Source organism: Xyrauchen texanus, chromosome 41 (assembly GCF_025860055.1).
Source record: "Xyrauchen texanus isolate HMW12.3.18 chromosome 41, RBS_HiC_50CHRs, whole genome shotgun sequence".
Lineage (NCBI taxonomy): Eukaryota > Metazoa > Chordata > Actinopteri > Cypriniformes > Catostomidae > Xyrauchen > Xyrauchen texanus.
This window is the reverse complement of record NC_068316.1, coordinates 22,540,660-22,592,028: the sequence shown is the minus strand read 5'-3', so window position 1 is coordinate 22,592,028 and position 51,369 is coordinate 22,540,660. Positions and strand designations below refer to the sequence as shown.

The 51,369-nt window shown below is 39.9% G+C and overlaps 1 protein-coding gene across 4 annotated transcripts; it reads left to right on the top strand.

Annotated features, from left to right (window-relative positions):
* The first annotated feature begins 18,071 nt into the window (after positions 1–18,071).
* Positions 18,072–50,956, top strand: LOC127634394 (leucine zipper transcription factor-like protein 1). Of its 4 annotated transcripts, none has more exons than XM_052113931.1 (10): positions 18,072–18,268; positions 24,806–24,930; positions 25,222–25,416; positions 45,509–45,566; positions 46,033–46,095; positions 46,784–46,849; positions 47,017–47,094; positions 47,357–47,605; positions 48,345–48,448; positions 48,561–50,956. In XM_052113931.1, the coding sequence occupies exons 1-10, from the start codon at positions 18,266–18,268 to the stop codon at positions 48,577–48,579; spliced, it is 960 nt and encodes a 319-aa protein (XP_051969891.1). In that variant the 5' UTR covers positions 18,072–18,265; the 3' UTR covers positions 48,580–50,956. The 4 variants fall into 4 exon arrangements, with proteins under 4 accessions (XP_051969891.1, XP_051969892.1, XP_051969890.1 ...); XM_052113932.1 differs by having other exon boundaries at positions 46,024–46,095; positions 47,447–47,605; XM_052113930.1 differs by having other exon boundaries at positions 46,024–46,095; positions 48,672–50,956.
* Positions 50,957–51,369: the final 413 nt, after the last annotated feature.

Genomic DNA, 51,369 nt, shown 5'->3' with positions numbered 1-51,369 from the left:
CCTTAACGATATAAAATTTAAATTCACAGCTGTTTAACAGTTTTGCACACAACTGAAGGCTGTTTAAGAGGATCAATACAGGTAAACGTCATATTATGCGACTACGCATTACTTTATGGAGAGCTTACAACCTACTAGTTAAGTCTTGCCTTAAGAACATGTGGTGCAACCAAATTAAGCACTGACTTAGTTACAAACTAACTAGTATTCACTAAGCCCTAAGTGTGAACTTTGCGTCCCAACTTAAATGAGACCTCACGCACAGTTGGTGCAACCCTACTCTGGTGTTTCACAGCTGTGGGTGCCTTCGTCTCATAGAGGTAATTATAAACTCCAGTGCCTTAAGTAGAGGAGGATCAGGAGGATAATGTTTTTCACATTACAATCTCTTTTTCTTCTTTATATCTAGGTAGACATATGTGAATAAAGATTAAGGACTCTGTGACCCAAGAGGTGCTGCCCTGGATGTCTAGAAGGAGGACCAATTATCTTATATTGCACATGCATGATATATCTGTATGATTATGAAGAACAGAGAAAGTTTCTGGAAGATTTTTACATTTAGCCTATCACTTATTGAGCTGAGCTGAGATGACACATGATTTTTGCATATGTCTAAGAGTTTGTTCTAAGTTGGTTAGCTCCTCTAACTCACTGGAATAACAGCATGTTTTGTTGTATTTTTATACTGGACTTGTGAAAAATGCAAGGTTCTTAGTTAACTCTTTAGATTGGGTGCAACTCTCACTCTGAGTAGTTTTCATATTATATTGGTTTCTGACTTGGATATACCACAAGTATCCAACAGATTTATGTTTGAGAATGCAGGCATTGATAATTCTGACCAACTAAATGAGACAGGTTGATTGAAAAATTTAAAGCAATAAAATGTATTTAGCATGGAGCTAATTTGATTTTAAAATTGATTCACTATTTTGACTAGTAAAATAATAATTATGCATTGTAAAAAAAGAAAAAGCTCTGCTACATGTCAAGATAGTGGAAAATCTAAAGATATTTGTGTTGAAGCAATGAGTTCTAAGGAAATAAAAGAGATAACTAGGAAAATGTTCAGTAATTGGGGTCAAGCCCTGAAAGGGCAAAGACCCATATTGTAATCATTAGTGTTGTTATTATTATTATTATTATTATGCTAAGGGAGTCTATGGTAGCCCATAGAACCGTTTGCAGGAAAGTTATGAAATGTTGCACAGTGACACAGCTAGAGGACAGTCTGAACTGATACCAAATACCATTTGGAGTCTGTATCTCAAACCATTTAGCGCCACCAATAGGTCAAATTTGTTTACGCTAATAACTTTTGAACTGTAAGTCCTAGAGACAAAACAATTTCCTCTTATTCCTGAGCTCACGCCGAGTCGACAGCAGCACCTTTCCTTTAATTTTCGTCTGATTTCCACCGAAGTTTTTTAAAGCGATCTTGAGATAGACCTACACAAAAGTTATCACTTTGTTTGCGATGATTGAAATCGATCCTGAGAAATGGCTTCATGAATTTGATGGCGAGCACGCCAAAATGGTCTTCATGCTGTGTCTCAGGAACACTTTGACAGATTGTGACATAACTTGGTACGTATCATCGCCACACTGCCCCCTACTGGTCATGAGATAGCAAAAACGGCTATTTTGGCTTATACCTCTTGAGCGATTTGGCAAAAAATTATAAGACTAGCCTCTTTAGATTCAGTGAAACAGTCAGAGTCAAACGGTACCCGATTTTCCCATGTCGGCCAATTAGGGCGCCCGCCATTTTGAATTTCGTCACAAAATGCTGTATTTTATTAACGCATTCGTGTATCATTACGAAACTTTGTATGTGTCATCAGGACCATGCCCTGAAGGTGCTTGAGAAGTTTGGGTCCTGCGCCACCTAGTGGTAGAATTATTTATACATTTTTTTACTTTGTGAGCTTATAACCTTTAGTGGTATTGGTCTATTTTCATAGGACTGGTCTCGTTAAGTTTGGGAGGACATGCCTAGCGCAGCAACACCATATTTGCTATGTTTCTGCTTATGGCATGTTGCCACTTCGAAAATAGTTAAGAAACTACTTTAGAGAATTGCTTCAAAGCCGTTCGTCTAATCGGAACGAAAGCACCAAAATAAGAAGCGTCTCATTAGTAAATTTCTTAAGATAAAAAAGAACAATGCAAAATTTTGCTCGTAAATATCAAAAACAGAATTCATCATAATTCTAACAAAAAATGTGTCCATGATGCTTCTTTCGCTGCTCATGCTGCCGATAATTGGCTTGACTAGATTGGTATTGCAGCTTGCAGCTATATTGGATTTAATTGTGATTGTCCACTCTCAGAACAGATAGAGTGGCTGTAAGTACAGAATGAACCAGAAAAGTACAAGTATTTGTCAGTAAGCAACTACTCTTTGATCTGTAAGTTGGAAGGGGTGCCTGTAACTCTAGATGGAAAACTTTTAGAAGTACTGTAGTTAAAGTTTGCAAACAAGTTATGGCATTGCATTGTAGTTCAGTCCACTACTCTGACCAATTCAATGGAATTCCATGCACCCTTTTCAGATTACAGAGACATAGTGCATGAGGTTTCTTGGAAAGGATTGCAGTCTTTGGAGCATTGTATGTTTAATCAGATACCTTAGCAGTTCTGAATCAGAATCAGCTTCATTGCCAAGTATGCTTACACATACAAGGAATTTTTCTCGGTGACAGGAGCTTCCAGTGCACAGCAATACAAAAAACAATACAAAAACAGCAGTAAGACATAGATAATAATTACAAATAATTATACACATAGGTACATACACACACACAGAAACACACATACATAGATACACACATACACATACATAGTGCAATTCTAATACAAATATGTTATCTGTTATGTACAGTATAAAATACAATACAACCAATAATCCTCTTAGCAGTCCGAACTGTACTTTGTAGTCTTCTGATGTCTGATTTGATAGCTTAACCAAACCAGACAGTAATTGAAGTGTAGAGGACAGACTCAATGACAGCTGAGTAGAACTGTATCTGTAGCGCCTGTGGCAGGTTGACCTTCCTCAGCTGCCGAAGGAAGTACAACCTCTGCTGGGCCTTTTTCACAGTCAATGTGTGTCTCCCACTTCAGGTCATGTGAGATGGTAATGCCCAGGAACCTGAATGACTCCACTGCTACCACAGTGCTGTTTAGAATGGTCAGGGGGGTCAGTGTTAGGTGTTCCTCCTAAAGTCCACAACCATCTCCACCGTTTTTAGCGAGTTCAGCTCAAGGTTGTTATGACTGCACCAGACAGCTAGCCGTTCGACCTCCTTTCTGTATGCAGACACATCGTCATCCCGGATGAGGCCGATGACTGTGGTGTCATCTGCAAACTTCAGGAGTTTGACAGAGGGGTCCTTGGCGATGCAGTCATTGGTGTAGAGGGAGAAGAGTAGTGGGGAGCAACAGTGCTGATTGAACATGTGCCGGAAGTGAATTTCCCCTGTCTCACAAGCTGCTGCCTGTCTGTCAGAAAGCTGGTGAAAGTTGGTGTAATTTGTTCTGGAGTATAGCTGGGATGATGGTGTTGAGAGCCAAACTGAAATCCACAAAATGGATCCTTGCATATGTCCCTGGTCTGTCCAGATGTTGCAAGATATGATGCAATCCCATGTTGACTGCATCATCCACAGACCTGTTTGCTTGATAAGCAAATTGAAGGGTATCTAGAAAAGGTCCAGTGATGTTCTTCAGGTGGACCAACACCAGTCAATGACTTCATGACCACAGATGTCAGAGTGACAGATCTGTAGTCATTAAGTGCTGTGATTTTTGGTTTCTTTGGGACAATGATTGAGCGTTTGTAGCAGCATGGGAATTCACACTCCTCCAGTGATCTATTGAAGATCTGTGTGAAGATGGGGGCCAGCTGGTTAGCACAGGATCGAAGACACACTGGTGAGACTGGGCCTGAAGCCTTCCTTCTCTTTTGTTTACAAAAAACCTGGCACACATCATCTTCACAGATCTTAAGTGCAGGTTGAGTAGCAGGAGGGGGAGGAGGGGGGTTGCAGGAGGTGTTGGTGTTTGTGTGAAGTGAAGGTCAGAGTTGGTGTTGGTGTGGGATTGGTCATTTCAAATCAGCAGTAGAACACATCCAGTTCGTCAGCAAGTTGTTGGTCCACCACAGGGTTGGGGGTAGGAGTCCTGTCATTTGTGAGTTGTTTCATGCCACTCCACACTGATGCAGGGTCGTTAGCTGAAAACTTGTTTTCCAGCTTCTCAGAGTAACTCCTTTTAGCCACTCATTTATCCACTTTTGATCTGGACTTTATCCCCACCCCTGTAAGCATCCTCTTTGGCATGACAAAACTAAAAAATTAGTTTTCCTGCAAAAAATGGTTTAACGTTATTGAATGATAAATAAGTCCTAGAAGGAATGCACATATCCTCACAGAAACTGATATATGATATAACAGTATCTGTGAGCTCGTCCAGGTCTGTGGCTGCAGCCTCAAAAACACTCCAATCCGTGAAATCGAAGCAGGCTTGTAGTTCCAGCTCTGCTTAATTTGCCCATCTCTGTACAGTCCTTACTACTGACTTGGTTGATTTTAATGTCTGCCTGTAGTTTGGAAGAAGATGAACCAGACAGTAATTAGAGAGTCCCAAAGCTGCTCTAGGGACAAAGCAATATGCATCCTTTATTGTTGTGTAGCAATGATCCTGTATATTCCTGTCTCTGGTTGGGCATGCAATGTGCTGTTTGTATTTGGGCAGTTCACATGTGAGATTTGCTTTTTTTAAGAATAATAAGAATAATAGAATAATACTAACTGAGTCCGGGTATTGTTGTTCTGTCTGTGATTTGATCAGCCAGCTGTTGCAGCACTGTGTTCACGCATGCGTTTGGTGCGATATACACACACCAGAATAAAATATGAAAACTCCTGCGTCGAGTAGAAAGGCTTACAGTTAATAAAGAGTGCTTCCAAACATCTGTACACAAACTTTCACTGATGTAAAAGCATGTTCCACCGCCTCTCATTTTCCCCGTTAACTCCACGATGCGATCCGCTCTGAACAGATGAAAGCCCGGCAGATATAATGCACTGTCCAGAATGGCTTCACTCAGCCAGGTTTCTGTGAAGCACAAGGCTGCAGAGTTTGAAAAGTCCTTGTTTGTACATGTGAGGAGATGTAGTTTGTCCGTTTTGTTAGGAAGAGCATGTCATCGGGTGCCACAAACGGATCCAAATGCAAAAGGTAACTCAATTCAAAGTCTTTAATGAAAAAACCAAGGAAGTCTGTAGTGGATAACACAGGACAGGAACTTAACAGATGCTCTCCATGTAGACAGCCCCACAGAGGATACTTTGTCTGGAGAGGTAACGTGGAACAGAAAGCTCACTTGAACGGAAAGTCCTGATCCAAAACAGTAAGTGGTTCAGAGCGGAGATGCCCGGTAGAAACTCCCCGCAGCAGGTAACAGGTAACACAGAGAAGAGCACAGCTATACAAGACAAGGCGCGGTGAGTAACTGCTGGCAGATGAGAGAGCATTACACAGAGCATAACACACACAATAATCCAACACAGAACAGAGAGAGCAAACGCCAGAAGTAGACAGAGTAATCAGACAAGACTAGAAACAGGTGTCACTGCAAATCAGCGCGAGCGCTGATTGAAATGATGAACAGGTGAAGACAGTGTGTAAACATGTAAGTGTGTGTGTGCTGGTGTGACAGAGAGGAGTGTGTGAACGAGTGTGTGTAGTGAGAGAGAAACAACCCAGATCCTGACAGTACCCCTCCCTCAACGAGCGCCACCCGGCGCTCCCGAGGAGAGGCCTGGCGAGCCCGGTAGAAATCCTCGATGAGCGAGCGGTCCAGGACGTCCCGGGCCGGGATCCACCGCCTCTCCTCGGGACCGTAGCCCTCCCAGTCCACCAAGAACTGGTGGCCACGCCCTCGAGGGCGAACATCGAGCAGCCTGCGAACTCTGAAAATGGAAGCGTCTTCGTCAAGGGGTGGCAGAGGAAGGGTAGGGCGGGTGGGAGCGCTGAATAACCGGCTTAATACTGAGACACATGAAATACGGGGTGTACCCGGCGAATCGATGAGATAATCTTAGCTTGACCGCCGCTGGACTAAGGACCTTCACAATAGCAAAGGGACCGACAAAACGGGGCATGAGCTTACGTGAGCCCTCGTGTATAGGTAGATCCTGAGTGGAAAGCCACACCTTCTGCCCACATACGTATCTAGGGGCCTTAACCCGACGACGATTCGCAGCTTTACAAGTACGTGCTCTAGTGCGGCATAAGGCCGATCTCACCCTCCTCCAAGTACGCTTGCACCTTTGAATATGGGCCTGTACGGAAGGCACGGAAGACTCAGAGTCTTGTGAAGTAAAAAGCGGCGGTTGGTAACCGAGACAGCTCTCAAATGGGGACAACCCAGTAGCGGACGACGGCAGAGAATTATGGGCGTATTCAGCCCAGGACAACTGATCGCACCAAGAGGCAGGGCTCTGTGAAGTCAAGCTGCGCAACATGCGTCCGAGAATCTGATTAGTTCGTTCGGCCTGCCCATTAGTCTGAGGATGGAATCCTGACGACAAACTGGGGATGCCCCAATCAGTCGGCAGAATTCCCTCCAGAACTGAGAGGTGAATTGGGGCCCTCTGTCAGAAACAATGTCCGAAGGAAGACCATGAATCTTAAATACGTGATCAACCATTACTTGGGCGGTCTCACGAGCGGACGGTAGTTTAGGAAGAGGAATGAAATGAGCTGCTTTAGAAAAACGGTCGACCACAGTGAGAATAACCGTGTTGCCGGCGGATGGCGGGAGACCGATAACGAAATCTAAAGCAATGTGCGACCAAGGGCGTGACGGAATGGGAAGTGGTCTGAGAAGGCCAGCCGGCGGAGAATTGCCTGATTTAGTCTGGGCGCAGACAGGACACGACGCTACTGAACCGACGAATGTCACGTTCTCTAGTGGGCCACCAAAATCTCCGGCGAATAGCGGCCAAGGTACCCCTAACACCGGGATGCGCGACTAATCTAGAGGCATGACCCCACTGGAGAACGGCTGAACGAGCGGTCTCGGGAACAAATAACGTACCCTCTGGGGCACGGGGCGGTCTGACAACGCGTGAAAGGGCCCTCCTTACGGCCTGTTCGACTCCCCAGACGACAGCTCCGACCACGCAGTGTTGGGGAACAATAACCTCCTTGGTCGAAGCGTCCACTGAAGAACCGAACTGCCGCGAGAGTGCATCGGGTTTAAGGTTCTTGGAACCTGGTCTAAACGAGATCGAGAAATCAAAACGACCAAAAAATAACGCCCAACGGGCCTGACGAGCGTTAAGTCTCCTGGCGGAACGGATGTACTCGAGGTTACGGTGGTCAGTCCAAACAATAAATGGAACACTGGCTCCCTCCAACCAGTGCCGCCATTCCCCTAGAGCTAACCGAATCGCCAAAAGCTCCCGATTACCTACGTCATAATTGCGCTCAGCCGGCGAAAGACGGTGGGAAAAGAAGGCGCACGGATGGACCTTGTTATCACGAGAAGATCGTTGTGACAAAATAGCCCCCACCCCAACATCGGAGGCATCGACCTCGACTATAAATTGTCTCTCAGGATCCGGAGTGACTAAAATGGGCGCGGAGGTGAACAACCTCTTGAGTCGATCGAATGCATCTTGCGTCACCTCAGACCAAACGAATCGAGACCTGGTCGAGGTGAGAGCAGACAGAGGGGCCGCGACTTGACTAAAATTACGAATAAATCGTCGGTAAAAGTTAGCGAATCCCAAAAACCGCTGGAGAGCAACACGAGAATCTGGATTAGGCCAGTCGAGAACTGCTCGCACCTTCTCGGGATCCATGCTGATACCCTCAGCAGAGACCACCGAACCCAGGAACGTGACCGATCGAGAATGAAATTCACATTTCTCCGACTTGACAAAAGGCGGTTCTCGAGTAGTCGTTGTAAGACACGGCGAACGTGTTGGACGTGTACTTCGAGAGAGGGTGAGAAAATTAGGATGTCGTCTAGATACACGAACACAAAGATATTTAACATGTCTCGCAAGACGTCGTTGACTAACGCCTGGAATACAGCGGGGCGTTGACCAATCCGAACGGAAGAACGCGGTACTCAAAGTGGCCAATAGGGGTGTTAAAAGCGGTCTTCCACTCGTCTCCCTGCTTAATACTGAACGAGATGGTATGCGTTACGTAGATCCAGCTTCGTGAAGACTTTTACGCCCTGCAAGATTTCGAAAGCTGACGACATAAGGGGCAAGGGGTAACGATTCTTGACCGTTATGTCGTTCAGTCCCCGATAATCAATGCAGGGACGCAACGAGCCATCCTTCTTCTTCACGAAGAAGAACCCAGCACCGGCAGGAGAGGAGGACGGGACAATAATCCCAGCGTCAAGCGACTCGGAGAGGTATCTCTCTAGAGCCTCCCGTTCGGGCGCGAGAGAGAATATAGTTTACCGCGGGGTGGCGTGGTACCAGGATGAAGATCGATGCTGCAATCGTAAGGACGGTGAGGTGGTAAGGAAGCGGCCCGGAGCGGCTAAAAACCGCTCGCAAATCGTGGTACTCCTCCGGGACTCCAGACAGATCTCCAGGCTCCTCCTGAAACACAGCGACAGAAGAAACCACAGGAATAGCAGAAACTAAACAATTAACATGACATGAAAGGCTCCAAGACAACATGGTATTCTTGACCCAGTCAATATGAGGGTTATGTTGGACTAACCAGGGATGTCCTAAAACAATGGGGGTATAGGGAGACTGAAAAATGAGAAAAGAAATAGTCTCTTGGTGGTTTCCAGAGATAACTAGACTCACCGGACGGGAGACACGGTGAATCTCAGACAAAATACTACCATCTAGGGCTAAGACGGTGGTAATGCTGTTCAAGTCCACCAGAGGGATGTTATGTTCCCGAGCCCATCTCTCATCCATAAAATTACCCTCAGCCCCTGAATCGATCAGGGCAGAACATGAAACAGTAGAACCAGCCCAACGAAGAACCGCGGGCAGGATGGTGCGGGACTTGGATGGGGAGGACGTCACAGTAGCGCTCGCCAGTACTCCTCGGTCTACCGGCGGCGCTGGCTTTTAACGGACATGAAGCGGCAAAGTGGCCAGCCGCGCCGCAGTAGAGACACAGTCTGTTGGAGATGCGACGCTGTTTCTCTTCAGCCCGGAGACGCATGCTACCCAACTGCATGGGCTCAGGATCAGGACGGGAAGCAGCAGAAGTAGATGGCTCACCAGGTGTAGCGGAGATTGCTCGAACACGTCGCCGTTGCTCGAAGCACTTGTCGAGACGAATCGCCAGCTCTATCAGTTGGTCGAGCTGGTCCGGTGAACCGCGAGCATAAATCTCCTCCCTCAAATTAACATTAAGGCCCTCCAGGAAACGAGCGACCAAGGCAGGCTCATTCCACTCGCATGTGGTGGACAGGGTGCGAAACTCAATGGCGAAATCGGCTGCAGTTCGGTTCCCCTGATGAATGGTGGTCAGAAGACGTGAAGCCTCTCGACCAAAAACAGACTGGTCGAAGACCTTAATCATCTCCTCCTTAAAGAGATCAAAACGACTGCAGTAGGATGTCCCTGCCTCCCAAGCGGAGGTTCCCCACTCACGTGCACGCCCAGTCAGTAACGAAATCACAAAGGCGATACGGGCGCAATCACTAGCGTAAGTCTGTGGTTGCAGGGAAAACACCACCTCACACTGAATCAAAAAGGCTCGACACTCAGTCGACTCACCGGCATAACATGGGGGATTGTTCACACGAGGCTCTGGGGAAGAAGGACGACCCTGAACAGCTGGTGACTCCTGGTGCACCTGAAGAAGGCGAGCAGATAAATCATTCACCTGTGCAACCAAATTCTCCACCGCAAGTCTGGCAGCAGATAATTCCTCCTCGTGCCGGCCCAGCATAGCTCCTTGAATCCTTACCGCTGAAAAAAACGATTCCTCCTCTGCTGGATCCATAGTGGTTGGATTATTCTGTCATCGGGTGCCACAAACGGATCCAAATGCAAAAGGTAACTCAATTCAAAGTCTTTAATGAAAAAACCAAGGAAGTCTGTAGTGGATAACACAGGACAGGAACTTAACAGATGCTCTCCATGTAGACAGCCCCACAGAGGATACTTTGTCTGGAGAGGTAACGTGGAACAGAAAGCTCACTTGAACGGAAAGTCCTGATCCAAAACAGTAAGTGGTTCAGAGCGGAGATGCCCGGTAGAAACTCCCGCAGCAGGTAACAGGTAACACAGAGAAGAGCACAGCTATACAAGACAAGGCGCTGTGAGTAACTGCTGGCAGATGAGAGAGCATTACACAGAGCATAACACACACAATAATCCAACACAGAACAGAGAGAGCAAACGCCAGAAGTAGACAGAGTAATCAGACAAGACTAGAAACAGGTGTCACTGCAAATCAGCGCGAGCGCTGATTGAAATGATGAACAGGTGAAGACAGTGTGTAAACATGTAAGTGTGTGTGTGCTGGTGTGACAGAGAGGAGTGTGTGAACGAGTGTGTGTAGTGAGAGAGAAACAACCCAGATCCTGACAGAGCATGGAGATTTTCTAGATGAATGCTTGGTAGCGCTGTACGAAATCCGCGCCGACGGGATTTCACCAGTGCACCAGCTCGTTACCCTCATCTGCGTAACATGTTTAAACAACACAGCTGCGCCCCGACTAGAATGTCCAGCAAAATGTCAGAATATTCGAAAACCGGGAAAAGGTGAACTGGTATATGCTGCCGAATGTTCAGCAGTTCGTCCCTGGTAAAACTGACTGGAAAAGGATTACTAAACACCAAACAAACAAACAAAAACAACACAAAAACTGAAGAGCTAACCAAGGCAGCCATTTGCAGCGCTGTCTTTATTAAGCTGCAAAGCTTATGAGACTTATGTAGTGCCAACATTATTGCAGAAAGCAATGATTCATGTCCACTGGTAGATCATGTCCTCACTGGACTGAATGAGTATTACCAAGAACTCTTGGGTGAAGTGCTGTCTATATTGATTACAGGGGTAAACCACTCTGGTGGTACGTTCATGTTTGGAGCCTCAAACAGCTTGAGGCTCTGTAGACACATAAAGCAGAAAAGCCATGTTCATCTGATAACACCTTCTGTGCTATGAACTGCTTTTAGTACCTGCCAAATGCACTTGGATGATCAATGAGACACTTAAGATTCAACTTTATTGTCATTGTGCAGAGTACAGAGCCAATGAAATGCAGTTGTTTTCACATATCCCAACTAAGCTAGGGTCAGACATGAAACATTGCCCCTGGAGCAGATAGGGTCAAGGGCCTTGCTCAAGGGCCCAACAGTGGTATCTTGGCAGTGCTGGGACTTGAACCCCAACCTTTTGGTCAGTAACCCAGAGCCTTAACCGCTTAACCCAGAGCATGCATAAATGTCACATCCTTTGGATTTCCCCAACAAAAGCGACCCACTCCCTTTGCATGAAAATCAGTCTACAGGCTTTAATAGGCAACCTAGGAAGTCCGGGAAGGGCTTAATTTTTTAAGTTGCGTTACAAGCCATTCACGCATTTGCAAAACAATAAGCAAATATTAAATTGTCTATTGATACATATTCCACCTTTAAGTAATGATAACAAATAACCTATTTATAGTAGGTTTGCTGGACTAGGGAACACATTGAATGAAAAGTGCAATTAAATTGCTTCCGTGTCAGGCAGCGTTGCCATGTTCCAAGACTACAGTTCAGCTTCTGAATGTACTTACTACTCATTAAGGGCTCCTTTGTGAGAGAGAGTTCTTGGTTGGTGAAGGGAAGCCACGCTGCATTGATAATGATTATTTTACTTAAGTATGTAAGCAAGCCCAAAATAAAACTTTTTTAGAACAAAAGAGGGAGAAACGTCTGCCATTAGAGGCTCACCTATAGTATTTAGGCCACACTAACCTTTTAAATAATATGGTCCAAATTTCTCTCTGGACTGGAAAATTTTAATTCCCAAAATGATGTCAATCATGGGTAAAATAACCATTCCTAATTTGGGTGGTTTTTTTTTTATGTCCTCAAGTTATATTAAATCCTGCAACAGATGAAGTGTGGCTGGTAACATGAATAGCACATGAAGCTAAACTTGAAAGAAGAGCGCATTGGAGTCCAGAGTGAGTAAGAGATGAGGCTGCCTTCGTCATGGGAACCAGAATTTCTAGGTTCTGTCTTGTCCATGTGGGAGGTGAAGAAACAAATGTCGCCTGTTAGGGTGGCGTGTGTCCCCACTCTCAGCCTTTTATTGATTTCACCCAGACCACGTTTGGACTCAACACTGGCCTTAAACACGAAGGGGTTGATTGAAGACCTGCACATCCTTTTATATATTTAACTATTTTGTATGTTTCCAAGCTATCCAAGCTAAGTAATCAGAAACAGATTTAGCCTGAATTGTATTTAATTCTATATGTGATTTCATTAGATGTTAGATTTCACTAACCCATATAACAGACTGTAAATACAACTGGATTGTATGTGATATTGTAGGAAAGACTGGGGGTCAGGCAGAGCCTCAATTACTTTAACTGATCATTCTGTCCAGACTACAGATATCACCCATATCTGTGTTCTTATTTAGTAGTATACATCATATTAGAAGTGAATCTTATATCCTTTGTTAACTATGACTCTAAGGCTGGAATATAATCTGCTTTGTTCTCTTTCTCTTTCTGTATCTATGCTCAAGGCCCAGCTCTGAACTGTGTCGAGGTGTTTTACATTCCAAATAAGTTTTTTTTATTGACATCAGATTTATATGGGTTGTTTTCTCTTTCCATTCTTCATTCATTCTTCAGTTGCATGTTGCTAACTAGGTGGACAGTGTGACCCAAGAGGTGCCAATCTGGACGCCATGATGGATGACTGGGCCTATGAGCTACTGCTGCACCTGCATTATATCTGTCTAAAAATAAAGAAGTGAAGTAGAGAAACTAAATAATTATATGTGCTGTAATAATTAGTGTTGATTTTTGGAAGGTAAACCTTTTGTTTAGCTTTGTTAAATGAAATCCATTATGACATGTAGCCTATGCTTTTTCATATGCCTTTCATTATTAGAGTTTCTATGTAAGTTGTCAGTAAACTAAATGAATTGATTTCAAGTTTGTCTCTGGGTGTTCATTTTGGACTTTACTATTTAGTTTTTATTGTAAAGTGAAAACACTTTGCAATAAGGTTCTGTTATTCTATTAAATAATTGATTTACTATATTCTATTATTATTATTATTTTATTACATTAGTAATTGCATTGGGAATCAACAATCAATAAGTTAATCTTATATAGGTAACTAATGTTACTGAATTCATCTTTATTGTAAAGTGTTGCCATGTTTTCATTAAAACTGTACATTATGTAATCACAAACATCATGACAGTAAATGAAACATCACTGTATAGCTCGTAATAACTCTTAAAGTGGCAGTGCCTAATTAAGTCAATTATTACAAACAGCAGAAACACATCTGAGCAGGGTTACTTTACATAAACACACATTATTCTGCATGAGAACTACACACTGTAATTATACAGTAAGAATAGATTCAAGAGATCTGAATTTAGACTTAAACAAAATATTGAATCCATTATCAGTGCCATTCTACTGAATTTTACTTTTTCATTTGAAATATATTTCTATTGATTCTTCTTTTCATGAAAAAAGTTCAAAGGTTAATTTTTATATCAGTTTTCTTGCCATGTACCTGTAATTTCCCTAACCTGATTTAACATACTAACTATTACAACTATTTCTTTCATTGTCTAACATGTCTGACAATTCTCAAGCCAAGAGAGCCTTCAATTTCCTGCTGCTTTGAAACCCTTGAAAACAAATGCCTCAGGAACTCACCGCGATTGAAGGTAAAGGGGAAACATCTTGCTGTCTGCCTTTGGTCAACATAAAGAGTGATGGGAAAATGAGAAATGGGACAGTAAGGAAAGTGGTCACGTTATGAAGCATCTGATCCAAGGGACCTAGCATGTGCTGCCTGTTATCCTAATTAGGTTATACAGCAAGGATAAAGGCTGGGGTTTCACGCTTTTCTGGTAGAATCTAAAAACAAAATGGACATTGACAACAGTCTTGGCCTCCTAATACACAGACGGACTTAAAGGTCTTTGAATTTTTTTTTCAGTTCACAGAGCCAACCCAAATGTCAGTTACATGATGGCTACAGATAAGGAGCTGATAGAAAGTATGATCTTATTTTAGAGATCTTATTGCAGAAATCTATTTGATGAAATGAAAACAATGTAAAGGCTTTCTTTGGTAGCTTTGAAAATGCTCTATAACTTTATTAATTTAAAATATTAGGCATTCACCAAGCAGGCCATTGTTATAACAGTCTTGTGGAGTTATATTAGGTGAAACAGAAAAATATATACACCTTTCACAGAAATGTATATATAAATATATTAAATATATTTTTATATAATTAAATGTATACAAATTATATATATATACACTCACCTAAAGGATTATTAGGAACACCATACTAATACTGTGTTTGACCCCCTTTCGCCTTCAGAACTGCCTTAATTCTACGTGGCATTGATTCAACAAGGTGCTGAAAGCATTCTTTAGAAATGTTGGCCCATATTGATAGGATAGCATCTTGCAGTTGATGGAGATTTGTGGGATGCACATCCAGGGCACGAAGCTCCCGTTCCACCACATCCCAAAGATGCTCTATTGGGTTGAGATCTGGTGACTGTGGGGGCCATTTTAGTACAGTGAACTCATTGTCATGTTCAAGAAACCAATTTGAAATGATTCGAGCTTTGTGACATGGTGCATTATCCTGCTGGAAGTAGCCATCAGAGGATGGATCCATGTTCTCATTCTGTTTACGCCAAATTCTGACTCTACCATCTGAATGGCTCAACAGAAATCGAGACTCATCAGACCAGGCAACATTTTTCCAGTCTTCAACTGTCCAATTTTGGTGAGCTCTTGCAAATTGTAGCCTCTTTTTCTTATTTGTAGTGGAGATGAGTGGTACCCGGTGGGGTCTTCTGCTGTTGTAGCCCATCCGCCTCAAGGTTGTGCGTGTTGTGGCTTCACAAATGCTTTGCTGCATACCTCGGTTGTAACGAGTGGTTATTTCAGGCAAAGTTACTCTTCTATCAGCTTGAATCAGTCGGCCCATTCTCTTCTGACCTCTAGCATCAACAAGGCATTTTCGCCCACAGGACTGCCGCATACTGGATGTTTTCCCTTTTCACACCATTCTTTGTAAACCCTAGAAATGTTTGTGCGTGAAAATCCCAGTAACTGAGCAGATCGTGAAATACTCAGACCGGCCCGTCTGGCACTAACAACCATGCCACGCTCAAAATTGCTTAAATCACCTTTCTTTCCCATTCTGACATTCAGTTTGGAGTTCAGGAGATTGTCTTGACCAGGACCACACCCCTAAATGCATTGAAGCAACTGCCATGTGATTGGTTGATTAGATAATTGCATTAATGAGAAATTGAACAGGTGTTCCTAATAATCCTTTAGGTGAGTGTATATATATATATATATATATATATATATATATATATATATATATATATATATATATATATATATATGCCAGGTTGCCACATATGGTTTCACTGTATGCCAAATATAAGAATATAAAATATCAAGGTAACTATCACTTCCCATGAGAGCGTTTTTTTTTTTTTTTTGGTAAGTAACTTTCAGACTTTTCTGAGAATGCAGTGGAAAATTAATACATTATTACGTAGAGATGGAATGTGAAGAAATTCCGACAAAGCAGTAAACCGCTGATTTAAATGCATGTGATAGTTTTGTCTTGTCTCTTGTTAATCGCACTGAAAATGTACCTTAGTGGCTGTTTGTTTTTCTGCAAATTATCCAAAAGTCCCATGACGCTTTGCGGGCGGTGTGTGCAGAACTTCTGGTTAAGCGTAAACAAATATGTTATGTACTAACGCAGCATTAAAAATGACAGAAACCTGAGCACAAATGATGACAGAATTATGGCGATATTGTTCTTCCCCACCTGTTAATGATTATGTGTTTCAGGATGATGGCCAAATATATTTTATTTATTTTGTTGAATCTATCCATCGATGGAAGAACGTGAGCAGACTAACCTGAAACTGTAGCATATTAGCGCCTTCAAAGCTGTAAAGTTGGACATGTTTTGAGACCTGTAGATAATTATGGGTATTTTAAAGCATATATTGAGTCTAGTCTGAACCTGAAGAGTTTGTTGTACTGAGATTATGTACTTACTGCAGATACAGTGGAGGTCCAGACAGCAGGATGCTCGTGTATTAAAGGACGCAGGCGATGAGTTCATTTCCAACCAATGTGCATAAAATATCCATACATCCATCCATATTCAACCGCTTATCCGAATTCGGGTTGCGGGGGCAGCTGCTCCAGCAGGGGGCCCCAAACTTCCCTATCCCGAGCCACAATAACCAGCTCTGACTGGGGGACCTCGAGGTGTTCCCAGGCCAGTGTGGAGATGTAATCTCTCCACCTAATCCTGGGTCTTCCCCGAGGCCTCCTCCCAGCTGGACATGCCTGAAACACCTCCCTAGGGAGGCGGCCAGGGGGCATCCTTACCAGATGCCCAAACCACCTCAACTGACTCCTTTCGACGCAAAGGAGCAGCGGCTCTACTCCGAGTTCCTCACGGATGACTGAGCTCCTCACCCTATCTCTAAGGGAGAAACCCGCCACCCTTCTGAGGAAGCCCATTTCGGCCGCTTGTACTCGCGACCTAGTGCTTTCGGTCATGACATTTTATCGGTGCATAAAATAAATAAATATAAAGTTTTAATCACCCCATATTCTCAAATGTTAAGTAAAAAGTCAAATGAGGGGTGGGGAGACAATAATGAAACACCTGCTTTCTGTTAAACTGTATTTGTTGCGCTGTGTCCAGGCTTTTTTAGCACAAGAATGGGATCGATCTGAAGTCATCGTATTAGAGTGATGATCAAATTATTTAATTGAAATCAGATGTGTTTCTGATTTGTTTGTAAGTTTCTCTCTGCTGCATGAAGATATTAATTTGCTTTCTCACGTCACTACCTTTTAATATGCAACTTAGCTGGCTAACAAATGCATAAATGTGACCAGCTGGATATAAACTAATGCAAATAGATGGTAATAGATGGTAACAATGGTGACATTTAAACATTTGGGTAGGACTTGAGTTTATTTTTTGTCACATTGTTTTAGCCGCTTGAGGTTAGCTTTAATGTTAGCATCCTCTCAGCCTTGTCTGCAAACATACTGCTGTTCTCTACTAATGCAGCATCTTGTCCACAAATTAATTACTTTATAATGATATGAAAACATGTATTGTAGTGTACTGTATACATACCTTTTCGTTGTTGACATTTAAAAAGCAAGCAGAGATTACACACAAAACGCACTCACTGAGAATATTGTGGATAGGCTAGTTACTAAGGCTATAGACCGTATTCATGCTAGCACCATATATTTTTCATGGGAATGGAAACGAGGATGTGAGGGATACTCGTAGTCTCTTCAATGGCACAGACGGAATCTATATAAAGCTCTTAGATCATATCTGATTTTACAAAACTCATGTTGTTTAGATTTTTTTGTATACTGAATGTTCTTGGACAGATATTTTATCAATGTTTTGTCAGTGGAATGATCCAAAAAGACTTTAAAATGCAGTACAGCCCATTGAAGAGACTATAAGTCTATCCCTCACAGCCTCGTTGTCATTCCCTGTGAATAAGGTCTATTTAAACGACTTCTCAACTGCCCAATCGCAGAACGCTTCTAAGTATCTCTTAGTAGCCAATCCGAATGCAGAAGGCGGGACCTGCCAGACAACAGGTGGGAAAAAAATAACGCGCCGCAACCGGTATTTTAGCTCCTTGGTTTCGGTTTCAACCATTCTAGCAGTTTATTTCTGTTGACGCATGCGTGTGTTGAGCGGCCTCTAGTGTTCGCTCTCAAAAACTCTCTCTACGCGCTTTGACGCTGTTCCGTTTCCAAGCGCAACCACAAGTTCAACTGGGCTCTCTTCTCGCTAGCTCCTGAACATAATTTACCACAGTATTTATATTATAGTGCCTTCTTATAACAAAGCCTTATGTTAACTCATAATATTTTATTCTAGAGTCGTGTATTTTCTCTTCGTTTCACGTTAAAACTCCTCCGCGTCCTCCTCCTGCTGTAATGGTAAGTAGCATAGCCAGTTAACATTAGCTGATCTGGTGGGAAACTAGTGCATACATCTAGTGTGTACTTGTGATTAGAGCAAGTTTTACACTTATGCTTAATTTCTGAGCTATAAAAAGTATCATAACACAAGTAAGCAGTTTAAATACTGCTGAATAGTATTTACTAATGTAATTCAGTCCTGCCTGCAACTTTTTTTATTGCTATAGGTTGCAAGCAATATTCAATAGCAATATATTCAGAAACCGTGTTTCAATGTTACAGGTAGTTATAGCTCTCATATCTTGATGGTTTTTCACAACACATATCCACTTTTATAGCACTATTAATGTATTAACGTGAAAACAATGTGTATTAATGAGAGGTACATTAATCTACGTTATTAAAGTATGCATTGAAAAAATCAGCAATTGATATATACATAAACACACTGGCGGACAAAAGTTTGGAATAAATTATTTTGCAGTTTCAGAAGGAATTGGTAATTTAATTCACCAAAGTCGAATACCACTTTGGTAAATATAGTACAAATTTCTTTCCATAAGTGCAAAATCTGTACTTCATTCCAAACTTTTCAAATCAAATCACTTTATTGTCACACTACCATGTATACACAAGTGCAACAGTAGGTGAAATTCTTGTGTGCAGTTCCGAGCAACATAGCAGTCATGACAGTGACGAGACATATACCAATTACAATAAACAACATACTTACACAAAACAATTTACAAATCAAATGTACACATACTTACACAACACAATAATTATATACAATGTACAGTAAACAATACACACAATATACAATACAATAAGTAAGGAGTATATGAAATATATGAAGTAGTATATTGAGGAGAATATGTTGACAGTCCAGTGTGAGATTGTAGATGAATAAAGTGCAGTGCTAATTATTGAACGTGATAGACCAAGTGTTCAAAAGTCTGACTGCTTGGGGGAAGAAGCTGTCATGTAGTCGGCTGGTGCGGGTCTTGATGCTGCGATACCGCCTGCCTGATGGTAGCAGTGAGAACAGCCCATGACTCGGGTGGCTGGAGTCTCTGATGATCCTCAGAGCTTTTTTCACACACCGCCTATATGTCCTGGAGGGAGGGAAGCTCACCTCCGATGATGTTTCTGGCAGTTCGCACCACCCTTTGCAGGGCTTTGCAGTTGTGGGCGGTGCTATTGCCGTACCAGGCAGTGATGCAGCCAGTCAGGATGCTCTCTACAGTACTGCTGTAGAACCGTGTGAGGATGTGGTGGTTCATTCCAAACTTCCTCAGCCGTCTCAGGAAGAAGAGGCGCTGGTGAGCCTTCTTCCCAACGGCCTCAGTGTGGACGGACCATGTGAGTTCTTCAGTGATGTGGACACCGAGGAACTTGAAACTGCTGACTCTCTCCACCGGTACTCCATTAATGGTGATGGGGCTGTGTTCTCCGTCTTTCCTCCTGAAATCCACCACAAGCTCCTTGGTTTTACTGACGTTGAGGGAGAGGTTGTGCTCCTGAAACCAGTGTGTCAGAGTGTGCACCTCCTCTCTGTAGGCACTTTCATCATCGTCAGTGATCAGAACTACCACCGTCGTATCGTCAGCAAACTTAATGATGGCATTGGAGCTATGTGTTGCCACACAGTCATGTGTGTACAGTGAATACAGTAGGGGGCTGAGAACACAGCCCTGCGGGGCTCCAGTGTTGAGGGTCAGTGATGAGGAGATGTTGCTGCCCATTCTAACCACCTGACATCTGCCTGACAGGAAGTCCAGGATCCAGCTGCACAGCGAGCTGTTTAAGCCCAGAGCCCGGAGTTTCATATCAAGCTTGGAGGGCACTAATGGTGTTGAATGCTGAGCTGTAGTCAACAAACAGCATTCTCACATATGTGTTCCTTTTTTCCAGATGGGAGAGAGCAGTGTGTAGTGTAGATGCAATGGCATCATCAGTGGAGCGGTTGTTGCGGTAGGCAAACTGCAATGGGTCCAAAGAGGGGGGCAGAACAGAGCAGATGTAATCTCTGATTAACCTCTCGAAGCATTTGCTGATGATGGGGGTCAGAGCAACAGGACAATGGTACAATGGTTGATGTTTTGAAGCATGTGGGGACTACAGACAGGGAGAGGGACAGATTGAAAATGTCCCTAATAAATAAATTTTATATATATATATATATATATATATATATATATATATATATATATATATATATATATATACACTCACCTAAAGGATTATTAGGAACACCATACTAATACTGTGTTTGACCCCTTTCAGCCTTCAGAACTGCCTTAATTCTACGTGTATTGATTCAACAAGGTGCTGAAAGCATTCTTTAGAAATGTTGGCCCATATTGATAGGATAGCATCTTGCAGTTGATGGAGATTTGTGGGATGCACATCCAGGGCACGAAGCTCCCATTCCACCACATCCCAAAGATGCTCTATTGGGTTGAGATCTGGTGACTGTGGGGGCCATTTTAGTACAGTGAACTCATTTTCATGTTCAAGAAACCAATTTGAAATGATTCGAGCTTTGTGACATGGTGCATTATCCTGCTGGAAGTAGCCATCAGAGGATGGGTACATGGTGGCCATAAAGGGATGGACATGGTCAGAAAAATGCTCAGGTAGGCTGTGGCATTTAAACGATGCCCAATTGGCACTCAGGGGCCTAAAGTGTGCCAAGAAAACATCCCCCACACCATTACACCACCACCACCAGCCTGCACAGTGGTAACAAGGCATGATGGATCCATGTTCTCATTCTGTTTACGCCAAATTCTGACTCTACCATCTGAATGTCTCAACAGAAATCGAGACTCATCAGACCAGGCAACATTTTTCCAGTCTTCAACTGTCCAATTTTGGTGAGCTCTTGCTAATTGTAGCCTCTTTTTCTTATTTGTACTGGAGATGAGTGGTACCCGGTGGGGTCTTCTGCTGTTGTAGCCCATCAGCCTCAAGGTTGTGCGTGTTGTGGTTCACAAATGCTTTGCTGCATGCCTCGGTTGTAACAAGTGGTTATTTCAGGCAAAGTTGCTCTTCTATCAGCTTGAATCAGTCTGCCCATTCTCCTCTGATCTCTAGCATCAACAAGGCATTTTCGCCCACAGGACTGCCACATACTGGATGTTTTTCCCTTTTCACACCATTCTTTGTAAACCCTAGAAATGGTTGTGCGTGAAAATCCCAGTAACTGAGCAGATTGTGAAATACTCAGACCGGCCCGTCTGGCACCAACAACCATGCCACGCTCAAAATTGCTTAAATCACCTTTCTTTCCCATTCTGACATTCAGTTTGGAGTTCAGGAGATTGTCTTGACCAGGATCACACCCCTAAATGCATTGAAGCAACTGCCATGTGATTGGTTGATTAGATAATTGCATTAATGAGAAATTGAACAGGTGTTCCTAATAATCCTTTAGGTGAGTGTGTGTATATATATATATATATTATACACACTACTGGTCAAAAGTTTTAAAACACGTTCATGTTTCTCATGAACTTAAAAATCTTTTGATCTGAAGGCATATGCTTAAATGTTTAAAATTAGTTTTATTGACAATAATATAATTGTGCCACCATATTAATTTATTTCATTATAAAACTAAAATTTAATTAAAATAAAAATAGATTTTGGAATGGATGACTTGGACTAAATAATTAAAGCAGCCAATAAGTGCCCAACATAGGTAAAACCAACTCCCTGTTCCATGTCTATCTGTCAGTGGATTACCAGCTTTCTGACGGACAGGCAGCAGCTTGTAAGACAGGAAAAATTCACTTCCACCACCTGTACCATCAGCACTGGTGCCCCCCAGGGATGTGTGCTCTCCCCACTACTCTTCTCCCTCTACACCAATGACTGCACCACCAAGGACCACTCTGTCAAGCTCCTGAAGTTTGCAGACGACACCACAGTTATCGGCCTCATCCGAGATGACGATGAGTCTGCATACAGAAAGGAGGTTGTACGGCTGGCTGACTGGTGCAGTCAAAACAACCTGGAGCTGAACACGCTCAAAACGGTGGAGATGATTGTGGACTTAGGAGGAACACTCCAACATTGTCCCCCCTCACCATTCTAAACAGCACTGTGGCAGCAGTGGAGTCATTCAGGTTCCTGGGCACTACCATCTACCATTGACTCCATTGTAAAAAAGGCCCAGCAGAGGTTGTACTTCCTTCGCCAGCTGAGGAAGTTCAACCTGCCAGAGGTTGGTGCAGCTACCAAATCGGACTTCAGAAGACTACAGAGGACAGTTCGGACTGCTGAGAGTATTATTGGTTGCCCCCTGCCCACCCTTCAAGAACTATACACTCCCAGAGTGAGGAAAAAGGCTGGTAAAATCACTCTGGACCCCTCTCACCCAGCCCACTACCTTTTTGATCTGTTGCCTTCTGGTTGACACTTCAGAGCTCTGAGCACCAGAATCGTCAGGCACAGGAACAGTTTTTTTCCTCAGGCTATCCATCTCATGAACAGTTAAAATTGCCCCATTGAGCAATAATTATGTGCAATACACAGTTAAGTCTATTTATATTATCCAACATATCCACTTCTGCCATTACATACATTGCCCTGCACATAATATACTGTATTTTTTGTTCTTTATATAACAGAATTGTAATAGATTTGCACTACGTGTGTGTATGTGGGTATGTATGAAGGTGTGTTTCTGAGTGTATGTATAATTATTTATTTTTATTTGTATTATTTTTTTATTTATTTTGTATTATTTATGTCTTGCTGCTGTTTTTGTATTGTTGTACACTGGAAGCTCCTTTCACCAAGACAAATTCCTTGTATGTGTAAGCATACTTGGTAATAAAGCTGATTCTGATTCTGAACTCCTTCAATACCATTTAAAAAGCATCACAGGGTGATACCTCAAGAACTTGGTTGAGAAAATGTCAAGAGTTCATGTCTGCAAATTCTAGGCAAAGGGTGACTACTTTGATGCACCTAACCCAGATGCTAAACCCAGATACTAAAATATAACAGTTTAGATTTATTTTGTATTTTCTTTAGTCACAACATTATTCCCATAGTTCCATTTATGTTGTTCCATAGTTTTGATGACATTACCATTATTCTAAAATGTGAAGAAAAAATTATAATAAAGAAAGAGTAAGTGTTTCAATACTTTTGACTGGTAGTGTAGATAGATAGACAGACAGACAGACAGACAGACAGATCAGCAACAACATTAAAACCACCTGCCTAATATTGTGTAGGTCCCCCACGTGTTGCCAAAACAGCATCAACCCACATCTCAGAATAGCATTCCGAGATACTATTCTTCTCACCAAAAAGAGTGGTTATCTGAGTTACCATAGACTTTGTCTGTTCAAACCAGTCTAGTCATTCTCTGTTGACCTCTCTCATCAACAAGGCATTTTTGTCCACAGAAAGCCCCTCACTGGATGTTTTTTGTTTTTGGCACCATTCAGAGGAAATTGTACAGACTGTTGTGTGTGAAAATCCCAGGAGATCAGCAGTTACAGAAATACTCAAACAAGCCCATCTGACACCAACAATCATCCATACGATTATTTAATCAGCCAATCATGTGGCAGTAGTGCATAAAATCATGCTGATTCGGGAGCTTCAGTTAATGTTTACATCAACCATCAGAATGGGGAAAACAATGTGATTTCAGTGATTTGGACCGTGGCATGATTGTTAGTGCCAGATGTGTGGCTGATTGGTGTGCGTATATATATATATATATATATATGTACACATCTTGAGTAAGATATTTACAGATATAGGTATATACATAAATGTGTCTCAAATAACCATTCCACATTATCAATATTTTTTTATTTCTTTTTGATTTCTAAGTAGTCCGTTCAAAAAAAAAATAAGGCTGGGCATAGAAATGCATTTAACTCTTCAACTTCAAAATCTTGAGATATGTTTATTAAGTTCTGTTCCCTGTTTTGTGTGCTGCTGTGTTGTGTTCTGTTGTCGCTATTGCTGTGGTGGACCTGTTTTTAGATAAAATTAGTTTTCGCATGAATGCCCCAATGTCGCGAGGGGGCTGCGTGAACTGTTGCTCTCGTGCCCTATCATGAACGCGCACAGGAGATAAACGGTCAGTGAACATTTTCACTGAATGATAAATTAGATTTCGTGTTATCATCAACCATAATCGTATGCTTTCATTACAAAAATAATTTATTAGACTTCTGCATTATACTTTTGCATTATTTTGAAGTTTGAGGAGATGATCACCATGAACTGCCATTGTATGACATCACTGAGCACAAAATGTTTGCACAATTACTCCCTTTGTGTTAAAATAAAAGTCATATAGAGTTATAACAACACAGGGGTGAGGAAACAATGATTGAATTTTCATTTTTGGGAGAACTAACTCTTTAACTGCAAAGTGATTTGTCAGTAGCACTATGTTCTAGGGTTGTCTTAATGTATCTTTAATCCAGAAGATGGTGCAATTTCTATGCTGTAGAGCTCAAACTTGCCTATGAAGCCCAGTTTGCAATTGAATGTTCTCTCTGCTATCTCCCACAGGCTGATTTGGGGTTTAATGAACACCATCAGAATGAGGCAATAAACTACATGCGTTTTGCTCGCTCTAAACGGGCTCTGAGACTGAAGACCATTGACTCCTGCTTCCAAGACTTGAAGGACAGCAGGTGAAAGGCTGTATAATACATATATGACCCTGCGCTCTGACCACAGCTCAGCTGGGATATGCAAAAAATTATAATTTCACTGTATATGTGCAAATGTACAATGTATGACAAAACAAAAGGCTTCTTCTAAGGTTTCTTCTTTAAAGGATCCCATCATGTAGATTTGTTTTTCCATCCACTTTTGGGTAGTTTTTTTAACTGTTACTTTTAACTGTTACTGAAACTTTTAGTTTCTATGTTGATATGTTTTTCTTGGACATTATGATTGTTATGTCTTCATCCATGTCAAAGGCTCATCGAGGAGACATATACGGTGGACGAAGTGTCTGACATGCTAGATGGGCTGCAGGTGCTGGTGCGTGGAGAGGTGGAGATGGAACTCATAAACACAGCTCACACTAACGTGCTGCTGCTGCGACAGCTCTTTTCCCAGGCGGAGAAATTCTACCTGAGACTGCAGACAGACATCTCTGAGCTGGAGAACAGGTGAAATGGAAGGGTTTAAGTGGGTGAGGGTTAAATATTTGAGAAGTTCAAGTCTGTTTTCTGTTCACATGAAGAGCGAAGCAAAAATGCTCCCTGGTCATTCACATGCTTTAAAGGTATAGTTCACCCAAAAATGAAACTTCTCTCATCATTTACTCACCGTCATGCCATCTCAAATGTTTATGAATTTATTTTTTCTGTTCTGCAGAACACAAACAAATATTTAGAAGAATATTTCAGCTCTGGTGGTCCTTTCAATGCAAGTGAATTATGACCAGTACATTGACGTGTCCAAATATTACATAAAGTCAGAATATAAGTAATCCATACAACTTCATTTGTTAAATCAGTATCTTCAGAAGTGATATGATAGGTGTGGATGAAAAACAGGTCAATATTCAAGTCCTTTTTACTATAAATCTACTTTCAAACAAGTCAAGTCAATTTTATTTGTATAGCGCCTTTCACAACACACATCGTTTCAAAGCAGCTTTACAGAATATCAGCATTAACAGACGATAAAACTGTAATGTCTATAAAGTCGATTAATCATCATTGTGTAATTTAGATAAAATACAATTTTTAATAGTGTTTAAAAATAATTAAATGATAATTGTATTAATAACCCCAGTGAGCAAGCTGTAGGCGACTGTGTCAAGGAACACAAAACTCCATAAGATGTAGATTAATGGAGAAAAATAACCTTGGGAGAAACCAGACTCACTGTGGGGGCCAGTTCCCCTCTGGCTAACATTATGAATGTAATGTAAATATTAATTATGTTTAGGTAAAATCATGGTTTAAAATTATTAAACTAAGTGTTAAGGGTCAGTGATTAAACAGCGATTGTGTTTGAACTGTAAGATTAATGACCAAAGTCTTTGAAGTCCATCTTGATTAATTGCAGAAGTTCACATAGATGCAATTGTCCTTGTTAATTGGCTGATGAAGGCTTTTGTTGGCAATAGTTAGTCTAAGCATTTCATTTCAAGATCGTAGTCCATAAATAGACTGAGGTGATGCAGGTTGGAGTTGGCATCATTTCATCCTCTGAAGTCCGTCATAATAGATTGCAGGACTGGTGCTGGATCCAGCCGGTTCTGGTGACCTCAGGATAGGAGTCCCGAGGTTGAGACAGGGAAACAAATAAAAAGATGTAAGCGTAGATGCCATTTAATTTATTGCAGAGTTAGAGATCATGCTCAATGTTTCTGGTTTCTGGTTCCGGCAGACCCAACTAAAGCAGCCTAATTGTGGGTTGGAGGATAAATTAGGTGTATGCCTGGCTAAATAGATGAGTCTTTAGTCTAGACTTAAACTGAGAGAGTGTGTCTGCATCTCGAACAGTGTTTGAGAGACTATTCCATAGTTTAGGAGCCAAATATGGAAAGGATCTTCCTCCTTTAGTGGATTTTGATATTCTAGGAACTATTAATAGGCCAGAATTTTGCGATCTTAATGAACGTTTTGGAATATAGCGTGGTAGAAGATCACTTAAGTACTGCGGAGCTAGACCATTCAAAGCTTTGTACGTAGTTAACAGAATTTTAAAATCAATCACGAATTTAACAGGTAGCCAATGTAACGATGATAAAATGGGGCTAATATGATCATATTTCTTGGTTCTCTTCAGCACTCTGGCTGCTGCATTTTGAACCAATTGAAGTTTATTTATTGATCTTGCTGGACATCCTCCCAGTAATGCAATACAATAATCTAGTCTTGAGGTCATGAACGCATGAATTAGTTTTTCGGCATCAGCAACCGAGAGCATATGCCTTAATTTAGCAATATTTCTTAGGTGGAAGAATGCTGTTCTGCAAACATTTGTAATTTGATTTTCAAAGGACAGATTGGTATCAAATATAACACCTAAGTTCTACGCTGTTGATGATGATGTAACAGTACATCCATCTAGAGTCAAATTATATTTTAGTGGCTTATTTTTAGAGTTTTTTGGTCCAATAATTAGAACCTCTGTTTTGTCAGAATTGAGTAGAAGGAAATTTCTGGCCATCCAGTCTTTTATTTCAGGTTTTGAAGAAATATAAAGTTGTGTATCGTCAGCATAGCAGTGGAAACTTATTCCACGATTCCTGATAATATCTCCCAGGGGAAGCATATACATGGAGAAAAGCAGAGGCCCTAAAACTGATCCCTGTGGCACTCCATATTTTACTTTTGTTTGGTTTGACAATTCCTCATTTACATAGACAAAGTGGTAGCGGTCTGCTAAATATGACCTAAACCATGCTAATGCCACTCCACAAATTCCAACATAATTCTCTAGCCTATTCAAGAGAATGTCGTGATCTATCATGTCAAATGCAGCACTAAGATCTAAACGCACTAGAAGAGAAATGCAGCCGTGATCAGATGATAAGAGCAAGTCATTTGTAACTCTGATAAGTGCAGTCTCTGTACTGTGATGAGGCCTAAATCCTGATTGAAATTCTTCATATATACTATTTCTCTGTAGAAATGAACATATTTGGGAGGATACTACCTTTTCTAGTATTTTTGACATAAACGGGAGATTTGAAATCGGTCTATAATTAGCAAGTTCTCCAGGATTAAGTTGTGGCTTCTTAATTAGCGGTTTGATAATTGCCATTTTAAAGTTTCTTGGGACATGTCCTAAGCATAGCGAGGAGTTAATGATATTAGGAAGAGGTTCTGATATTACAGGAGATACCTCTTTTAAGAGCTTAGTTGGTATAGGATCTAACAAACAAGTTGTGGCTTTTGATGTTTTGATAAGTTTTGTTAGCTCTTCATGACCTATGATAGCGAAGGATTGAAGTTGCACATGAGGGAAATTAATCAACACTGTTTTCTGAGGTGCTATGACAGATGATTGCATAATTCCAATTTTATTTCTGATTATTTCAATTTTATCTGTAAAGAAATTCATGAAGTCATTACTCTTGAGCTGTGACGTAATATCTGGTTCGGTTGAGGCTTTATTCCTAACCAATTTAGCCACAGTACTGAATAAACATCTAGGATTGTTGTGGTTATTTTCTATGAGTTTACTAAAATATGCTGACCTGGCAGCTTTGAGTGCGTGTTTGTAGCTACAGACACTATCCTTCCATGCACCCTGAAATACTTCTAATTTTGTATTTTTCCACATGCGCTCCATTTTCCGAGCTGCTCTCTTGAGAGCATGAGTGTGATCATTGTACCATGGTGCAGGGCTTCTTTCTTTAATTTTCTTTAATCGAAGTGGGGCGACAACATCAAGGGTGCTAGAGAAGACTGCATTTAAATTTTTTGTTATTTCATCAAGTTCTTCTGGGCTTTGGGGTTTATTGAGTATATGAGATAGATCTGGAAGAGTATTAGTGAAGCTATCTTTAGTGGTCGAAAGAATAGTTCTACCTGAACGATAGCGTGGTGTAGATTGAGTAACATTAGCTGATTGCAGCATGCAAGAGACGAGGTAATGATCCGAGATGTCATCGCTCTGCTGCAGAATTTCTATATTATCAACATCAACTCCATATGAAAGAATTAAATCTAGCGTATGATTATGGCGATGAGTTGGTCCTGTTACATTTTGTCTGACTCCAAGAGAGTTGAGAATATCGATAAATGCTAATCCCAATGTATCATTTTCATTATCTATGTGAATGTTGAAGTCACCAACAATTAAGGCTCTATCTACAGTAACTACAATATCTGATAAAAAATTTGCAAATTCACTAAGGAAATCTGAATAAGGCCCGGGTGATCTATACACTGTAGCAAGGGTAAAGGATGACAGATAATTTTAATTTGTATTTGACAGTGTCACCTTAAGCATTATTAGTTCAAAAGACTTACATTTATATCCTGTCCTCTGAGTAACACCAAATACTTCACTGTAAATTGTAGCAACACCTCCTCCTCGACCCTTCAGACGAGGCTCGTGTTTATAACAATAACCTGGGGGAGTAGATTCATTTAACCCTCTGGGTTCGGCAAACGCGCCGGCGCGTTTTGCTGTTTTTTTTTTTCACATAGCAGTAACATAGACTTAAAATACTCCGTCATTTATGGTCATATAAATACAATCAATACATGATTATAAACTATAGAGGGTCTTCTTTTTTTGTGTACACTCATATTAACATCAAAACCTTGTGTTTTTTTTTAATAAATAAAATAAAAAGGGTAAGCTTTCAGCAGTCTCTGTGTTCACGATCATATTTCAGAAACACGTCACTAAAATGAACTTAAACTCCGCGAATTCTTCTCACACAAACATGAAACATGTCTAAAGAAAGCTTAAAATGTCTACTTTTAAATAAAACAATTCAAATTTAAAACAAATATTCTCCTGCAATGCAATCTGTTTGAAACAAAACGATGTACAGTTTTTACCGGTCCATCTCATTATCTGTAATGTGATCCCACCCACCAGCAGAGCGCGCCATTCATATGCTAATGTGCTGAGGCGATCAAGGGAAAAGTACACGCCCCCGACTGCGAGATTTGATGTTGTTACGCATTAAGTCATAACTCTATCCAAAATAGAACAAAACCATCCATAACAATTAACAGGGATCTGATCAACAAGATCCCTGGAGTTCCCCGCTCTCACTCCCAAGGCTTCCAAAACACCAAAAACACTTTAAAGTGATAAAAAATAGTGAATTTATTAAACATAAGTCAATAAGGAATAACATAAAGCTTCAGGAGGGGAAACAGCCAAAACAAATAATAAAACAAAACTAACTAATTTAAAGATACTAACCTAGAAATCAGATAAGAAACAAAAATACAAAAGCTTCCCTCCCTAACTATAATAAACAAGAGAAAATGAATAAATCAAAAAGGCATCCACCTCCCTACCGTAGCTCCAGTTAGATAAGGGTTAGGATGTTAAGTTTAAAATTTAACATAACAAATCACAACTTACATAAGGTTGTGATTCACATCAAATGTCTTTAACATGCACTAAGAGATCATAATAACACAACTCTTCGTCAAGGAAGCCATGAGAGCGGGGACTCCTGGATCCATGACTCAGGAGACTCAAATACAGCGCCAAACACTCTCGTCACCAATCAGGTCACTTGTTAGCAGCTCCACCTGTGAATCATTACAGTGAGAGAGAAAAGAGAGAGAACACACCAAGGAAAACTACACCAATACACTGTTTTCCCCAACAACACAAAGCAAATACACTCCCACGTAACAATGTAAACAAACACAACTAAACTTTTCTGCCTGCTTGTAACGATACATAGGCGATCAAACTCTTGGCTATTAAGGAAGAGTTAACATTTTTCTCAGACGAAGAGGTGGACATTTGTATTTTGAAGAGAGATTTGTTCCAGCAGAGGATACAATTTCAAACGAGTAAGTCATTTAGTTTTCATTAGCTGACATGCTATTTTATATAAACATGTACATATTTTACTAGTGGGACTGTTTCCAGACAGGATTCAAAGTTTGACATTTGACATTCAAAGTATTGACATGTCCTAATAGGCAAGTTTTAGTTACATGTAAATGTTGTTATTTACATTGTATGCTGTATGATATAGGCCTAAATATGATATGTAATATGATATAAAAATAATATGAATGTTAGATTATATTTTAATGTGTTTATGCTGACTCGTTATCATCAACAAAGCTTGTGCTTGCAAATATCTGTTCAGGTTAAAATGCACTTTAAATATGTCCATATTAGAAAATCAGCATATTATCATATGTATTTTGGATCAAATAAATGCAGTCTTGGTGAGCAGAAGAGACTTCTTTTAATGGTAGTGTAGGTCTAAAATTAAGTAAAGTCTTTATGTAAAGAAAATATATAGTCAGATTACTTCTTTTAACTTAAAACTTGATTTTGATCATTAAGTCTCCTCACATTAATTCTCTCTCTGTCACATTCCTCATTGATAGGCCCAGAGGAGTGGCCTTTGTGTCCTCAGGTGTAAATCTCATCAATATTCATGATCGTTCACGCCTCCTCGCATATTACCATTCAGCTCTAAAATTGTCACACAAAAGTTAAATGACTATATTGTTTTGTATGAATGAGTGATCAGGATGATTTTCACATCATTTTGTAGCAAAACTCTAGGCTACAAGATCCAGTTCTCAAAAGTCAAATGTTTAGTATGTTTAGTATGTGTTATATGGCCTTATTTCAGTGACTTAAAATTTTCGTTTTTTAAAAAACCATGCATAAACATTATTTTCTCAAAAATACAAACCTGTACATACATGTTGCTCACATATTATTGTAGCCCAGTTTGTGCTGAATACAGTGTTATCAGACTTTAGACATTAATATGTTTTTAAGCAACTGAAAAAAGCACAAATGTCAAGGCATGTCAAAACTTCTCCAGGGCCCAAAATACCCTCAGACCCCAGAGGGTTAAACTAATATATTCATCCGGTTTAAGCCAGGTTTCGGTCAAACAGAGCGCATCCAATCTATGATCTGTTATCATTTCATTGACAATTAGTGCTTTGGTAGAAAGAGATCTAATGTTTAGTAGCCCTATTTTTATATGATGTACATTTTTAATTTGTTTGTTTTGTTCACGTTTGACCTTAATCAAATTTTTTCTAAATGATTTAGTGAGGGTATTGTGTTTCGTAGTTCGTGGAACAGACACAGTCTCTATGAGATATCTAGGTGATACAGTCTCTGTGTTGTAGTTTATGTGACCTGTGTGACGTCTCAAGGCAGCTAGCAGACGTTCGGATTAACCAGTTTGTCTGCTTCCTGACCTGGGCCCCATTTAGTCAATTAATATCATTATTAAGTCTATGAGCCAAATTACTAGAGAGCGGCACCTTCCCTGGAGGGATGGAGTCCGTCTCTCTTTAGCAGGTCAGGTCTACCCCAAAAACTTTTCCAATTGTCTATAAATCCTATTTTATTCTGCAGACACCACTCAGACATCCAGCCATTCAGTGACACTAATCTACTATAAACCTCGTCACCACGACGAGCAGGGAGGGGACCAGAGCATATTACAGTGTCTGACATCGTTTTTGCAAATTTGCACACCTCTTTAACTTTATCTTTAGTGATCTCCGACTGGCGAAGCCGGACATCATTAGTGCCGACATGGATAACAATTTTAGAAAATCTATGTTTAGCATTAGCCAGCACTTGTAAATTTGATTTGATGTCAGACGCTCTGGCCCCCGAAATGCAATTAACAATAGTGGCTGGAGTCTCTATTTCCACGTTCCTTACAATAGAATCACCGATAACAAGGGCTATTTCAAAATGATTCTCAGTGGGTGTATCACAGAGTGGGGAGAATTTATTGGAAACCCTAACAGGAGCGGGAGAGTGGTGTCTCTTTGCTGAACGAGTATGCCGCCGAGACGTCACCCAAATGCCCTGCTGCTGGGGCTCTATAACCGGAACCAAAGTGTGTGTGTTGCTCTCTGTACTGCCTGCATCCGAAACAGTATCTAACGGCTTCTCTTTCTCACTGACCTCTATTAGCGTTCGGATGCGAGTCTCTAACTCATTAACCTTCTCCGTCAGTCTGACTAATTCCTTACATTTATCACAAGTGAATCCCTCACTGCTGACGGAGGAGGCTATTTTAAACATGTGACATGCAATGCATGAACAAATAACATGAGCTGATGCCAGGACTTACCGCAAATTGTTCGTTGTTCCTGAGCGGTGAGGGTTTTGAGATTGATTTGAATCCCTCACAAAATTGTTTGTTGTTGGTGGTGGTTGTTCTTGATAAGTGGTGCTTTGAGATCGATGCAATAATCTGTGTACCGCAGACGAGAAAAAGCGGTGCGCCGCTGAAAAAATGCACGCAGTTTAACCGCGATAAAAATAGAACGCGGATACAGGTGGAATATGCGCGCAGTTGAATCCCGATAAGAGAATAATACGGGAAGACCCGATGCGTGCTTAAAGATGGCAGATGTTTAAGGATTAAAGGCTACAAACACAGACTCTAGCTAGGTGTCAGCAGCAACCGGTAAAATACACGCAGATGAAACGGGAGAAAAAGCGGAAGAATCTGAAACGCGGTAAAATGACAAAGGATATAACTATGAACGACGCGGTAAAATGACAAAGGATATAACTATGAACGATGACTATAACGTTGAACCTATGAGAATAAGCAGTGCTAAGCAGGCCACAAACAAACTCTCGTGCAGCGTGTGTGCGTGCTGTGCAGTCAAATGACGTCAGTACAACAGGTGTCACAATCTAGGTAGTGGGGGAGTGCGCAGTAGTCACAGTAGTCTTGGGAAAAATTGCCAAACAACCCACCTACGTACGTTCATGAGAGTTCTTCTTTTTCTGTTTTTGCATTCTTTGTGCATATCGCCACCTACTGGGCTGTTGTGGAAATATATTTATTTATTATTTTCCTTTCCTTTATCTCTCCCTTTTTTTTTCCACCCTGCCCAGTATATGGTGATTTGATTTTTTTTTTAATTAATACAAAAAATTCATTTCATTAATGTGCTAAACTATGGATCCAATTTGAAAAAAAGGGAGGGAATTTATTTTTTGAAACAATTTTGCATTCCCTAACAAAAGTTTTTGTGTTCCCTCATTAATAGTTTGCATCCCTCACAATTATGTTGGGTTACCTCGCTATAACATACAATTACATATAATTGCGATGGAACGAAATCTATTGCCGTGGAACGCAAAACTTTTGTGAGGGAATGCAAAACTATTTCAGACAGATAATGCATTCACAGGAGTATATCGCAGTTATTGCTGCACCGAAATGAAAATTCTTAGCTGAAACCTAAACTGAAAATTCTGGACACACTGGGCCCTATGAAAAAAGCAGAACGAGATGCTGCGCTTTTGCTAAGCGCTACGGGGAACAATCTTGCATTGTGAGCAGCTGTGAATTTGTGTGAAACACATCAATGAACATTGACCTGAATTTATAGCCTCGGCTGGTGATGATCATTAGATGCACCTGTGGCCAGACTATAAAATAGAGGCGTCACCAGCGTGTCGACAGATACCTTTTTCTGAAGAGCAGTCCTGGGACGTCCCAGGCGGCAAAAAAGCGCAGCATCTCGTTCCGCTTTTTTCAGGGAACAAGGGTTACACATGTAACCCGAGACGTTCCCTTTACAAAAAGCTTCACTTTGATGCTGCGCTTTTGCTAAGCACTATGGGGAACGCAATACCCACGCCGCCGCACTGGGGCTGTCCGGACCCCTACGGTTGTGAAGTGTGCTCACAAAGCGCGAGAGGTCTCAGACATGAGCTTGATGTCGACTCAAGGGCATAAGAGCCCGGAGTAGCATAAACATCTAAACCATTCAATTTTGATGAATGTGTGCGGAGAGGACCAGCCTGCCGCATCACAAACTTTTTCAGTCATGAGCTGAGATGTCGACTCAAGGGCATAAGAGCCCGGAGTAGCAAAGCATCTAACCCATAAAGTTCGATGAATATGTGCAAAGAGAACCCTATCGCAACACAAAACTTGTCATAAAAACTGATGAATGTGAGCGGAGAGGACCAGCCTGCCGTATCACAAACTTGTTCAGGCATGAGCTGAGATGTCGACTCAAGGGCATAAGAGCCCGGAGTAGCAAAAACATCTAGCCCATAGAGTTCGATAAACGTGTGCGGAAAGGATCGGCCTGCTGCATCACGAACGTGTTCAGGCATGAGCCTGTCATAAAAAACTGAAGAATGTGCGCTGAGGGGACCAGCCTGCCGTGTCACAAACTTGTTCAGGCATGAGTTTGGGATGTTGACTCAAGGACGTAAGAGCCCGGAGTAGCATGGACATCCAAACGATAAAATCTGATGAATGTGTGCGGAGAGGACCAGCCTGCCGCATCACAAACTTGTTCAGACGTGAGCTTGAGATGTCGACTCAAGGACGTAAGAATCCAGAGTAGCAGAAACATCTAACCCATGAAGATTGATGAACGTGTGCGGAGAGGACCAGCCTGCCGCATCACAAACCTGCTGCAGAGGGACCCCTCTAGCCAAGGCTTTAGAGGCGGCGACCCCTCTGGTGGAGTGAGCCCTGACACCTACTGGCGAAGCTTGACCGCCCACCTCATAGGCCAGGGCAATAGCATCCCTCACCCAATGTGACATAGTCTGCTTGGTAGCGGCTGCCCCCCTGTTGCGGCCCCCAAACCAGACAAACAATTGCCCAGACTTACACCACTGGCTAGTGCGGTGGACATAAGTTTGAAGGGAACGGATTGGGCCAAGTCCGTGAAGACTTTCCTGCTCCGGCGTTAAAAACGGCGGGGAGCAGAAGGCTTCCAGAGTGACAGGGTGTAGTGTCGAGAAAGGCACTTTAGGAAGGTAGTCAGGATGAGGATGCAGGATAGCTTTGGCCATACCTGGGGCAAACTCTAAACAGGCCGGCAAAACAGACAGAGCCTGTAGATCCCTGATTCTCTTAAGAGAGGTAATCGCCACAAGAAAAACCAGCTTGAGAGTCAGAAGTCTATCAGTCTATCAGACGCTGACTCTAGACTCTAGAGGAAGAAACTGCCCAAAGGCTTCCTCATGGCTTTGGCCTCCTGGAATCTGGAGATAACCGTATTCATGGCGTTTCCGAAGAGACCAGAAGGCGAAACCGGGGCATCGATTAAGAAAACTCTGTCCTTATCTCTGATGCCTGACAGGTTAAGCCATAAATGCCTCTCCGTGCTGACTAAAGCGGACATAGACCGGCCAATGGCACGGGCTGACTGCTTGGTCGCGTGGAGAGACAAATCCGTAGCTCGACGAAGCTCTGAAAAGGCCTCTTCGTCGAGAGTTTTACCCGCACTCAGATCCTTTAGCAGGTCAGCCTGGTACGCCTGTAACACAGCCATGGTGTGCAGCGCAGCACCAGCCTGACCTGCCACTTGATAAGCCCTCCCCACTAGCATGGAGGTAGTGCTGCATGGCTTAGAGGGGAGAGCAGGTTTTTTCAAGGACGATGCCGAACCCGGCGAGAGATAACCCGCAAGTGTCTCTTCGACCGGCGGCATCCTTGAATACCCTCGCGCCTCAGCACCCACGATAGTCGAATATAACGACGTCGAGGACACGTGAACGCGCAAGGTATAAGGGTTCCTTCACGAACGAGCAAGCTCATCGTGGAGGTCATCAAAGAAGGGAAGGGACTGATGAGGTGTTCCCTTCCCTTGGCCATCAGACAGAAATCTATCCTCTAATTTGGAGCGTTTGGGGGTTTCTTGGTCACGTGGCCAGTCTAATTGAAGTCTGGCCACAGCACGAGTAACCACATCGAGTAACTCCTCAGAGGATTTTGCATCATGTTTTGAGTGCTCTGATGTGGGTAACTCGAAATCTATAGACCCAAGGGAATCGAGGTCCCCCTCCTGAACTGAAGAGGCGCCGGAGCGCGCTTCAAGAACACGAGAAGGACCAGCCGTACGAGAGCCCCACGAATGAAGTGCGGGTGCTGGCTCTCGGAAGTAAGCGAGGCGAGTGCGAAGCATCCCGACCGAAAGAAGGTCACAATGCGCGCACCCGCCCCGCCCCAACGCGAGAGCCGCGTGCTCTTCCCCCAAACAAACAAAGCAAAACTCATGCGTGTCCTTGTCCGTCATGAGACGTTGACAAGGAAACACGCATCGTTTGCTCCGTTTCTCCGTCATTCTCTCTCTTTTCTTTTTCTTTATATATATATATATATATATATATATATATATATATATATCTCTTTCAGAGCAGAGAGAAAAAGTAAGAAAGTTCTGCGCACTGCCTAACAATTTCTAACTCCTAACAAAGAGGGAAGAAAGTTTTCTGAGCAGGTTGTGAGACACACAGCATAGTATGCGCTGAATGAAAAATATCTGTCGACACGCTGGTGATGCCTCTATTTTATAGCCTGGCCACAGGTGCATTTAAATGATCATCACCAGCCGAGGCTATAAATTCAGGTCAATGTTCATTGACGTGTTTCACACAAATTCACAGCTGCTCACAATGCAAGATTGTTCCCCGTAGCGCTTAGCAAAAGCGCAGCATCAAAGTGAAGCTTTTTGTAAAGGGAACCTTTATTATAAACTACTCTACTGGATAAAGCAGCAGAAAATTTAACTGTAATTCCAGTAAAAATATTCAGTGAACATGAAGCCAGTTCTATCTATCTCTTTTGTGGTCATTTTAGTTGTGATAGGTTTATCACATTATTATTATAGTAATTTAATCATAATAATACATTTATATTATACACTAAGAACAATTCTGGCTTTTATTTTGGCAGGATATTGGTAGACGATGTATTTACTTATTCATTTAATAATATTAAATGAATCCTTTACGATTCACAAAACGTAACATAAAACACGAGTCATATGGACTACTTTAATGGTGCTTTTAGAGTCGGTATGAAACAGAAGTTGCGACTGACTTTAGTTCCATAAATTAAACAGACTACTTCCGAGTGAAACAACTTATCGAACAAGAAAAAATATAGGGCTTGCATTTTTGTTTATCTGTTGATTGTTGATTGGATTGTGAAAATATGGGCGTTGCATAGCGGAATTGAGGCAGACGTGAATGCGAGTTTGCAGTGGAGACACACCCCCTACCACTGTGCTGCTAGAGTCAGAGCCGGTTATCTGTAAAATTGAGCAACGATCTCACACACATTTATGATCAAAATGACAACATAACTGCACGAGCACATCACAGTCTTTGCTTACAAAGAGGCTGTAGTTGTTGAAAAACGAGTAAAGGATAACATTATTTTAACTTTATGAATCACAATACACTAAATATAAAGGAAAAAACACTTGTGCCGTGCATCCTAAGATAACTGCATTCAAAAATATAAATAAACTCCTGAGGCAGCCGAAGTGTTGTATTCATTAGTGATCACCTCAGCAATTCAGCTGTTATACCTCAATATTCAAAATGTAAATTCGAGCAAGCTGATCCATAACCAAGGAAGTTTGGGTTAAGGAACGATAGTTTTAAAGGAAAACAGACAAAATACACCTTGCCTTCTTCACCAACATGCGATTGAAAACTCTATGCAAGGTTGTGGCATTTATAAGAATGATTGGAGAAATCCAGCATACGACACCAGAGAGAAGTCTGTTGTTTCACCGGAAGATCGAATTTTGAAATTTTGATTAAAGATTACAGGTTAAAAAAATAAATACAAATATAACATATGCATGGATGAATCGTTCACAATAAGATCAATAAAATGCATTTAGAAAATAGATAGGGTGAATTTTCATTTCACTTTAATGTCATATTGGAGTTTGACAGGAATGGCTATGACACACAATAACACACATATCAAAGCACAAGAAAATGCTCTTTATAAATGCACTAATTACCAAGAGAGCAAACACTTCACTTCTGGGGATGTGGACTTTAATGTTCAACATAAGCAATGCTTTTTCTCCATCTGTTTCTGAATTCCGGATTTTAAAGTAACAGATTCTTTTCAAATTGTCGGACACGATTTCTGCCCTTTTTTTCTCTTTTGGACGACAACCAAAAATAGCATTTTTGGCCAAAAATTCCAGTGTATCCCTAATCGCAGTACAATGACAGTAATAGAAGTATACTGTTAGTAATAATAGTACAGCTGTTGTTATAGCTTTTTTGTTACTACTATGACTTAAATATTTTCCTTGCACTTGAGAGCAATAGCAACAGCTGTCTCCATCTGGAATGCTGTTTTTGGACCCCAAAGTTTATATCATATTGGTTGGTGAGTTTTTTTAGCTGCAGGACAAAATAAATCCCACTTTGCATCGAACAAATTTTGTCTCCATTGTGAGTAGGTTCAATAGAAATGCATTTAAAGTCTTATTTGTGGAGAATGGACTCTGTCAGGTTGGGTTTATGGTTCAGCATAGAGTATTTTTAAGTTGTGGGTTCAAATTGAAGGCATATAGAAAGTTTCAGACAGCTGCAACAAGGTGTTCCACCTGTGACTGCAGTCTGAAGAAGATGAAGAGGTATAGCAGAGCAAAAGACCTGAAATGGAACAGTCAGGGAGTAGATGGTGAAGACCGAAAACATGAAAATTTTGGAAAATAAATTCCAATTGAAATTGTATACTAATGATGTGTGCGAACTATAGAAGCAAGGGAATTGACTGGACTTCATAAAAAGGTATGATGAAATGATTGTAGAAGTGAGTTTATTGGGTTGAAAAGTTTCAAGGTGCCACTGTGGACTGACTTTGCAGAGCTAGAGGAAGGGTTTGCTGAATTTCAAGATATATATTATATTTAGAGGCATGGACCAAGGAAGGAAGTTCGGTAGAGATATTCAGCTCAGAAATGCACACCGATGAATAAGATCTGTACAGACAGAGGCACAGAGAGAAGATGTTGTTAATGCATTTCAATATCCTGGTACTTTACATAAACATCTGGTACTAGACTTATAACAGGCTAGATACCGGTTTGAAACTGATCAGTAAATGATTTCCACTGCTAACTGATCTTTGACAAAAGTTTCCTAATTTTGTAGTTAATTGATTGTTTTATTGACCAGCCCACATTTTTTATCATTTTGGGGAACTTACTGTGAAGAATTAGAGGCAGAGTGCTTTATTTCACTCATAGTGTTTTATTTGTGAGGCAGGATCTGTCACAAAATTTGGCCTGTATTAGAGCCTGACCGATAAAGGATTTTGAAGGCCGATACCGATACAAATATTTGTTGGGTTTAAAATCCGATAAACCGATATATCGGCCGATATATTTTTTTTTTCAGAAACGCGCAACAAAACATTAACAGATTTCCCTAACATTAGTTATTTGTAGTTATTTATGAGTTTTAACTAAAATAATATGATAATGCATTTTAAAAAGAAACTTGTTTCTTTTATTGTCACAACAGAACAGAGGAACATCAAAATATATTAAAGTTCTGATAAATAAAATGTATAAAAATACAATCTTAAGATATGAAACGTAAAGTCCTTTGAACAAAAACACAAAAACAACAACAACCAAATCAAAGTTACCAGTATTAAAAGACTTGGTATAGCTTCATAAATATAACTTTAAACTATACTACTTATAAATTGCTAACAGTATATATGAGGTAGTGTACTGAATCAGTCAATCCTCAATAGCTCCAGTCCAGCAGAGGCAGGTTGTAGTACAAGAAGCAAAGTTTCTCTGCATTATCTCCTTTCAAAGAGCTTCGCCTATCCTCATAAATATTCCCTATGGTGCTGAACACTCATCAGTTGCTGCCTGCCTTCTAAAACCTATTATTTAGCGATTCTAAATCCATTATGTGACTCGTTAATGCTGTGGCTGAACGACAGTCTGCAACGCACACTTGGCGTCATTGGATTCACAGACATCATGTAAAAGAAAAGCTAACTTTGTCTTTTATGCACAAGATACGTTTGATACTTTTTCTCTGTCTAAATGTTCACTCCTCGCAAGTCTAACTTACATTTTACAATGCAGGGACTGTGACTAGAGATATGCTAGTTATAAATACAGTAATAATCATTACTTTATTTAGGCAGAAAAAGTTCGTTGTGGTTTCCAAGCTCATTACTGTTAACGTTAGCGGTCTTCCACTGATGATAGTGGCATTAGCTAGCTTTGTGGTTAGCTAGTCTATGATGAGCCATAATTTAGCAATGGATAACGTCATACTGCAAATTGTAAAACATACATTTTCAATATAACAGGCCAAGGAGATATGATACGTCTCATTGCTATAATTGTCACGCGCTATTAAAGAAATACTTCAGTCACATCGTCAAAAGTTAAAAGGACAGTCAGTCAACTACACTGTAACAACGTAACGTAATTATTACTAGCTAATTCCGCTTCACTCTCGGCTTATTTAACAGCAGCAAAACTGGACATGATAGTCACAAATGTTGTCATGCTTATTTGAGTTAAGAGAACTGATGGGGATGTTCTTTTAATTGTTATTCAAGCAATGTATGTGACCAACTCACCATGGCATGAACACACTTCACCGATGATCTCACTCGCGGATAACTGATTCTCTCTGCCCGACTCTGGCTGGATCAGCAGATTGCAGGATGTGTGGCGCGTTATACACGATTGTTGCCAACAGGGACGGTGTAGAGTGCCCTCTGGTGGACAAACTATACAACTCCAACACTCATGACATGGTTGAAGGGTGTTTCGTCCGTTTTTTTTTTTTAAATATTCATTTATCGGCCATTATAAACGCCGATACCGATAGTTTGGAAAATGCCTAATATCGGCCGATAATATCGGCCTGCCGATAAATCGGTCGAGCTCTAGCCTGTATACCATCAGATTTAAAGCCACATCCTTCCCACTGTTCTACTCTGGCCTTATGCAGAAAGGTAAACTAAAAGTCACACGTTCATTCTTAATGCAGTGAAATCATTGTTGATGTTGAAGGTATTTGAGACTGGAGCAGGTAACATCACCCTAGAACATCTGTAACTACAGCCATCGTAGAATTTTGGATTGAAGCATGACACAGGTTTGTTACATTAAATTTATAATGGTTTGATTACTCATACATACTCAAACTGGTATACATCTCTGGGGCAAGAGCTGAATATTTCAGTATTTTACTTACTATAAAAATTGGCATCTTTTTAATAGATAACAAGAATTGCCATTTAGAATACAGTTCACTGAAAAATGAAAATTCTCTCATTTACACACTTTCTCATTTACTCACTTTGTTTCAAACCCATATGAATTTATTTCTTCCATAATTTTCTTCCGAACACAAAAGGAGTTGCTAGGCAACAAGGTTGTCAAATTAAAATTTGAATTTTTGTTAAATTCACATTTGACTCTGTATTCGACTTTTAGATGTGTGCAATTTGTGCCAAAATGGAGTTACATTTTGGTGTGTTCACACCCAAAATAGATTAGAATGCTTCAGAAGACATGGATTTACCCACTGGAGTCATATGGATTACCGGTACTTTAATACGGCCTTTATGTGCTTTTTTGGAGCTTCAAAATGTTGGTACCCATTCACTTGGATTATTTGGATCTACAGAGCTGAGATATTCTTCTGCTCTGCAGAAGAAAGAAAGTCATACACATCTGGGATGGCATGAGGGTGAGTAAATGATGAGAGGATTTTTCATTTTTGGGTGAACTATCTCTTTAAGAGAACGGTGATTTAAAAACTGATTTACTGAAAATATATATTTTTTTCTCAGCCCTTTTGTAAGCCCTATTATACAGAATAACAGCCTTAGTCACCATTCACTTTCATTGTATGAAAAACACCTCCTTTTGTGTTCCACTGAAGAAAGAAAGTCATACAGTTTTTGAACCTGAGAGGGGGTAGATAATAATATAAAATATAAAATGAATGTTCATGTTTGGGTGAACTGTTCCTTTAAATGATCTATTGTAGGATATGCAGTGGTAAAATTTAAAGGGATAGTTCACCCAAAATGAAAATTCTCTCATCATTTATTCACCCTCTTGCCATCCCAGATGTGTATAACTTTCTATGCACATGATGGCATGAGGGTGAGTAAATGATGAGAGAATTTTCTTTTTGGGGTGAACTATGCTTTAATAAACTTTATTTGACAGAAAGCTCAACACTGAACAGTACAAACACAGAACTGAGAGAGCTGAGCAGCAATCACACACGTAAACGACACAGTTGACTGTAACATGTTGCTTTTGCAGAGTGTACGTGTAAGTGTGTTTCATCTCATTACATACCCAGCCTCAAGTAATCAGCTGTGTGTTTGTATATGCCCCCCTCCCCCAGTACATCAGGGATGGGCCTTCAATGCAGTGTCTTACACACACATGGAAAACACCCATATCAGCACGTACTATATGTTAGCCGCAACCTTATCAGACCACACGTATCACCAGCATGTGGAGATATGTTTTTCCTACCACAAAGGAGGAGAACCTCCTCTAAGAACAATGTAACTGACATGTATTTATGTTCTCTCATTCTCCTCTAACTCCACCTACAACTGAGAATCAAAGCAGGTGCACCTGGGTTTGTGCCAGAGATGTTTCTTTTGTGTGGCTTTTAGTTAAGGTTACATAAACTATGGCTTTCAAGGGTACATTGCGAGATTTGCGACTTTTAAATTCAAAGGGGCCATTTCATATTTTTTTTTTATTATTTAAATTTTTTTTCAAAGTCCACTTATAAAGCCATAATTTAGTTCTTATGATCATTTTCCATCCTCTCTTTGAACTCTAGAATTAAACAGGACATTTTAGCTGCTCTGCCTGCTGTAACCTCTGTGTAAACACACTCTTCTCATGCAAAATTAGATACAGCTTTTTGCTGTGTCCAATATACAACCTGGCAACATTTTACAATAAGGTTTCATTCGTTAACGTTAGTTAATTAATTAGGTATCATGAACAAACAATGACCAATATATTTTTTAATCTTTGTTAATGTTAGTTATTAATAGACAATTGTCCATTGTTAGTTCATGCTAGTTCATAGTGCATTAACTAATGTTAACAAATACAATTTGATTTTAAAAAATGTATTACTATATTTTGAAATTATCATTAACTAGGGATGTCTTGATACTGGTATCGGAATCGGGTCCGATACCGTGCTCATGTGCTTGTACTCGTAAAAATGCTCCAATGCCAAAAACCGAAATCATCTGATGTACGAATGTATTATGTAAACATCCAGCATACATATTCAATTCATGTCATATTATAGTGAGATTAATAAACAAGAAAAGCTGTAATTAAATGTGATAAATATATAGTTTGCACGTGCAGCGTTTTAAATGTGTGTGCTTGTGAATGTGTTGAATTGGTGTTGTGCTGCCATAAAAACAAACTACTCAAACTACCTTTTTAGAGATCATTGGCTTATACATTGGAAACAATATTATGAGCATCGTATGCTCTGTTTGTAGCAGATGACAGCAGGCAGAGCACTAATTCACTTTTTACATATTTATTTATATTTGATCAATAGTAGCCTTTTACGGTTTAATAATCACATTGAGTCACATTTCCGGAATGGGAAGCTGCCATCATAATGTCAGAGCTTCTTTATTAAAACAACACAGAAACACTTTTAATAAAAAGCTCAATTTAAAGGCAAAAAGGTACTACAGAAATATAATATTCACTGTCATAATAATAATAATAAATCAATTGTAACAGTATTATAGCAATATCTAACATCTGTGCTGTTATGCAGCACTTTATTTGACAAAAATTACTCCAATGGTGTATTTTAGATATACAGAGGTTCTGTATAAAAGCACTGCATCATGTTTACAATTCATTGTTATTCTTTAATTTAATAAAAGTTGTAATGAATTTATTTATTTAAACACCAATGTGATGAAAATTGAAATAAACTGTTAATATGGAGTTCTGAAAATATAAAACAGGTATCGGACTTATTGGCGAGTACCAAAAAAAAGTACCGGTACTTGTACTCATTCTCAAAAAATGTTTATTGGGACACCCCTAACATTAACTAATTTATTAATAAATGCTTAATAATATTATTAATTGTTAATTCATGTTAACTAATGAAACCTTATTGTAAAGTGTTACCACAAATCTTTTTGCAAGATCTAAATTACATTTGAACAGATTAATTAAATAAATCTGTGCTGAAATGTATTGCACATAATAATAAAGTCAGATTAAAATGATTGTTTGGAAATCTTTTTAAAAACAGCCACTCTTTTCTAATGCGGAGATCCTTCAAAAGGATATGCAGAGTAGTAGGTGCTACACACAGCCAGGAGCAACACAAGAATTGATAGACTTTCTCATGTTTACTCTTATCATAAGTGCATCTGGTGTCATCACCCAATAGGTTTTGTTAATGAGTAAATGTAGGTGGTTATGTTTGTTTGTGTTCAAATGATTTCATCTGTCTGATGTCAGAAATTTGTATGAAAGTATGGAGCTGTTTTAACAGCTTAGTGTCAATAAATATATATTTTTTTCTGAAGTATGATATTCTGGGATATGAAAGCTATTTTTTAATTGTAAAACTTGTATAATGTGGTATGTATGTCAGTAGATAAGATAACACTCATCTATCATGTTGGGTTTATGGTGAATCTCTGCATTTCTATTCTCTAATTACATGATTCTAATCCTATTTTTATTTGTGTCTTATTAGAGAGTTACTAGAACAAGTGGCTGAGTTTGAGAAGACTGATTTCAAATCCAACAGTAAGGTGAGATTATTTCAGGTTTGGAAAGGACATATCAGTATGAAATAGGCGCAGTCAGTGATTGAGTTGTTTTTTTAGCACAAGTTATAAACAAATCATGTAAAACCTGCTGCCTGCACAAATTCACACATTTTGTAGGTTAAAGTGTGACTGACACCTTCTGTCATTATATCTTGCCATGGCATGTGATGTTCTTTAGTACATGATGTGTGTAAATATGTTGTTAGAGGTTCAGGTGCTGGCCGGTGGAAACAAAATAGTTTTTTTTTATTGTGGTCTGATTTTGATAGCAAATATTGACCGAATAAAAACAGAACTTCCCTTCATATTTTATCTGGTGGTCTTCAAAAATGAAGAGAATGTTTGATTCTACTTTTAAGAAATAAAGACAGAACTGTATTTTAAACTGATTGTCATGTTTCTGTATGCTAACTTTAGCATAGGTTTTATGTGCTTTAAGGTAAATCAGGAATCCAATAAGCCAAAATTAGTACCACTGAATGAAGGAGGTGTGTCTGAACTACTCCAGAAGGTAATCAAGACAATAAGTTTAAACTAAAATGTATACATATGGATAACTTAACCATTCATATGATCTTTAAGCAGAATTCCCACAGTCATGGAAAACTTGGAAATATCTGGGAATTTTTAAATTGTGATTTCAAGGCCTGTAAAAGGCAAAGAAAATATCAATTTCAAATATTGCTCTTGTGAAGAGTAAGGAGCCAATCAGACCCAATTTGTTTTTGTTCTTTAAAAAGATAGATGCAGCTCATGAATAGAACTGGACACAGGTGTCTTGAGATGTATTTTTAAAAGTTGATTTTCTTTTTAACCTGAGATGGCATTTTGCGAGACGCTTAAAAAAAAAAACATAAAGATTCGGCGCAACATCCAAAGTATGTTTACATATTAATGGAAAAAAATTCTGTGTCATTCGATCAGTGTGAACTGCCCCTAAAACTTGGGTCAATAATGGTTCAAAACGACTCACAAATCAGTCTGAATAGTTCTTTAGTGAATTGGTGTGAATAAAAAAAAATATTCTCTATCCAGTAATGCCTGGAAAGGTCATGGGAAAAGTCATGAATTTCATTTGTCAAAAAGGGTGGGAACTCTGTAAAACTGATCAGTTTCTTTCACCAACTCGCAAATCACATGTGCTTTATCGGTACAACTAACAGTGATGGTCATTTGGACTTTTCATTACATTTTTTCAGGAGATTTCTAGACTTCAAGCAGAGAATGATAAATTGAAATCTAGACTCCGAACTTTGGAATCCCAGGTACATTTTCTTTTATTTGTTCATTTAGCAGACGCTTTGATCCAAGCAACTTGCAAACATACAAGAACATAAGCATAATAGAAAGGCAAATTAGAAAATATATTTGTAGACTTCATTCATGGTAGAGTTGGATTATATTTAATAACTTTATAATGGTTGTATTCTAGGCCATGAGTGCGCTAGATGACAAGTCAAAAGCTGAAAGGGCCTTGAAAGACCTTCAGAAGAACCAAGGAGATCACCAGGTACAAAATGTATCACATAGTGACTGGGAATTTGAAACTTGCCTGTTTACCATCATGAAGATTGATTTGTATGCATTGCTCTTTGTTTAGACTGGGTTTGTCCATTTGTCAATCACGTTATTAAGAAAGACGTCAAGTCTTAGTTGGTATTATGTAGTGACATTTCAGATTTTGCTTGAGGTTTAATTTCTGACCATTTGTTTTGTAACTTTCTGTTTGGCTTTGTGGAAACGATGTGGTATGTGCTGTTTTTTGTTTTTAGATATGGATTGTCAAGTGTACAGTATTGCATGCCCCCTGTAATGTTTACACACAGCAGTGTGATGGAAAATGTTCTGCAATGCACACTCAGGAGATTGCTAATCTGGAAGATACAGTAGCAGTGTTGCAGGCTGACTTTGAGAAAACTCTGAGTGCCAACGATGCTTCTCAGAAAGACCTGCAAGACAACCTGGTATCTGCCAAACATGAACTGCTCCGCATCCAGGAGCAACTTTCCCTTGCTGAGAAGGTACTGGAGATGCCCATTCCTTAAGCCCATACCTTAACCCTAATATTTCCCAGCTTTAACCTCCTGAGATGCGAGCGTGACTGCTGCTTGTAACTAATAGCAAATAAACATGAAAAAAAAGAAATCGTGTGCAAATTGTTTTCCAAAAATGTATGTCCACATAGGTGGACAGTGGGACTAAATTGTGAAATTGTAAATAATACCAAGCAATAGAAATTCATATTTTTTCAATCAAATTATTATGTTTCCAGGATTGTTAGTTATTCATGTTTTTGAGACGTTACAGACATTACATGATGTGACGGATGAAACTAGAGACTCTACTCTTTTGTCTCAAACAGGTTTCGATGTAAAATCTTAATTAGATTTCTTAGCAGATGTAGTTTGGTTGGCATTTCTCCCAAAGACAAACTCAGCCGTGATCGGTGCGATGTTGTTTTGTCACACTAAATTTGAACCCTTTTCTGACCGCCCAGATTCTTCTGAACTGAGGTCAGTCGATTTAAATTAATATAAATTATGCATCGCGTATAGCGAATCCAAAATACAACGTCCACGCATGTGTACACGCGGTTCGCACAAGGTTATATAAATGAACACCCAATAGTGAACTTAAAAAATAAAAGTCAAACTTTTTATGTCACAAAATAATTTATTGGACCTGTTTACACATCAGTGGAGCTCAATGTGTTGGGTCAACCATATAATGTTCCTTGCATGTTTTTGTTTGTCCTTTAAGGTACTGGAGAGGAAGTTTCAGCAGACCGCTGCTTATCGTAACATGAAGGAGATTCTCACTAAAAAGAATGATCAGATAAAGGATCTGAGAAAGAGGCTACAGAGGTACACTTTCAATTGTCATATTATGACCGTGAACTCATGTGAAATTTCATCATAACATTTTCATTGACAAAGTTTATTTTTGTGAATATGTTGCGTTATGTTCTCTTCTCAGGTATGAATCAGATGAGTGATTGTTTAACCTACAGGACACACATGCAGAGGTCAACAAAGATACGTTTAATGAATACTAAAGGAAGTGAAGTATTTTGTATTTTTTTTGCAGTGAAAGCTAAACTTTTCGAAAAGGCAAGGGACCAAAGAATGAGTAACAAGAAGGGGATGAAGGGATTTTGTCATTTTTCATCAGTAAGACCAACATCTGATATATCAGCAACACCTTGCTTCACGATTTAGTAGTCTACAGTGCTTTAGAGATATTATTCAGACATGACACTACAATTGCTTATTTCTCATTGCTCTGTGTTCTTCAGTATCTGTTGCTGGTTGCCAGAGAGGCACTTCATACAAGTACCTTCATGTTTTTTTGCACAGGGATATTGTATGTTCTCTTTTCTCAAAAAGAAATGTAATGCCCAAGGCCTTGTTCTCATTTCTCAGAGATGCATATATCCTTGACACTGCTGCATAAATAGTTTCTGGGTATGACACACCTTTTCTCTTTGTTCCAGATCACAACACATCTGCACATCTTTTTCTCTTTCTTTTTTCTATTTTTATACACGTGTTAATCTACTAGAAAGTTTAGCTGCTACACCTAGAATAACCTGCAGAGTTAAAAAAAAAATTGTAGATGATAATATCCCAAAGGAAATATCTTTGAAGCCTGCCTATCATGCATTATAAAGGTATTGTTAATGCATTATAACTCATTTATAAGGTATTATCACACATCTTTTAATCAGTTAAATGTTCTAAAGAATAACTGTAACCACAAGTATAAAACATAATAAATACCTATGCATGGTTAAACATGTTCAAAAAATATAGTATATGTGTTTGTAATATGCATTGTACTCTTTAAAGGCGGAGCCATGAATATGTAGATATGACAACTGTTGTAACAGTAACTTATAAAAAGATATAATGGATTACAATGTGTGTTTTATGGCATTAAGAACAGTTTTATAATACATAATATACACAGAACATACATTAGAATGTGTTACTGAGTTACTGAAAGAGTTTATGTAAATGTTTAATTTGTGTAACTATAGTTGGAAACTGATTGACTGTGCTGTGTTACTATTTAAGTTGGCCCTCTGAACAATCCTAAATTTGTTTATTCCCATTATGGCGCACACAACAGTGGGGTACCAGTCCACATCCTTTGATGAATTGTTTGCTTTTTCATTTTGATTTGAATGTTTTGTTTGGAGTTCAGTGTCTCAGACTGCACTGAATTCTCTTTGAAAAACTGAAAAGTATCTACATTTCAACACTAACAGTTAATTAGACTCAAAGAAGTCTAGTCACAACAGTGGAACACCAGTGCTTTAAAATGTGTCCAGTATTGCACATTCATTGTATAGTTATAAGCTTTCCACAGTATATTTTTGTATGACTTGTGTCCTTTTCCCTTCAATCAGAAAGGATTGATTGAACAACTGTATGAGTGATGGGACTCTACCTGTGGTGGGGGTCTTTTATTGTGTGTAAACATTTAATGCTGTGACATTAGTGAGCAAATACAATGGTTCACAATATGAGCTCATAAAGTCTGATTTTGCAGTACTCATGATCTGATTTATGTTTTATTTATTTGCCATTTGCTGCTAAAACGACTGTACTTGGTCATTTCACAACTATTTAACCTAATCAATTTGCACTAGTAATAGCCACATGTTCAGATAAAGTGATTTGTTTACATACTGTAGGTTTTTCAGGCCAAGAACCGCCCACTTAGACTTTTAGAGGCTGTTTGACGCATGTAAAAATGACCAACCACAAGTAGTTTGTTTATGTGACTTTTAAGGTAAATCTGAAATTGGTCAGTAAATTGGGTAGCTTATTTAAATTATGTCACAGCAGCCTCCTTGCAAGGTTTAACAGATATCAATGAATAAATTAGTAAAAAATGTGTGTAAACTGCCATTTCCGTGTGTCTACAAGTAACAATTATTTACAGACATAACAGCTAAATTAATAGTTGTGCTCAAGGATATCATGTTTACTTGCCATTTTTGGAATGTAATATGCCGATTTGCTTACATTGATTAGAAATTGCTAAATATTTAAATTTTACATTGTATATTTTTTACATTTATTGGTATCAAAGACTCTTTAATCCCACTGTATATGTGTATGGATATAGTTACTTAAAAGGCTACTCTGAAATAGGAACCTACTTCATTGTGAGGATTGTTTAAAAAATGCATCATTAATTCAGGATGCCACGTGTTTGACTGCTCCTTCATGTGTGACTTTGAATTTGCCAGTTTGTGTATATTATCGAGTAAAAAGTTTGTGTGAAAAAAAAAAGCTTTGTGAAAGCATAATATTTAAGTGTTTTAGGTATTGTGAATGTTCTTTCCAAACCATAAATTATTCAGCAGCACAGAGAAGTGCAATAACAAATTATTATTTAATAAAAAATCATTATTTTATTCTGTAGTTTTTGTATAATTGTATAATTTGTGTTCAAAACCAACAGAAGAGGAGCTTGAATTCATAAAATTTCCACAGGGTTAGACAATGGCTTGATTTTGCTATCACAGCACTCCTAATATTGCATGAAGAGTGTGGCATAAGACCGCACTGCATCACCCCTTTTCAAGTGTTTTTGGTATGGTAAACAGAATACCAGCGGTAAGCCCCTTAAAACATTTCTAGTGAAAATCTCAAACCCACTGTCTGCCTTCAAGTAACTGTAACGATGCTGGCAATGACAGGCAGATGATGATGATGATGAAGTGTAGAACCCAAGTGCAGTGTTTATTTACATCAATGTGAAATCCAGAAAC

Bases quoted from the DNA above. Each gene is read 5' to 3' on its own strand.
- LOC127634394 (XM_052113929.1), top strand. The intron at 46,096-46,783 runs GTAATCAAGACA...ACATTTTTTCAG, and splicing joins TGTCTGAACTACTCCAGAAG to GAGATTTCTAGACTTCAAGC. The intron at 47,606-48,344 runs GTACTGGAGATG...TTGTCCTTTAAG, and splicing joins AACTTTCCCTTGCTGAGAAG to GTACTGGAGAGGAAGTTTCA.